The sequence below is a fragment of the Equus caballus genome, chromosome 26, assembly GCF_041296265.1.
Source record: "Equus caballus isolate H_3958 breed thoroughbred chromosome 26, TB-T2T, whole genome shotgun sequence".
NCBI classification, from domain to species: domain Eukaryota; kingdom Metazoa; phylum Chordata; class Mammalia; order Perissodactyla; family Equidae; genus Equus; species Equus caballus.
Window position 1 is genome coordinate 46,440,609 of NC_091709.1, and position 68,082 is coordinate 46,508,690.

Sequence of the window (68,082 nt, forward strand, 5' to 3'; positions counted from 1 at the left end):
CCCGCTCACCCTACAGTGGCCGGCCCAGCCGTGCCCCACTGACTGCACATATAGTCACCTGAGGCCCGGAGTGAAGTCATTCACACTGTCCAGCACCTCCCATGAGACACCGAGCCCTGCACGGCACACTGGTCACCAAGGGACTGGCCACCACCAATGCCCCCATCTCTGCTGAGCCCGGCTCCCCCCAGCCCAAGTCTGCAGAGGCTCCCGGTCCACAGCTGCTCACAGGCGGCTGCCCAAGCGTTGACACCTCACTGCTGTTTCCTCCCCTCGATAAACGCACACCTGCTGGTTCGCTAGACTTTTCTGGAGGTGTTTTCCAAAGTTAGACAGCAGATTCAACTCCAGGGCACGGCGGGGGAGGGATCCGAGGTGAAGAACAACAAACAGACACAGCCTCTGTGCCCAGGAGCCGGCTCGCTCGCTCGCTCCCTCATCCGCTCACACGCTGGTGCTGGTGCGTTTGTCCTTCACTCGCTCTCTCCTTCACACACTCGCTCAGATGTGCTCGCCCTCAGGCTGCCTCAGGCGTCTGGAGGATGGATGTGCCCCTCCACGCAGAGAGTAACCACCACAACCACCACCAGTGGCCTGGCTGGGTGACTCGGAACCCCCGGGGGCAGACGGCTCGGACACAGCTGTTATCTGGGGACACGGCCTCATCTATACAAGTTCTCACCTGGGATGGTTTTGACCCACCACGCCTGGAGACATTTTGGGCTGTCACTACTGGGGGAGGCGCAGGTGGGGGCCGCGGTGCTGCTCAGCCTCCCACAGCCCGGCACGGAGAGCGACGCGGCCCCAAGTGCCCGTGGTGCTGACCGAGGAGCCCTGCTCCTGAGAAAACCCTCCATTAGTTCTTGGGCGGTGTCTGGCTTGATGATGTCACTGGCGTCCACTGCCCTGTCTGTGAAGTGACCCTCATCTACCCATCTGTGACCGGCCCTCTCCTGCAGGTCCCGTATGAACCCACTTTTCTCCCTTTTCAGCCCCGATGCAGTGGGCCCACCGTCCACATTGCCTCTGCCCGGTCACTCTCTGCATCCCTTCTCCCTCCCCGGAGAAGCTGTTCTCAGCCCCCCACTCCATCCTGGTGGCCCCTTGGGGGGGCTTCCTGCCCTTTTTCCTGGGAAACACAGCGTCAGAATGAACCCCAGAGGGTGGTGGCATTAAGGCCCACGTCCCTTGGTGCAGCCCTGGGCTCCGTCAGTATCTCTTCTGCTCCTCACACCACCCCAAGCCCCATGAGGGATGCCAGGCCTGGGTGACCCATTGGGGCCCAAATTGCTGCTCACTGTCCCCTGCGGAGGGGATGGGACCCTGTCACATTAGCTGCGCCTGGAGCCATGGGGAAGGCTCTGTTAGGAGCTGGGGCTTCCCTAGGAGGAAGGGGCCCCTGAGGCCCGTGTGAGCTGGGTGGGTGCAGGAGGGGAGGAGAGGCAGGGCTGGTAAAGGGACACCTTGGTGGGGAGCTTGTGATGGGTGAGAACAGGGCCTCTCTGAGGCCAGGGATGGCCGGAGCCCATGGAGAGGGGGCAGAGGGAGCCGCGGACCCTGACCCATCACGTAGGCTGGAGAGGCCGGTCTTGTCTGGCAGGTGGCGTGGAGCCCCGCAGGTTTGGAATGGGAGCACAACACAGCCATGTTGCTGGAAGGTGTGTGAGGCTGGACCAGGGAGGCAGGGATGCAGGCTCAACTTCGGGAGGCTGACCTGGAGGATGTCTCCCTCACGGGTGTCCACCTGTATGTCCCTCTGTGTCCTCCTCCTGATCACACAGGGGCAAATCCCCCTGGTCCCACAGGCAGGATTGTCCTTAAGGAGTCATCCTGGGCATGTTATTCTAAATCTTGCTTTTTCGCATATCTCCAGGTCAGAGGATAAAGGTCTGGCTTATTCCATCACCACAGAGCAGGGCCGCTGGGGTCAGGACCACAGAGATGGGCCCTGTGGGAATCAGGACCACAGAGCAGGGTCTCATGGAGGTCAAGACCACAGAGCAGGGCCCCATGGAGGTCAGGACCACAGAGCAGGGCCCCATGGAGGTCAGGACCACAGAGATGGGCCCTGTGGGAATCAGGACCACAGAGCAGGGTCTCATGGAGGTCAAGACCACAGAGCAGGGCCCCATGGAGGTCAGGACCACAGAGCAGGGCCCCATGGAGGTCAGGACCACAGAGATGGGCCCTGTGGGAATCAGGACTACAGAGCAGGGCCCCATGGGGTCAGGACCACAGAGCACAGCCCCATGGGGTCAGGACCACAGAGCACGGCCCCATGGGGTCAGGACCACAGAGATGGGCCCTGTGGGAGTCAGGACTACAGAGTACGGCCCCATGGGGTCAGGACCACAGAGATGGGCCCCGTGGGGTAGGACTGTGGAACACAAGCGCAGCACCTGCACATGGACATCTGAGGTGGCCATTGGGACCTCTGAAGAACAAGGGCACTGACGGGTCATTTCCAGGCCTCTCTGTGGCTGAAGCACAGGGACATCAGCCACGTCAGACTCAGTCGTCTGGGAACAGATTCTGGAAGAAGGCTCCCCGAGCTCTGGCCCAACCTGAGAGCAAGGTCCAGGCCTCTCTCCTCCCCTCCACCCCTGCAGGCAAATGGACCATTGACTCAGAGCCGTGGAAACCACCCCTGCCAACAGCAGGTGACCCCAGCCCTCTCGGTGGCAGGCCCCTCAGGGCTAAGAACCTGAGATTTGGGACCTTCCCAACAGCTGGCGGAGGTGGTGTCAGGAAGGGATGAGCCCCCCCCATCCTGCTCACCCGGGCGGCGCCCTTGTGGACACACATGCCAGTCCTCGGCCCGCCCCCCCCCAGCGCAGAACACTGAGGGATGTGGAGCCTGTGCCGACAGGCCAGGCCGTGGTTGGCAAACCCGCAGGGTATTGTCAGCCACCTGTGACGCGCCCAACCAGAGCCCGGATGACCCAGGACCCCTGTGACTGGAAGAGCCCTCCTTGGGCAGTGGGCTGAGGATTCGGACAAAACGACCCATGACCAGGACTGGGAACAAGGAGAGGGGAAGCGAGGAACATTCACTGTGTCAAGGAGTGAACGGCTTCGTCAACTTATGATATGTTCCAGCTTTTCAAAGGAAGCCCAGCAACCTCAAGATAAGCCCAACCGTCCTCCAGCTTGGGGAACGGGCCGGGGGGGCCCCAGTCCCTGCTCACCACTGGGCAAGACCAGCCCGGGGGGCGGGGCGGGGAGCACAGCTACCCCGTCTCCAAAGCCACTCCTCCGCAAGCCTCTCCTGACCTCTGTGGGAAGAACGTTCCCGGTTTCCCCACCAGCCCCGGCGCTGGCCCAGGTCCACCCACTTAGGGAGATGACTGATGACCGAACATGCGTCATCGCTCCAGCAGGTCACTGCTCCTCAGCGGGGGGCGTGAATGTCATGGCGGCCAGGATGAGTGAATGAATGAAGGACACAGGGGGGAGGTTTGGACACATCACCTCCCCAGAAACCTCTTCAGATGCAAAGAAAAGGAGCCCTCCAAACCCATCACCTTGTTTGTTCTCTTCCAGAGCCCTGATCTCTCGCACATCATCTGGTCCGCCTGACTTGTGCATAGCCCACCTGCACCCCCCAAGGGCTGGAACAGCTCCTGCCACCTGCTCAGCACTCAGTGAACATCCGTCCCCTCCTAGGCGGGTGGTGAATGAATGAATGTTGGGTGAATGAATGCATGTCGGGTGAACAAGCCAATGTTGGATGAACGAATGAAGGAGCAGAAGCCCCCTCCTGTGCAGCACCCAGAGTCCTGTGCCAGGACAGTTCCACAAGAAGAGAAATCTCTTGCATCTGGGACCTCACAAAAGCAAACTCGGGTACTCAACTGAGAGTGATAAAAATAGAAGCCAAAAAAAACTTTTTTAACGAACTGATGGAAACTCCCTTCATCAAAAGGAGCCACTATAAGTCAAGCCACAAAAGTGATGTGTCCAGGAGCTAAAGTTTCTTGAGCAAACAATGCCATCTCTGGGGATTTCTCTGGGGAGAGCCTGTGGGAGAGGGAAGTCTCCTCAGGGAGCGGCAGACCTGGGGTCTGCGTTCAGGGCAGGTCCTGGGAAAGTAGTCCTGTAGGAAAAAAAGACACTGACAATTCCTTCCTGGATTTTGCAAATAAATGATGGGTCCCATGCGAAGGGTTGTATTTAAGGGAAAATGTCCCTGGTCAATTTGTACCGAGGATTTTTTTGGACAGAACAGTGCATTTGGATAGGAAAGGCAGAGATCCAGGTAAATAATTTGGGGAGGGTCCTGGGCTAAGAGTTGGGCATCAGAGACCAGGGAGCAGCATGTGCTGGTAAACGGCTCTCCAGACAGAACCGAGCTGACACCCAGCCCTGACGAGCGAGCGACTGCCAACTTCTACAGTGTGAACACCCCTTACGGTCACTGCTGCCATTTGCAAGCCACCAGCCCTTTCACTCCTGGCTGCAAAGTTCCTGAATCTTTAGTCACTGTCTCCCTGTGCCCAGGTCTGTGGCGGGGGTGAGGGGGTGGGGTTGGCCCAGAGATCCAAGCCACCAGGGGCACTCTCCCTGGTCAAGCTCCAGCAGGCTCGGCCCCCGGGTGTGAGAGCCACCTTAGACTTTGCACCTTAGGCTTGGGCCCAACTCAGTTACTGCCTTGGGTCACAAAGCCCCGGGGCCTCGTCTTCTCTCAGCAAAATCCTCATTCTGCTGCCTCTATAAGCTGCGCTCCCCGGTCCCAGGAGCCAGGCTCAGTGCTGCTTCCTGGAGCGTGTGCACCAGCAGTTCTCAACCTGGGAGGTTTGGAAATGCGATGCCTGGGGTCTTCTCCAGAGCTTCCGACATAATTGGCCGGGGATGGAACTTTGCTAAAAGCTCCCAGGCCGTCCTAACGTGACCCCGGGTGTGTATCAGCAATTTAATCTGCTGGGGGCACACGCAGGAGCCCGGGTGGTGCAGCAGGCATGTCTTGGGCACAGCGGAAAGAGGCCCCTCTGTGGAACCGGCAGACTCTCCCATTAGCCGTGTGATGGGCGGTGGGTTACACTCGGCTTCTTGGCCGCTGGAAGGGGCGATCGTGCTTGTCCTACCCGCATGTCAGTATTGTTACAAAGACCCACGAGCTGTGACTTCTAACGTGCAATGCAAATGCTAGTCGTTTGTGCTGCGGCTTGAGGAGGAAGACAATAGGCTAACTGGAGGAGGCTTGTTTTCAAAGCCGGGGGTGTCGGCGCCCACAAGCGACAGAGTGTGACAACCTCGGCCAGTGGGTGAGCACCTGCCCGGAGCAGCCACCATCTTGATCAAGGCCTTGATCCGGGCACAGCCTGACCTCTCAGGACGAGCTGGGGCAGACGCCCCTCCCTTCCCTCTCCCTCCCTCCGTCCCACCCTCCCCCACGGGCTGGACCAGGAGTGGTCCTGGGGGACCAATAGACATCCGAGGCCCCTGGGGTTTGGGTATAATCTCTTAGATGTTCTTGTCTGAATAAATGAGCCCAATCTTGTTTCTATGAAGTGACATCAGGTCATCAGCCTGCGAATCTGAAGGAGTGAGTCCAGCTGTTCTGGAATTTTTCCAGAAAGAAATTGCAGTCTTTTTGAAATTTGATATAAATCATTTAAAAACTCCTTTGGGAATTTGCCTAATCACATCCTTTGGTTGGCCGTGGTTTCCCGGCTAAACTTGAAGCTATGTGGCCGCGTGGCCCGTGGCCCCCATGTGCACCTCCCTGATGACCTGCCGCAGGGACGCACATCTGCACATGAGATGGTAAACCTCGCCCGCTGGCACGCACAGGGCTCAGGGTGTCCCTGTCGCCTGAGAGGGACAGACCCTGGAGCATGGGTGCACATCCTGACTGGCCAGCGGCCCTGGAGAGGCCGTCTCTGGGGCCCGCACAGTGGGCAGCCCCGGGCACACTGCCTCTGAAGGACCACAGTGGGCAGGGGTCCAGGAGGGACCTGACGCCCCTTCCCCTGACCTCGTTGGTCTCACCCTCGTATGGGACACCTTGCAGCCTCTCTGGGAAGCTCGGAGGGGCTGAAAGCCGTGACTTGGGCACATCTCTGGGAACGCGAGTCCCTGTTTCACTTGAGCTGCACGCATGGAGCGGATCCCAGGGGCCAACAGGGACAGTCACTCCTCACTCTGATTAGAGGGGTCTGCCTCTGTGGGCCGGGCCTCCAAGGTCCTTCCCCCACCAACCTCCTGCTCCAGCCCCACGACAGCTGGAGGCTTGGGGCAGACCTGTTCCTGTCTCCACGGGGGGAGCACAGTCCAGTATGGGAAAATGCTGCCCCTTTTCATAGACGGCAGGCCCTAGCCCTGCAGAGAAAGCTCCTGGTCAGGAGAAGGACAGCAGTGTCAAAGGCAGACCTAACATCCTAATAGCATCCTGTCATTTTCCAACACACCATGCACCCTTTCTCATGCTGTCCTCACAGAGACCCCCGAGCTGGGCAGAGCACGGGGCACACCTGCGTTTTGCACAAAGGGGCTGAGTCACTTGGCCGAGCACACAGTGGGTAGAGGGGCCTGGCTGGCACCCCTACCTCAGGCCCTGGCCCCGAGCGGTGGCCGCCAAGCTGCCCTCATACCTTTGCAGGAACCAGGGAGCGCCCACATTTCTCCCTGGTCTCGAGGGAGTGCCGGGCTGGCTCTGGGAAATCCTATGTGCTTCCAAGGGGCCTTTCTGACTTGACTTCTGGGGCTATGAAAGTGTTACTTCCTCTTTCAGACCCTACAGGCAGACAGGAAATTCAGGGAGGTAATTTTAACTAAAAATCTGTTGCTTTTTCCTCTAACTGGGCTGGGTTTTATTGCAATTCTCCCTGCGGCTTTTGGCCGACTTTGTCAAGGATGCCCCTGGCCACAGGGAATGTGCCCGATGGTTAAAGCCTGTTGCAGACCAGCCCCCAGGACCCGCCGCATCCGTCCTGGGTGCTTTATTCTCTCACAGCGGGTAAGGCATTCCTGGGTGTCTTCCATCATTAGGTAATGTTTTATGGACAATCCTTCCCAAGTTCATGGGATCTCACTGTCCTTCAAGGCATGAAGTGCAGCTTTTCCCAGTCAGTCCCTGACCCCCGTTCCTGACCCTGGACAGCGCTGCCCCCTCATTGGCCCATTCCCATCTGGCCCCCTCAAGGGACAAATTAAATTTAGGAGGTGACATAAGCTCTATTCCTTCCTGAAAGAGTGTGCTTAGACTCACAGGAAGTGATCTTTTTCAAATTTGGAGGTTTTATTGGAAGTCGAGCAGAGAACTCCATCAGTTATGAAAGAAAAGCAGGGGGCTCCGGGATCATGACTGCAGGCCAGGAATAAACGGAACATTTTCCCAGAAGTCTGAGATGCCGCACACCCTTGTGCAAACAGCCCCAGCAGGTCGAGTAGTGGAGGGCAGATGTGGAAAGTCCCTCCCGATCTTGGGTGCAGGCTCCTGGGCAGGGGTGAGCAGGGTCGGAGGACTCCGTACCTTCCTGTGGGATCCTGCCCCATCCCCCTGCGTATCATGCTCGCTGACACCATCCCTCAAGGCGAGAGGGCCCCGGGCCCCTCAAAGCTGATGGCCTGTCCTGGTGTCCCTTACATGGACTGCACCACTTCCAGAAAACGAATTGCAGTATCTTGGAAGTCGGGACACGCCAGACCCTGGCTGCCTTCTTCCCGGCCAGGCCTGTTCCCCGAGACAGGCCCTGGATCTTGTTGGCGTGCCACGCATCGCTCGCGGCTAGGTGAGGGAAAAAGGCTAGGTTCAGATGCTACAATTTCTGCCACCCTCTTTTCTAGGAAGTGATTTTTTTTTTAAGTAACCTTTTCCCCTGTAATCTAAAGTGGGGCTCTCATGCTTCTTGATTCTGGAGTCTGGACTGAAATCTTCATTGGCGACTTTTCTCTCTGGGCCAAGGAGACGGCCGGTCTGCACGGATCGTGCTCCCTGTCAGCAGGCACCGGGGCCCTGCAGGGCAGGGGCATTCGCAGCGATGCCCCGGCCTGGCTGACGGGGAGGGGCGAGGAAGCCACTGAGGACACAGTGCCTGATGTTGGGGCTAAACGGCAATTGCCGGACCTCGGTCCTCCAGAGCCTGGCGAGTCCTGGGCCTGAACCCTGTTGTTCTCATGGGGCCCCTGCCTGGCAGCCCTGGCCACACACTGCATCTTCCCCATCACACCTTCAGGGTCGGCCACCTCTCTTTCTAAGAACTCCCCCATCCCCCAGCCTTGTCCTCCACCCCCGGCTTCCTCCAGCCTCGACTTGGCCCACGCCTGGCCTTCCTGAGACTGAAGACAGGCCGCGTCCAGAGGGCACATCCTTTAGGGGGCTGCCCATGCACCTGAAGGGGTCTGACCCAGTGGGGAGGGGGCGCGGGCCCCAAGGAAGGCCCAGAGGAAGGTGGGGTTCCCCGGGGCTGCCCCTCCCCAGCTGCGGCGCCAGTGGGCGGGCAGAGCCTGCCTCCTCTCCTCACCGTCACATGCTCGGGTGTTGACTCCAGCCCGACCCAAGTCCCACAGGTTCAAGGCTGGCTAAGAGCCGGGGCAGCTGGGGTCACGGTGAGGCTGACACGGGGCAGCAGGGCCAGTGGCCAGTGCAGCGGGAACCGCAGTCTCCTGCTGGGATACTGCGTGGGGAGATGCTCCCGCAGGGGCAGGACCTGACTAGCAGGGGTGGGCTGGGTTCACGTGGTGGGTGCTCCCTGGAGGGGAGGCGTGAATAGGGCTGTGTCCGTGCACAGTCATCAACGAGGGCGAACCCGGCAGGGCGGCACAGTGCCTGCAAGCTGTGGCTGAACAGTGTCCTGGAAACTCCGAACGTGGCCGTGTTTAGAAATAGGATCCCTGCAGATGTAATTAGTTATGGGGAGGTCACCCTGTGTCAGGGTGGGCCCTGAATCCAATGACTGGTGTCCTGTAAGAGGAGGAGAGGACACAGACGGAGGACAGCACAGAGACCGAGGGGTGTAGCCCCACGCCAAAGGTCACTTGGAGCCACCAGAAGCTGCCTGAGACACGGCAGGGTCCTCCCTCCCTCAGGGTGTCCACCCCAGAGGGAACCAGCCCCACCGACACCTTGACCTTGGACCTCCAGCCTCCAGACTGTGACAGAGTGGGTTCCTGGCTTTCTGGGCAGCCCAGGGCCCTCGCGGCTCACGGCCTCTGCAGCGGGTGTGTCCCCAGCGCCCTGCCAGGCCCCGTCACTGCACACATGGCACACACGCCCTCCCTGTCCGGGGCCCTGGGCTCCTGGGCCCAGCAGCCTTCTGCGTAGCATTTGCTGAGTTGTGGTGTCTGCTCCTGTCCCCTCATGGTGGTTTTTTTGGGTTCAGGGAGATGTCGGCGGGGGGCCCTCCCTGGGTCTGCTGAGAGCAGGGGTCTTCACTGTCCCCCCGTCCCGCACCTGGGTCCACTCATTTGGGACATTTTGAACCACACGTGTGGCAGTGTGCTCTCTGGGAAACTGCTCCTTCATCAGTCCTCGGTTCCCCAGGTCACCCCGCTGCCTCTCGGAGCACAGACCCCACTGCCTTTTGGGCGACCACGCCCCCCCCTCACAGCCCCGTCCCTGCCTGGGGAACCCCCACTCGGGTGTGACGCGGCAGCCTTGGGCACCTGCTCCAGGCTGACCTCGGGGTCAGGAGGCCCCAGAACATGTGGCGATGAATCACACTCTCAGGGTGGAGCCCGGTGCTCGGACCACAGCCCGAGTGGTGGGGTGGGGACAGGGAGGACATGGAGGAGGACAGTGGGCTCCAGCCTCTGACCGAGGGTGTCAGACCCAGGGGCTGTGCTGGGTGGGAAGGAGGCTGACGACCCTGACCCGGAACATCCCAGGCCTGGCCCTGTCAACCATGAGTCACCTCTCCTGTGCCACAGCCAGCCGTGGGCAGGAACCACCGTGTCAGGCGGCAGTGCTCCCGAGGCCCAGAGCAACGGGGACAGGAGGGAGGAGATCCACTCGCCCTGCCCCCCATGGGCAAGTGCCCTCACCCTGGGACCACCGACTTGTGGGTGGCATGCTTCTCTGCCATGGGCCATCCTGTGCCAGCGGCCTCTACCCAGTGGAGGTCAGCAGCGACCCCCAAATGGGACAACCCAAAATGTCTCAGACTTGCCCAGCGTCCCCTGGACGACAGAACCGCCTCTGGGTGAGAACCACTGGGGCAGAGGCAGGTGCCCCAGACCAGTAGTGAGGATGAACCGAGATGACCGGGCACCACCCGCTGTGCTGACTGAAGCCACTGGACACAGGCACAGCTTATACCTGTATTTGCTTATGTCAGTTTTCTGAAACAGATGTCAAAATACTGGCATTCAGCCTGCCTGCAACACAGCATATGGAGTGAACAGCGGTTACTCAGGCTGGAAGGGCGAGGGGTACCTGTGTAAGCCTCGCAGACACCAAAGTGCATTTCGGTCCCCTCTAGAGGCACGCCCGTCTTCCCCAGACCCGAGGCCCCTGGAGGGGCACGCTGGAGCAGTGAGGGAGGGGGAGCCAGGCCACGAGGGTCCGTTGGGACCAGCGGGAAGATGATGACTCAGTGTGGAGAGCACGGCCTCAGCCACCCCAAGGGTCTCCAGGGGCCGCTCAGGGTCTGCGGGGGATGGCAGGCCAGGCCTTGAGGCTGCAGGGTGGTGCAGGACCCTCGGCCCAGGCTTGGGGTGGGGTGGGGCGTGTGTCCTGGCGTCAGGCACCCCAAGCGGCTCCTTGGGCTTCTTCGCTCCAGATGCCAGTTGGCAACATTTCTGTCCTTTTAGAAACAACGAGAGTCTTCTAATGCTTTCACGTTAAAAGTCTGGGTACCTCCCTCATCACACTCATCTAAAAGCCGTGTGAGGGCTTTCTGGTACAAAAACAGATAGACAATTTCCTGTAGCAGTATTGAACTCCGCTTCCCCATGGACGCCCGTCCTCACTTTGGCTCCAAATCTGGGTCTAGGATGTACGCCTTACATGGTGTCAGTGCTGCCTGACCCCGGGCGGAACAATAGGCCCCATTCCCCTGGGGCTGCACACCTGGGTACCCAGAGCCTCCTCTGCAGAACCTGCTGGAAAGGTCAAACTACTAGGTCCACTCTAGGCACCAACATGGAAACTGCCCGGGGAGGGTCAGGGCCACGGGCCGCACACCTGTGTGGACTTGGGCCACTGTCCAGCTCCCATCACCTGGGGGGCCTGCTGGGCTCCGAGGACCCCGGCATTTGAGTCAGAGGCCACCATTCGACCGTGCAGGTTTTGGAAGGAGGTCACGCGGGGGGCTGTGGGCGACCAGCGCAGAGAGTGGCAAGGAGCTGCCCGCCCCGCGCTCGGGAGGACCTACTGACTCACTCTGAGAGGCCGCTGGGGGCGTGCCCTCTCCAGCCACATCGTGGCCACCCTGAAGGACATTGATGGTCACATGTCCAAGCCCGTGTCCCCTGGAGATGCGTGTCCTCGGTCCCGTCCGGGCAGTGTTTCTGCTTCTCCCGCAGCAGAGCCGAGCGCCCGAGAGGCTCCTGTGTCCCATGTACGTGGGGCCTGGCGGCAGACTCTCTTCTCGAGAAACCTCATTGTGCTTTTTAGGAGGGAAACCTAGCTTTTGACCAAAACCAACAAGTTCCCAGTGAATTCCGGGGGAGTCTTCCAGGGGTTTTTCGGTGTTGACCATTTCCTGCATTTGCGACACACCCACGTGCACAGACACGTGGGTCCTGCCCTCAGGGTGGGGTGGGGTCCTCATGGCAGAATCGCAGTGAGCCCCTGCATTTCCGTCTCCCAAAATGCCCGAGTGACCTCCACCCAGCGGAAGTCGTCCTGGAAGAGGGTGGGTGCCCCTATTCTTCTTTGCAAACGGGACGTGCTTCCTCCGGTCTCAGAAACCCCTGTCCCCTGGCCGTGTCTGGGATCCTGAGAAGAGTTTCACGGCTTGTGGGGAGGAGCCGTCCCAGGCCCCTTTCCCCTTCTGGGTTCAGCAGCGAAGGCGAGGAGCCCACTCCCTTGGGACATGCGTGTCCCAGAGCTGTGGACCCTTTAGAAAGGGTCTCATTCCGGTATCAGGACACTATGCAGCATGTCCCCCCTGCGCTCAGGCGTGGTCCTTCCAGGAGAAGCCCCTGCATGTCCCCTCCAGGCCGCAGAGGCTCCAGGTCCATGAAGTCCCCTTTTGTCACCAGCCACCCGAGTCAATTCTCAAGCTGCCGTCCGACGTCCCCCCGTGGCATCTCACAGAAGCCCTGTCCACATCTCGGGGGGTGAGTTCTCATCACACGCGGTCTTGGAAGGAGAGAAGAAGGGAGACAGATGAGCCCTGGGCCTGCTCACCTCTGTTTGGGGGGCAGAGGTGGGGTTCTCAGGACTCAGGACGGTGAAAACCGAGGCTGAAGCCTCAGAAGCAGCTGCCTGTGAGCAGTGCACAGCGCCTGACTCTGCAGGAACAGGCCAGCCCAGATGTCTGAGCGAGCCGTGCCCCAGAGTCACCCAAAATGGGCTCACGCGGGCTGGGGAGTGCATCTCCCGCAGCAAGTCAGCCAGTGTGACCTAGCTGCACAGGTGGGACCACTTGTGGTGGGTGCTGTGGGCCAGGCACTGTGCTGCAGGTTGTGCACACCTCAGGACCCCCCTCCCCAGGAGGACTCCTGCTCATAGGTGGAGAAATGGGGCTCAGAGAGGTGCGGTCACTTGCCTAAGGAGTGGAGCCGGACCAGCCTGACTGCAAAGCCCTGGCCCCTAGAAGCCCAAGACACCTGCTGCTGGAAACCGGGGACCCCGTGTGAATGTTTCCCCAAATCAGGATGAGAATCACATCGACCTTTGCTCCCAGGACTGTGGGGTGCGTGCCTCTGCCAGGAGACACCAGCTAACTGCTCTATTACAAGGACGTGGTATCTGGACTCGCTGGAGTCCCCTGCAGGGAGGGGCGCACGGAGGCAGTGAGGATGGAGAATGGAAGCTGGGTGGAGGTGCCCGGGGGTCAGCGTCCCAGGCTCTGTGTGTGTTCGGAATGTCTGTATGTCAGTGAGTATACACAAGGACAGGACCCATGCCAAAGGGAGCCAGCAGGAAATACCCTAAGCCTCACTGGGGGTTTCACCGAGTCTCTGAAAATGGAAACATCTATTTCCTGGTCATCAAGTATTGCTCGTGCCAAAAGGCAAACAGCAGAGGAAGCCAACAGCCAGGCTGGCCGGGGCCCCGTAACCAGCCCGCTTTCTCCACAAGCCTCCTCCCCTCTTGGCAAACTCACCGGTGAGCTCCTGCCTGGGCCCCGCTGCCAGGCACCTGCAGAGCAAACCACAAATGCTCAGGATGGGCAGCAAAGGCAGGGAGGGGCCCCTCTAAAGACCCCAGCGCCCCCAGTGCAGGGAGACCCTTTAAGACACTCTGCGGCCTGGCCAGATTGGCAGTGGGGCCGAGGGTGGGGGAAGTATTTCTGGGATGATGGAATTGGCAACACACTGGAAACTCCAGGACGGGACGTGGAAACTTCCTTCCATTGGGGAGGGCTCCAGCGGTGAGCTACCTCAATCCAGCAGCAACTGGTCCATTTATCCGGGTGCTGCCCTTGTCCCCACCCTCCCAGGGGCCCAGGAAGAGCCCTACTTTGTATTAGGACCCTTGGGGATGCCCACCGACCTCTGCCCCCAGGCCGGCCCTGCAGGCCTGTCTTGTGACACGGGGTCGTCACCGTGTCCACATTCTGGGCTCTTCTGCCTCCACTGTGAGTTCCGCTACTTTGGTTTACAATCAAAACCCAGACTCAATGGATCTGTCTTTGGGTTTGGCTGGGGTTGGACAGACAGCCTTTGTTAGGATTGACGGCAGCTCAGCTCCCACAGCAATGAAGTGCGTCCTCACGTCTAAAGTCGGAGTCCGTCATTCCCATCCCACCCCTGGAAGCCAGGCCGTTTCAGGAATGTGCAGCCTGAGGCGTCAGGGCTTCCAAGCCACATCCTGGAGCTAGGGGGCTGCTGACGCTCACGAATGTTAACGCCGTTAAAACTGCCTTCGTAAGAAAGCAGCATCTTGAGGAGCTTGTAAACAGGGCTTTGCTTTGAAAGAGGCAAACGCTCACACTGACAGAAGAAACATCCGCCATCTACCTCACGCGCCCGTCGGGTACCTGTGCCGCTTCTGCCGGGGCACCTGCTCCTGCACATCCAGCCTGTGGCCACGGCCACAGCCACGGCCAGGGCCAGGATGGCCAGGACGCTGAACAGGGCTCTGTTTCTCTCCTCGTGGGTCTCGGTGGGTTTCTCTGTGATGCTGTCCTTGGTCCCAGTGAGCATTTCTATGAGAAAGAGGAAAACAACCCAAGACTTAAAGGGGAAGGAGGAAGGGGGTCTCTTTCCATCCTGAAGAAGGGAGCACTGGACATAGCCATTCCAAAGAGCTGCCCTGGCATCACGCTGTGAACCCCAAAACGGAGAAGGGTTCTCACTTCAGGGGGAGCCTTCATCTCTCCAGGGGTCTCAGTCTCCCCACCTGCCTGTGTGGCTGTGATCCCAGCCTAAACCTCCACGCCTGGGGAGGGGTGTGCAGCATCAGACTCATCTGAGTTTTAAAATTTAACCGAATTTAATTTTTTTCTAGCTTTATTGCTGGCTTTTAAAAAAAAAAAAATCAAGGTGGAATTCACATAAAATTCACCTTTTTAAAGCGAAAATTGAGTGGCGTTTAGTACATTCACAGTGTAGTGCACCCATAACCATTGCCTAGTTCCAGAACTTTTCATCACCCCAAAAGGAACCTCCACACTCATCAGCAGTCACTCCCCGCCCCCGCCCCCAGCCCCCGGCCACCTCTAAGAGGCTTTCTGTCTGTACGGGTTTACCTACTCGGAACACTTCACATCAAAGGAATCACGATGTGGGACCTCTGCGTCTGGCTGCTCTGACTAGGACAATGTTTTCACGGTTCGTCCACGTTGTGGCGTGTGTCTGCCCTGCATTCCTTTCTGCGGCTGAACGCTATTCCACCACGTGGACGGACCACATTGTGTTTACTCCTTTACCCGACCCCGGGCACGGCTTCTTTCCACCTTTTGGCGATTGTGAATGGTGCTGCCATGAGTGCTCACGTACAAGCATTTGTTTGGGTCTCGTTTTCAATTCTCTGAGGCACACACCTAGGAGTGGGATTGCTGAATCACATGGAAACCCTACATTTAACTTTTGAGGAGCTGCCAGACTGTCCTCCCCAGCGGCCGCACCATTTTACATCCCACCTGCAGTGCAGGAGAGGTTATGTGAGGGTCCTGCTGGCGGCACCCCCTTGCTGCAGCAGGCGGGGCCCACAGACTCCATCCCAGAGGCCCCTCGCCTCCCACTTCCACCTGTCGTCTCAGCAGCGGCGGTGCAGACCCCGGGGACCTCACCTGTCTGGCTGCTGACGGTCAGGTTTTGGTGCAGAAGCACGTTCTCTATGCAGCAGCCGACGTTCACGTTGGGGCTCCACTGGATCTTCAGGATGCTGACCACATCGTACAAGCCCCTCTCGTTCAAGGAGACCGTGTTGTTCTGCAGGGCCTCGTCCAGCAGGCTGTTGTCCGTCTTGTTGATCCAGTAGACATTCGGCCTTGGATAGCCATTTGTAGACGTGCACGTAAAGGTGAGCTCCTTGTCCTGGGAGGGGGCGCTGGGGATGCTGACCACGGGCATGCTGTAGTTGGCTGCAGGGGAGAGAAACGGGCAGTGAGGGACCCCAGGTTGTGAAGGTCAGAAATGGAGGGGTAGACGGCACCGAAGGCCAGGCTACAGGGAGGTGGCCCGTTGTGCCCCTGACCCTGGTGGAGAGGCAGGACCAGGGCTGTGGTCTGGGCAGTGGGCACAGGCCATTGGAGTCCCCCCCTTCACCCTCAGCAAGAGGCTCCTGAGCCTGGAGGGCAGTGACTGGAAGCTGCTTCCCTCTCCAAGAAGGTCGGCCTCATCTGAATCTAGTGACACGGAGACTCTGTAATTCATCTGAAACAGACACAGCCCGTCTCTCCTCTGCACTGGGCCCCGAGCAAGCAGGCTGAGCAACTTTAACTTTCTTCCTAAATTCTGATCTCATTTAGTGCCTTATAGCGCGCTCTCTCCCAATTTCATTAAAAAAAAATCCAGTTGGAGTTGAATTGGAGAGTTGGAGGCAAAGATAGCCAGATGAGGGCTTCTTCTGAAACAGGCCGCCTGAGGTTACGGAAACCTCGCTTATGAGCCGAACAATTTTTTAACCAGTTCACCTTCACACACGGTTCAGCAGAAGCCCACTACGAGAGATAGGATTTTCTTTATGGGAAAAAACAGGTGACTGAGCCAGAAAAAGGGTCTTAGGAATCTTTTTCCAGGACGTAAGGCTGGGATGAAATCCGTTCTGTCAGCTGCACGGCCTTACCTGCCACGTTCAGCGTGATCACAACTTGCAAAATCTCCATCGGTCCTAAGGATTTCCTGAACACCAGGCATTTAAACTTCTGGGCATCTTGGGGGGTGACATTGGACAAAAGCAGAGAGAAGTCTCCCTGTTTCATGCCTTCCAGCGACAGCCGGGCCCGGTGCCGGTAGTGGTCATCGTGGTGGCCGGTGGAGCTGTTCCCAGAGAGGTAGTAAGCGACCACGGTTTCCTGTTGGCCAGGGACACTGATTTGCCAATAAACAAAAAGGTCACTTAAATCAAAGCTGTTTTTTTCTGGGTAAATGCAGGTGAGATTGACATTGCTGCCGACCATCGCTCTGACTTCTTTTTCTTGAACATCTGCAACGATTCAAAAAGTACAAAATTTGCTTTCCGAGGGTGGCTCCTGGCTTCAAACTCACTCTACAGGGGTGGGGTAGGTAGCTTCTTGGTTGCAAGACTCAACCACTAAGTCTGACTCATTTCTGTAGAAAAGGAATGTATAAAGACGCACACAGGGAGCCGGCCCTGACGGCCTCGTGCTTAAAGTTCCATCACAGTCCACTTTGGTGGCCTGGGTTTAGTTCCTGAGCACAGAACCACACCACTCATTTGTCAGTGGCCATGCTGTGGCCAGGGCCCACATAGAAGGACTAGAAAGACACACAACTTGGATAGACAACTATGTACTGAGGCTCTGGGAAGGGGGAAAAAAATACACGTAGCAATGCAATCATATTTTAGAAATTCAGACACCTACAATAAGCTGCCCCAACGTATCGTCCGATGTTATTTCCTATTGTATGTAGGAGGCTAGCATTGGGAGAAGTGGGGGCCTGGGCCCCTCTGCACTATTTTTGCTATTTCTTGGGAGTTTAGATTGAATTCAAAATAAAAAGGTTTTCTTTAAAGTTCAGCGTTTGAAAGAAAACATCAGTTTCTCAACAACAGCATTATAATGCCGTCTGCACTACGTCTGAAAAGGCTCATGTAACGTATCAGTGGTTTGACCATCGCACAGCCACTTAAATGCCTGCAGGGAAGGTGGCCGTGTCCCCTGACCCTGCCACCCTCAGGGATGGAGGGCCCCGCAAGGCCTGGGTCTCGGCTGCAGTGCCGCATCCCTGCTCTGTGCTCTTCTGGAAGCTGGTGGCTTTGGGGGCTCCCCAGGGCTGACTGGGACGAAGGTGCCGGGAGAAACAGGAAGCCCCGGGCTCCTGGCTCATCTGCAAAGCGGAGGGGCTGACACGCGTGGGAGGAAGTGCATTCTACCTACGCCAAACACAACATAAAACAGGACTCCCGGGTCTGGACAGCCTTCCCCTTTGTGGCCTTCAGTCCCCCACGTCACCCCGGAGCTGGGGGCCCGGCTGTTTCCTAAGGGCCCTGTGGTGAGGAGCCTGCTGACGTCAGCATCCTGTGGTCCCCACTGCTCAGACTGGAAGGCCTGGAAAGCTGTCTCGCTGCTGCTCACACCCAGGAAGAGCTCTGTCTGAACTTACCGGCTTGCAGGCCGCTGAACAGCAGTAGCAGCAGTCTGAGACTGGAAGAAACAACCAGAAACGCAGATGAGTCCCACTGGCAGGCTGCTGCTCTCGGGCAGGAGCCGGGTCCACCCACACGGAAATGTGACACATCCACAGCCAGCCAGCCCCTCGGCCTAGGCCCCCTGGGAGCTGAGGGAAGGGAGCCAGGACCACGTCCTCCCGGCCCGGCACAGCATGTCCCTAGGGGCTGGCAGCCCTGCACCAGGCCAGCTCCTGAGTTAAGCAGCCCCCACCCCCTGTAAAACAATGATGAGAGTGTGATGATAAAAGGCGGCCATGGCCTTCCACTCCCTGGTGGCCCAGCCTCACAGGGGATGCATTCCAAGAAACTCTATAAAATCGGGAAAAAACACTTTCAAGGTATTTATATCAAAAGCTTCATCTAAATTTGGAGAGTCAGAGAAGATCTAAGACACCCGATGGCAGGGGCAGGTGAGCTGCAGGACTACCCTCTGGAGGAACACGATCATTCTGAAACCCAAGCTGACGGCTCCTCCCGAGCTGCCGGAGGCCAGCAAACCCCTCTCGTGACTTCCCAGGCTCCTAGCAGCCTCAGTTTGGGAGGCTCTGCGCCCTGCATGCCTCCGCCTAGCCAGCCCCTCCAGCAGGCCTCCCAGGATGCCATGTCCCCTGAGCTCTGGACCCACAGAAACCTTGCTCTGCCCCCACAGCTGTCATGTGAGTCTGCATGGAGGCACATCCCATGCAGGCAACCTCAGGCATGCACTGCTGTCCTGCCTATGCCAAGCAGGGCCACCAGGGGGTCGCCCACACACCAGAGAGGCCACAGCCTGCCAGTGGGCGTGGCCTCTCTCACTGTCCCCGTTGGGGCCACCATTTCTGCTTGAAGGGATGGCTTCCAAAACCTCCACCTAGTCTTAACCCCACCAGCCGTCTTTCCCACAGCCAGAGCAACCTTCCAAAATACAAAGCTGTGAAAACCCTTCTGTGGCCGGCTTTGGTCTCCTATGGCGCCCACCCAGTGGGTGCTCACCAGGCCCACTGTGTCTCTGGTCAGGGTCCAGGGAGCACGTGCCCTTCAGGGCCTCTGGGGGCTTTCTGGAGGGCACCAGCATCTGCTCTGGGCTCTAGCAGGGGAGAACAGTTTGGCTGCTCCCCAGGTACCGCCCCTTTGGCCCTCCTCCCACCCTGCTGTCATGTCTGGCCCCGTCCCACCCTCCACCCTGGCCCCCACTACCCAGGCCCCTGCCCCTGGCTCTGGGTGTGGACGGCTGTGATAGTCTAGTAGTTTTATTTTCCTCTCTTAGGGAACAGTGTTAACTACCTCTATTTCTAACTGGGAAGACTGGGCATGGGAACCCAAGTGTGGGCAGGCTTTTGGGCTGTGTGGGTGGGACACATAGGGATGGAGTGCCTCACCAGCTCATCAAGGGGGACACAGGCTGTCCCCCCTACAACATGCCCTGAAGGGGATATTTTGGCAAAACGTTGGGAGCAAAGCCGTCAACCACCCCCTCAGGCCGGGAGGAAGCCAGGAGCCCTGGGCTGGCCCAGGCAGTTCGGCTCTGCTGATGCGGGAGGGGGGAATCCCAGATGAGCAGGGGGGAGGTGGGGGCCGAGGGGGGGGCGGGGGCGGAGGGCGGGGGGGCGGAGGGGGTAGTGAGCATGTGTGCGGTGCGTCTAGCCTCCTTCCAGCTTTCGCTCTTTCCCTTCCCTTCTCAGGGACCCCGCCCCCAAGCACACCCACGCCCTGCGGTCCACCCCCACGGCCCGGCCCTCCCCGCGCCTTCCCCTGGGCGGATGCCACCTGCCGGCAGGTGACCGCGTCGCCCGCCCGTCCCGCCCGATGTCGCTCCGCTCCCTGGCGGCCGACCCTCCGAGCGGACTCCCCGCCGCCGCCCCGCCAGATGAGCGGGGACCCCGGCCGCGGACTGCAGGGCGCGCTGGGCCCCGGCCCCGGCCCGACCGCGGCGCCCCCGCGGCTCCCGCCGCTCCCGCCCGGCCCGTCCGCCCGCGCGCTCACCTTCTCAGCCACATGGTGGGAGCGGAGAACTCGGAGCGCGGGAGACCTCAGGCCGCGGCAGCCCTCGGGCCGGGCAGACCTCCAGGCGCGGGAGCCCAGCGCCCGCCGCGTGCCCGCCGAGACTGAGCGCTCGGCCGGACCCGGCGCAAGAGCTGGCCCCGGCCCCGCCCCGGCCGCCGCGCCCCGCCCCCGGCCCAGTTCCTCCCGGGCCCCGGCCGCGGGCGGGTGCGGCGCGGCGGAAGCTCGGCCGCTGGGAGCCTGCGAGGCCCACGGGGCCAGTCGGGGGCCTGAGCGCCGGAGGTGCCCCGGGACGTTGCGAGGGCGATGGTACCGGGGAGGAGGGCGGCCTGGAGTGCTGCGGCTGGGCTGGCGCAGCTGCAGGGGCCGTGAGGGGCCAAGTGATGCCCCCAAGGTGGCGCAGGGCGTCCGCGCCCCGCAGCGCCCTGGCTCCCCCCGCCCCCTGCGCCCCGCCAATGCGGCCGCGCGCCCCTGCCCCGGGCGGGCGGGGCTGTGTCGGGACCTCCAGGTCTTCTGTAAAGCGAGCGCTGCAGGACTGCTGAGGAACGAATGAATGAAGTGGGGGAGGAGGGGAGGCAGGCAGGCCCCACCTTCTAGTCCAGCCTTGGGTCTCCCCCGACAACTTTGTTCTCCTGTCCTTTACGGGGTCCTGGGCCACATGCTGCGGCATATTTACTTAGTAAAGCCCTAAGAAGCCCACCGCCTGGAAACCCACTCATCTTTGCTCCTCTAAGCTTCTGGGGCGTGGCACCCTGTTTTGTGGGAAAGGCTGCTCGGAGCCATCTCCTCCCTTCCCCACCCCGCCCAGCTCCCCCCACTCCTCCTCTCTCGGCCCAGCTGAGTCAGTGCTCCCCCTCCACCCTCTGGCACTGGCCGGGTAGGTGCCAATGAGGTGAAGGAGGTGGGGCCACGAGGGAATAGGGTGCCCCCCCCCCCTGCAGAGGCCTCCCTGGAAGGGCCTGGGGTCCCAGGCACCCCATCTCAGGTCTGGAAGCTCTTGTCCGGTGGAACGGGCAGGAGGGGTGGGTCCTGCTGCCCAGGCTGATGGGGAGGCAGAGGCTGGCCTTTGGGGGTCAGAAGAGGGCAGTCGGTAAGGTGAGGGCAAAGCCAAGGGGGGCTTCCCTGGCCCCAGTCACCTCCCCAGGCTGTCATTCATCCAACAAAGATTTCTCGCTCGAGTGCTGGCCAGGTCCTATGTGAGCACTAAGGAGAAAGCTTAAAAAGACAGACTATCTGCCCCGTAAAAGTTAACATTCCTGAGCAGACACGAACAAACAAGACTAGGAAGGAAAGAGACGGGCCGGGAGGTGGGGACACGTGCTCCTGAGAGTACGCAGGAAGAGTGGGAGCTGCCGGGGAAACGGTGGCCAGGGAGGGCATGCAGTCCTGAAGCCGGGCTTCATTCCTCCCTGGTCAGGCTAGGGGACTGGGATGGGGGATTTAAAGAGGTGGCCACCCTCCCTTTTAGCCGGAAGGGCAGGGCCGGGGGTCCAGGCCAGGGCTCAGGGTCCAGGGTCCCGTGAGGGCAGGACAGTCTGAACTTGGGGGTGCGAGGGCGTCGTGAAAGGGGCACGGTGTGGGGGCCGGGAGGAAAGGTAGGATTTGGCTAGGAGAGCAGGGCGTGGGCATAAATTAATTCAGAGAGGGAGTCTCAGGACGCTTCCCATTCCCGGAGCTAGAAAACCAATGCGCACCTTGAAAAAGTATAGGGGTACAGTCGAGGGGGCACAGGCTGAGACCCAGAGGGGCTGGAGGGGGCGTGATGTTGTTGGTCTTGGATCCTCTCCCCCTGGGTCGGCAGCAGCTGGTAGAGAAGGACCGCGTTTGGGGGCGGCCAGCCCCAGCATCACCCGCAGGTGCGGAGGGAGGGCGGCCACCTCCCGAGCCTTCCCGGTCCAGCCCCGCCCACAAATCCCGGGATTCTGTGATTGGGCAGGCGGAGAGGGGAGGGGCTGCGCTGATTGGTTGACGCCTGGATTGCGCACCACCCCCAGAGGCTCCCACGAGGATCCTGACTCCGCCCGCTTGGATGGGGAGCAGGGAGGGATGGGCCCCACGTGCAATCTCTAGGTTTGCTGGGGGATGGAGAGCACCCTCCCCGACCCACCTCCCGGCCTAGGTTAAGTTCCCCTCATAGGGTGCCCTCTCATGTGGAGCGGGGAGGGGAAGGTGCCCAGTCCGTTGGGTCCGGAAGCGAAGCCCTTCATCTCAGTCCGGACACTGCCCCACCGCGAGATGTGGAGGGCAGGGGGCTAGAAGGGGCTAACACGGCAGAGCTGGCCGGCGCCCCAGACCCCAGAAGGCCAAGCGCAGCTGCCAGGCCCACCCAAGAGTGGTACTCTGTTGAGCAGGCAGGGAAGTGCCGCTGGGCTGGAAGGGGACATCTACGTGGGACTAGGGCCATGGAGGCAGGGGCACCCCCAGGAGGGGGACCAAGATCAGCCCCAGGAACCTCAGCCTGAGAAGTGTGTGCTAGGTTCAAATCCCAACTCTGCTTCTCAGGAGCTGTGTGACATTGGGCAAGTTACTCAACCCCTCTGTCCCATTTTTGAAGTAGGGGATATAACACCTTCCTCACAAAGTAGCCTAGTTAATATGTGGTTCTTGTGAGCTAATGAACACAGAGCCCTCATACCAACACTGGTGCGTGGGTTACAAACAGAGGATTTTAACACATGAGAAAAGAACGCCCCTCAGGAGGCTTCCTGCCTTTCAGGAAGGTCTTCCTTTCTTCCCCTTGACCATGACTGTTTCTCAGGTGGTCAGGGGGTGTGGAGAGAGAAGCTCGTCCAGAGGAATATCTAGGCGACCTTAGAACCAAGTAGGAATTGTATTCATGCTGGGGATTCGAAGCTCGGAGCAGACCTGGAAGCAAGGAGCGTGCACCTTGACGCTGGAGGCCCAGGCCTGCCCTCCGCTTCTCCCGCCAGTTGACTAGAGGTCCAGCACAGCCACATGCTGTGACATCGCAGGCGTCAGCTGCTGCTCGGAGCTTGACTTATCCCTCGTCCCGGGAAGCCCACCTTTTCTCTTAGGGGCCGTGTCAGTTGCCTCTGTGCTTAAAAACAGCAGAAATGGATTCTCCCGAAGCTCCAGAGGCTGGAAGTCTGAAATCAGTGAAAGGGGCCTTCCTGCTTCTGCCCCTGGGGGCCCAGGCATCCCTTAGCTTGCAGCTGCCCCTCCATCTCTGCCTCCAGGGTCACGGCCTTCTCCTCTGTATGAGGTCAAGTCCTCCTCTGCCTCCCCTGGTAAAGACCTCTGTGATCACATTTAGGGTCCACCTGAATGGTCCAGGACAACCTCCCATCTTGATTTCAGCATATCGGCTAAGTCCTTTTTTTCCCTATAAGGTGACATTCACAGGCCACTAGGATGGGGACATCTTTTGGGGGTCGTTATTCAGCCAACCACAGGGGGTCACAAACAAGGGCCCTGTGGGTGGGATTAAAATACTTAAAGGGAGAATCTCAAGGTGTTTGGGAGGGAATTAAAGATGTAAAGCTGTGGCCCCTGCTTGGGAGCAGTCTGATAGAAAGTGGACATGAGGTGGGGACACGCCCCCATGGTGTCGGTTACCTTGGCGGAAGCAGCCTGGAGTCAGCCCGCCAGGGCACAGCCGTCATGATGCCCTGACCTGTCAGTTGCCACCATGGGTGCACGTCTTTGTGGTCAGCTTGGATCCAGAGATCCAGAGCTTGGCCTCCCAGGAAGGTCTTAACGTGGGCTGGGATGCCCTCATCTCCACTTCCTCCGTGTTTTCCGGGGCTGCTATGATCTCAGTTTCATTACAGATCTTGCAACATCAGCCCCTGGGCATGAGATCTGTGATGTCAGAGCCCAGTATTGTTCTCCATTCCTGCCATGAGAGAAGGTTCCTGTGGATGCGATGAAGATGTCTGTATTAGTCAGGGCTCTCCAGAGAAACAGAACCAAGAGGATGTATATAAAGAGAGAGAAATTTATTTCAAGGAATTGGCTCAGGCAATTTTGGAGGCTGAATAAACCCAAAATCTGTGGGGTGGGCTGGCTGGCCGGAGGCCCAGGGGAGAGCTGTAACTGGAGTGCACAGCGGCCTGCTGCTGAATTCCTTCCTTCAGAGGAGGTCCACCACTGTCCTGTTCAGGCCTGCGTCCAAGACAGTGGCTTAGATGAGGCTGTCTCAGTCGATCGGGCTGCTGTAGCGAAATATGACACACCGGGCGGCTTATAGACAGAAATGTCTTTCTCACGGCTCTGGAGGCTGGAAGGGCGAGATCAGGGTGCAGCATGGGTGGCGTATGTCCTCTTCCTGGTTGCACACTTTTCCTGTGTCCTCACGTGGCAGAAGGGGTGAGGAAGCCCTGTGGGGCCCCCTTTCTAAGGGCGCTAATCCCCTTTTGGAGTCACCTCCCAAAGGCCCCACCTCCTAAAACCATCACCCTGGGGGTTCAGATTTCAACAGGTAAATTTGGAGGGGGACTCAGACGTTCAGACCACAGCGCCGGCCCACATTAGAGAGGGTGATCTGCTTACTCAGAGTCCACCATGTAAGTGTTAATCCCATCCAAAAAAACAGCTCCACAGAAACATCCAGAATAATGTTGGGACAAATATCTGGGCACTGTGGCCCAGCCATGTCGACACATAAAATTCACCATCACAACTTGTAATTCTACTTTAAGATTTTTTTTTAAAACTTCAAAAGCTTCAATGTGAACCCCACCTTTCCTCCACAAAGTGTTTTACATACTGCTTACAGCACCCGCGCTGGTCCCGGGGGGGCCCCAAGGCCCGGTGGTAGTGCCCAGGACGAGCTGAGTCTGTTTACGTAGTCTAGATCCCTTTTGGGGGTTTTCTGGCTAATCTGGAAAGAACCCTTTAGGATTCACTACATGTGATTTGAAGCCAGCTCAACTCGATGCTCTCCGTTGGGTTTATCCTCCTAGGAGCCCGGGGGGAGCAGAATCCTGCTTTCTGCAAGCAGGTCCCTCTGGGTTAAGAAGGACAAAAAGCCTGCACGGTTCGCAAGTGGGTCTGGTCTTGGTCTCTGTGCCATCTATTCAGTCCATTCTCCCCGCTTTCCAAGTTCGACAGTCTACGCTTCGACAAGGTCTGGGATGTTTCGTGTGGTATAATCAGGGCGAGTGGTTTTGACGATCACAGCAAATGGCAGTCGTGTGACAGCATCAGCTGCGTGTCCAAAGGGAGCACATGTAACAAGCACTTATAAGAACGTGACCTGCTCGTTGTCCTCCCGGGCACCCCCATGTCCCAGAGAGGAAAATAAAGACTGTGTTATACATAACACCACCAAAAAATGACCAGTAACTCATCATCATAAATATATTTTTAACTTCTCAAGTGGCACACACAAACTTTTCAGCAGCACACTGTGCTGTGTAACATCTGGATCTCGTCTCTGGTTAGACGTGGGGTATGTCCCCCCGTCCCGCAAAGGGCGTGGTGGGTCAGGGCCCTGGTCTCCAGACCCAAAAGGAAGATGGGTCTGTGGCAACCATGGAAAATCCACAGTCAAGCAGATAAAATAATAATTTAAAGAGGAAAAAAGAAACAATATAAGGAAAGTTATCTTTGTTCTAGGAAAAGTCTTTTTTTTTTTTTTTCAAGGTATAATGACTCATTTACAAAGAGGAAGTGAATTCTGTTGAAAAATACTTGAAATATTCTCTCAGGGGGAGAAAACAATTCTTCACCAGCTTGGCTGGCCCCCGGGCGGGGGGCTTTGCTCTCTGCCTGTCCTGAGCCCGCAGGAATGATTCCTCCTGGGAAAACAGGGCCGAGTGCCTGCTGTGGGGAGAGAAGGGGGCTCATTACTAACCGAGCACTCTTGGGCTCCCCAGGGTCCAGGGAGGACGGTGGGCGGGGAGGGGGCTCCCACGGGGAAGGCCAGCTCGTGCCAGTCTCGCTAGATTATCCCGAGGTCTCTGAGATAAGCACCCCCCATCCATCTCCCATTTGCCCATAGGTGGAATGACAAGCTTGTCCTGGGCAGCAGGGAACCAGATGGCCCCCATGCCTCCTGCCTCCTCCCTGGAGGAGCCAGTCCTGTGAGAGGCAGGCAGGGCAGTTGGGGGTAGAGAGGGTACCCCGGGACAGACCCTTGGCCCAGGTGGGTGGGTCCCACTTTCAGTGTGAAGAAACCATCACGGAGCAAACCCACGCAGAGGAAAGGGCGGGACTCTGCGGGCCAAGGCTGGCAAACCCCATTGCGCGTTGTTCTGAGGCATTCTGCTGTACCCAAGCCCCGACACGGCGCTAGGCCCGGCCCCAGGGTCCTGTGGCTGCCTGTGCGGAGGCCCTGCCTGTGGGACAGGTGGGTGGGGAGAACATGGCCCCAGCCTGCAATTTGATGTGACCCGTGGAGAGGAGGCTTCAAGGACGTGGCCCCCGGCACCTGCTTCTCCTGCTCCCTGGCACCTCCCTGGAGTCGGAGAACGTGTCTCAGCTTATAAATGAGGTGCCAGAACTGCAGGGCCCCCCTCCAGGAACTCTCCCGGTGAGTTCCCGGGCAGCTCGACCTTCCGAGGCTGACCGTGCCGTCGGGCGGCTGCTGGCGATGAATGACCCCTACTTTCAGCGAGTGTAGGTCCCCCTCCACACTGCTGAGACAACAGGAGCCCAGCCGGAAGGGAAAACGCCCTTGAGAAAAAGCGGCTTCCAGCTTCGCTTCTGGGAAGGAGGCGCCTGCCTGCCCACCCGCTCCCCGTGCACCTTCCTCAAGAGGGTGAAGCGGGGAGGAGGGGAATGAGGGGGTGGGGGGGGGAGGGGGGATGCACACAGAAGGCGGATGACTCTCAGGCTTCCGAAAAGGAAATGTTCTGGAAAGCTGCTGCAATTTAGCTCCACCTAAACCCAAACCCTGGCCTTGGCAGGTGCGGTGGGGGGCTCACGCCACGCTGCCAGCCAGGAGAAGGCTGGAGTTGGGAGGTGGATGGGAAGGACTTTCCAGAAACTCACTGTCAGGAGGGGGAGACATGACTTAGCTGTCCCAGAAGATGCCGTCAGCATCAGTTCAACACAAGGGCACATGCCAGAGGCTGTCGGGGGGCAGGGGCGGGAGGTGGCCATCTCCTCGAGGGCTCTGGGGGGACAGTGTTTGAATGAAGACAAGAGAGCGAGGGCAGCTGTCCCAGGAGCAGAAAGGCTGCCCGGAGGAGCGGGGTTGGCCGGACCAGGGGCTGTGGGGTGGAGGGGGGTGAGGCGGAGAGAATGTTCATGAGAATGAACAGTCACGAGGATGTTCCGGTGGCAGAGGAGGGGAATGCGTGAAGGCCCAAGGCATGGCGTGTTTGAGGGACCAAAAGTGCATCACGTGTGTGAGTAAGAGTGAGTGTTCATGGGCTTGTATGAGCATGCGAATGAGTGTGCCTGGGTGTGGGTGTGTGAAAGTGTGAGAGTGGGCGTGTGAGCAGATGTGTGACTGTCTGTTGTGTCTGGTGAGGCAGGTGCCCTGGGAGGGCCAGGGATGGGTAGCAGGGCCAGGGCGCATGTGGTCACGCAGCACACGTCTAGGAGTTTGTCCTGAGATGAGAACCTCAGATGGCATTGGTGCCAAAAGCTGGGAGCAGGTCCCCAAAGTGGAAGGGGGCATTCCAGACCTTGAGCGTGTCCAGAATTTTCCAGGTGGCCTGAAGGCCCACCGGACACAGCCCCCGACCTGGGCACAGAGGCTGCTCTAGGCGTGGCTGTCTAGAAAACTCCCCCTTCTCTCTGGCTTCTGTTTCTTTGGCAAACCTGACGCTGGGCCAGGGTCCCTCCAAACTCCCAAAGGACTAGAACACACAGGAAATACCTTTTCACGGCCGGGATGTTGCTCCACACGTGCACGGCGTTCCGGACAGCTCTGCCACAGACGTCCTGGATGGTCACCGGGTCAGTCTGAGACACGGAAATATCGGCTGTGGATTAGGTCGCCTGCACAATGACGTCTGCCCCCCACCGTGCCCGCAGGCCTCAGCCACTGTGGGAACCACATCTGGCCTCAGAATACGGTCAACAGCCTTTCAGACTGACAATGTCTCCCAGTTGGCATTGCTTACAAGTCACATCGTTTTTCTTATAAATCACCTTAGGAGGAAAAAAATCCAAGATATTACTTTTAGACTTGTAACTGGTAGATTTTGCGTTCCCAAAGGTCACGTGGCCCAGGGAGTCCCCAGCCACTCCAGCACAGAGGCGGAGTCCACAAGGATGAAGAAGGTCTTGGTCATTGAGCCAAGACGAGTCTTGTCAGGGAGGTAAGAGGCTTTGCTGGCAGAAGAGGAGTTTTCTAAAGTGCCAGTTTCACGGTGCCCATCAGGAGCCAAGCAGGCTGCCTGGAATCCTGGGGTCACAGTCTCCCTAGAAGGCTCTGGAAGGATGTGGGAGGAGCAGGAGGAAGGCGAGATGGACTCTCCCACATAGGGAGGGGAAGCTACAGGAGGGAGAGAGGCATGGAGGAGAAACTGAGGCAAGAGGCCACTTGGTCCCTGATACCCAACACAAGGTGGCCTTGACTCCACCTTCCTGGACTCGGGTGGCCAGCAGAATGGCCATGTGGACCATTCCCGAGCCCCACCTCCCTGGACACATAGCCTCCTCCTGTGTCCGGGCACCTCGCTGCAGGGAGAGGCTCACACAGGCTGTACTGTCAGCCGCCAGAGCCTGGAGAGACAGTACCTATATGTGGCAGGTCTCAATTCTTCCCTGCCAGCAGCAGGAGCAAGGTTCCACAGCAAGACAGGAGCAGTCACAGAAAATATGAGAAGTTCCCTTTTTTGCCTACTTCTGATTTGGGGTAAAGTTTGATCTATGAAACGTGTGCACAAAATGATCAGAAGTCAGCATTTCTGTTGTCCTCCGAGTGTGTGGATGACTGATGCCTACGTTTGCAAATCGAGCTTTTTGGTTGGACCCACAATAACTTATTCATAAATTTTTTTTTTTATAAATAGCGCAGCTTACAAACCTGGTCCTGGCTGCTATGTGACGACATGCTGGTATTTTTAAAATTCCAGATTTCTAAGAAGGAGAAATAACCCCAGACACGGAAGAAAGAAGAACCATGAGGCCACTTTGCTCAACTCTGTGAAAGTGATTTCCATAGCTATAAGTAAATGGATGACATGCTAGGAAAACATAACTTACCAAGTTAATCTCAGAAAAGATAGAAGGTCTTAAGACAGCCGTTTCCACAGAAGAGCTACTCCTCTTTTAAAACAACAGCAACAACCACCAATCCAGACAGTTTAACAGGAGAATTCTGTCAATTTTTCAATTATTTTTGTGAAGCCAGTTTAACACGGATATCTGAGCCCAACAAAGATCGCACAAAACAAAGAAACTACAGACCAGCCTCTCTCGTGCTTGTCAAAGCAAAAATCCTAGATGAAATGCTGTTCACCAGAATTCAGCAATACGTTAAAAGAGCCATTCACCACGACTAAGGGGTTTTTTCCAGGAATGCAAGGATGGTTCATTAATAGGAAATCTATTAGTGTATTATATCCTATTAATAGACCTAAAGAGGAAAATGATCTAATTATCTAAACAGACATCAGAAGCAACATTTGACAAAATCCAACAGTTATTCTTGATGAAATTGCTCAAAAAAGAAAAAAAAAGGAAATTGAGGGAAACTTCTGGAAACTTCCTTAACATAGTGAAATATATCAACCTCAACCTCCATGCCAGCCTCAGGGTCATAGGGAAATTCTGGAAACATTCCCATGAAGGTCAGAACAACACAGGCATGCCTTTCGCTACCAGGATTCAACATTGTCCAAGACGTTGCAGCACCATGAGGAACATGGTAAGGATGTCCCAGGTGTAAAATCAGAATGAAAGGACTGTCAGTATTTGCAGACGATCTGCTCAAACACACAGCAAGTCTAATTCAATCAAAAGAAAACTAGCATAGGGGCTGGCCCCGTGGCCGAGTGGTTAAGTTCGCGCGCTCCGCTGCAGGCGGCCCAGTGTTTCGTTGGTTCGAATCCTGGGCGAGGACATGGCACTGCTCATCAGACCATGCTGAGGCAGCGTCCCACATGCCACAACTAGAAGAACCCACAACGAAGAATACACAACTATGTACCGGGGGGCGTTGGGGAGAAAAAGGAAAAAAATAAAATCTTTAAAAAAAAAAAAAAAAAACCTAGCATAATCCAGAAAGTAGTCCCGTGAGACAGCAGGAGCAAAACCAATGTGTAGAAATCAAGAGTTTCGTGTACACAAATCAAAACCAGTTAGATGATAAAATGGAAGATCCCAATTGCCATCCGAGGGAAAACAAAGGTGGGACTTGGGAATGACCCTAACATGAATCGTACAAGAGAGCTCGGGACCCTCTGCTGCTGAGGCAGGAAAGGGCTCCTCGTCCATCCCCTGCTGGCAGGACTGTGGACCAGCCTGGGCCCTGCCCAGGGCAGGTGGGCAACACCTGGGCAAGTGACCCGTCATTTACCCTTTGATCTGGCAGTCTCACCACTGGAACCGATCCCACAGGTGGTCCCACACACGCTCCCTCATCGTAGTGTTGTTTGTAAGAGCAAAAGATCAGAAACAACCCTGGCATCCATCCCCAGGGAACAGGTCAAAGACGTTATTTTATGTCTGTACCAATGAAAACTGCACAAAATGAAAGAAACAAATTAAGAATGAGGAAGGTACTTTTGCAAAGGAAGGAGATTGTTAAGTGACAAAGAGGCAGCAGCAGGCGGCAGCGTAGGTAGATTTGCTCATATTTGTGTAAAGGAACCTGGGGGTAACGGAGACACTGAAGACTAGGGCGTGGGGACAGGTGGGGTCAGGCCGGCGAGGGGACTTTCTGCTGTAAGTTTCTAAACTTCGAAACGTGGGGGAGATGTCTCGAGAGGAGGGCACACCAGGCCCAGCCAGGGCTGTCCTGTGTGTGTGAGGGGAGCGGGGCGGGACCCGGGCCTGGTCAGCCTGGACGGACCCATTGCTGAGTCCAGAAGTGGCTGCTCAAATGATCAGGATTCAGACACACGGAGAGCGTGGTGTGAGCGTGTGAACGTGTGAGTGTGTGTGTGTGATTCTGTGTATGTGTGTGGTGTGTTAGTGACTCGTGTGTGATGTATGTACACGTGTGCATACGTGTTTGTGAGTGTGTGACTGTGTATTGTAGTGTGAGTGTGCACACCTGTGCATGTGTGCCTGCGAGTAGATGGGGGGGCGGGGCGGGGTAGGGAGAGAGGAGGCGGTATCCTGAAGATGTGAGAGGCACGGAAGGGACGGCCTCCAGGCCGCTAGGCAGGCCACAGTCTCTGCCTTACAGCCCTGTGAGCTCTGAAAGCCCAGGCCTCAGCGGCGGGATCCAAGCTGTGCCACCCCTGAAGACGCCCAAGCATCCCTCGGGGAGGCCCCGGCCTGGCCAGCACCCCCGGAACGGCAGCCCCTGCACGCACCTCCAGGAAGCGAGTGGCTACAGCCCGGTCATCCTCGGTCAGCACCAGGTTGTCCACAAACATCCAGAAGAAGGCCTGCGGGCTGCCCGGCCTGGGCCTCGCGTACTGAAGCACACGGTGGAACTGGAACAGGTACCACCCTGGGGAGGGCATCTGGGTGGGTCTGGGCTCTGCCAGGCACACGGACACGGGGCCCGAGGGCAGGGCTGAGGGGCACTGGTGGAGGCAGGGGGACCACGGAAGGCTTGGCTCCGGAGTGGCTGGCCCGGACCCCAGGCATCCGCCTGCTCCCCAGGGTGCTTCTGCTCCTGCCAACAGCAAATGGGTCTCAAGGGCACAGGGCTGACGTCACCCCAAGCACAGACCCCAGCCTCACCCAGTGCGCCCTGGTGTCAAGAAGGGACAGAAGCAATTAAAACAATGCAAGTTCGAGAGAAGCCAGCTGGCAAAGAGCACATGCCACTTTCTTCCGTAAATAATTCCATTCCAAGGAAACAGACGTGCTCCGGAGACACCAAGCACATGTCAGAGGCTGCCGGGGGCGCGTGGGGAGGATCAGAGGGCGCGAGGCAGCCTCCGGGGAGGGTGGAAACACTCACTTTCTCCATTGCTTCCCGGGGGATATGCATGTCCCAACCCACCAAGTACACACGCTGAATGCGGACAATTTATGTGAGTCAGCTGTACATCAATGAAGCTATTTTTAAAAATGCAGATAATTTGCTCTTTCTGCCCTCCCTGAGGAGGGCTAGGGTGGCAATGAAGAGGGTGGGAGGGACACAAGGGCCAGGGGTTTGAGCAGACCGAGGTCTCTTACCGGGAGGATGGTCACAGGCGTGGCCGAGGGGCGGCGTGGAGCCGTACACGAGGTCGAACGGGCCCCATTCTTCCACCTGCAGGGCCAGGGGCACCGGAGGCTCATGAGGGCTGGGCGGTCACAAAAGGGCCAAAGGCACCTCGTGCGTCTGACCGCAAGATTCACGACAAAGCTGACCCGCTCTGCCCCGCAGAGTCCCGGGCGCAGGGGAGGCAGTGAAGCCCAATGGATTGGACCTGACACTGTGGTTTCTTGGTCACCACCAGCCCCGGGGACGCACAGAGCCTGGCTCTGGTCATCTGAGGAGCAGCCGGCCCTCACAGAGCACTGGGGATCAGAGGATTCCTCTGCGCCAGGTGGTGCCCTTAGAGGAGGGTTGACACACCGGCCCCAGAGGGTCCTCACGGATTTTGTGTGTTGCTGGAAAATAAAAGAAGTGCCCTGACATGACCGTGGCAGCTGGAAGTTAACAGCTTGGCCACATTCTTCCCCATCGAGCCCCAACGGCACCCACACAGCAGCTCCATCAGACGGTCACCCCTGGACGTCCAGGGAGATCCCCTCTGCGTCCGATATGTTCCTGCAGCCCAGCCACATGTGTGGGACTCATGTCACCATCGTGTGCCTCGAACATCCCACCCTGTGAGGGAGGACTCCCGCCCCGAGGGCCTGGGGCGGGCGTGCGGGCTCCAGCAATGCTCCATTGTGGGGCGTCTGAAGGGGTCGGGGGTGAGACATGGCGTCTCGGGGGAGGCCCATGGTGATGAAGTTCAAGGGGTGTGGGGTTCGAGGCCGTGTGAGGGGCACCCTCCCCCACAAGGAGACCTATCCTGGGCCTCAGGGTAGGGGAACCCCCCCGGATGGAGCTGGATGACCACCAGAGAGGAGGGGTAGTTCCTCAGACATGGGCTCCCTGGCCAGACCGGGAGCAGAGCTGTGAGGCCCTGGCCAGTAGGAGGGGTTGGGGGTGACAGAGCGGACCCCCATGTTGGCCTTTTCCTTGTTGCTGCCCCTTCAACGGCCAGCCCTCCAAGCCCCCCAGCCCCTCTGCCCGTCGTTGTCGGGCCCCCAGGACGATGGGCTTGAATCCTTTCTCTGCTAGTGCGAGAGGCTGTGTGCCAGTGCTGGCGGGAGAGACCAGGGTACCCTGCCCGGCGGCCCCCAGGAGAAGGCTTCCCGGCCCTCTTCCATGGCCAAGCTGGTGCTGGTGAGTCATTTTTAGGCACTTCCTCCAAGGTCACTGTCCAGGGCAGCAGGAAGCAGCCTCCGAGGGAGCCAGAACATTCTGTCGCAGTGTCCAGAGGATGTTTCATCAGCGGATGTTTAGTTCAAGACTCAGCGCTTTTCCTTGAGAGGACTGTGGGGGCTGACCCCTTCCTGGGCAGCACCATCCACACGTGGTGGGACTGCCCCTTGGACTTCAACATGTCGGCCAGGGGATTTGGCCTCTCACTCTGCTCTGGGCTGTGGGCAGCATGGGGGCCATGAAAATGCCCCTGTCACCTCTCCCACTGCGGGGTGACTACCAGCAACTGTGCCAGCAGGTGCTAATTGCCACGAGACCCCCACATCGGCCCTGGCTTGGGACAGAGCTGTGTGGCGTCAGCTGCCCCTCCTCAGCCTCCTCCCACAGCCCACGGCGTCCCCTGATGGGTCTCTGCTCTTACCGCGGCGTCTGGAGCACACGAGCTGTACTTACGTCCCTCCTCACCGTATTGGTGACATCGTCCAAATGTTTCAGTCGGCCCGGGTCAGAGCCGTTTTCCAGAAAGCCCAAAGTCGTCAGCTCTGGATGGGCAGAAGCAAGGACACAGAAGGGCTAGCGTTGACTTTGACCCCATACGGAATCACAAGGCCAACGACTGATCATAAAGCTCTCCCGTCTCCCAAGAGCAAACTTTATCTTCCTAACGACACGCCCGGACCAACGATGAGGACATGTGTTGCATCATAAGCAAACTGCACTGAGAAGCGATTTTACAAAGTCAAGACACTGGTTGCAAAACCAGGCCTTCCTGGGCTGCGGCAGCGTGCTCCGGTTGAGGAAATCTGCCTGGTGGTGGAGTTCACGCTGATGTCACCCGGCCAGGCTGTGTGACACGGGTGTGGGCTGCAGAAGCCCTGCACTGGCCTCAGAGACTCTGCAGCCTGGGGACAGGAAGAGGAGCCCAGAGAGGACCTTACAAGGCGGAGGACGGGATGCACCTTCTGGGCAGGCAGGTGAAGGCTGGGCGGCCGCAGGCAGTGACTCCTGGGTCCCTTCAGCACCCCCGGCAGCAACTTGGCAAGCCCCACACACTCTGTGGGTGTCTCAGGCCCCACGTCTGTGACATGGGCTCCTGTGAGGCCACTGCGACACCACAGCGAGCATGCTGCACAGTGCCGGAAGCGGGGTGGATCCCCAGAGTCCATTTGGCCAGAGACTAAGGAGCGTTCTCATGGATTCTTCTTGCGGCTGCTGGGCCCAGAAGAATCCACAGGATTTCCAAAGGCGCCCACAGCTGGGAGTGAGCGCAGGGTCCAGAAGGGGCGGGACACTCAGGCAAGGCTGGAATGCAGCGCTTGGCCGGCCTGGGTGAGCCAAGATTTGGGAGGAGAAGGAGGGCTCAGGGCCACCCTGCAAGGCAGTCAGGCATGTGGAGGTATCTGAACTGGACTTTGGCTTTTGGTGGCCGTGCACAAGGCCTGGTCTGGTCTGCCGTCCTAGGCAGAGACCTGGCCTGGTGGCCTCATCAACCACATTTCACACCCGCCATCCTGCTTCCTTCTCACATTTTCCCCCAAGGCCCCTCTTCTGCAGGAGGGCGGCCCAGCGCAACTGCACCCACCCCCTGCCTCCCGAAAGTGACAGGCATGTCGTTCTCGGCCCTCAGCCCCAGACGCTCAGCGAGCGAGATAGTGAGGACATTCTGCCCCACTGCCCACACACACACATCGGATCCTCTGTGGGTCTGGCTCTGGGCAGGCTCACCCTCCAGTGTGAGTCCTCTGGACATCACTGCACTCACCTTTCTTGATGTCACCAAAAAGGGACAGCACCCGCACTGGCTCTCTCTTCCACACAGGCACAGTTTTATACATCTCAAGGGGACTCTCCTATTAAAGAAAAGAAAGGATATTCTGACAACTACGTGGTTACAGAGCCCGTCAGTCACAGGGAACCTTCCTTCTGGCCCAGCGGAGGCGTTTCTCCTGGATGAACCAGGACACACCTGAGACACACCTGCCAGGATCAGCTGCCCCACCCTGACCACGCTACCCCTCCCCTCGGGGCCCCACGAAGACTCCGTCCGCCCCCCAGGCTGAGGTCTCCCACCTGACCACCCCCCTCCCCCCAACGCAGCAGAGGAGAGGCAGGTGCGGGACTGAAGGGAGATCTGGATCCCAGAGGAGACACTTGCTTTGTATTTCTTGGCTAGAGTCTCAATCTGGGGGACCCGGAATACGCACAGCAGTGGGATTCACCCTGTTCCTCTCCTTCCCCACCGGGGGCTCCGAAGGTGGGCCCCATGCTTCCGGCCCCCCCAAAAGCTGCCAGCGTGAGGGCTTTCCCAGGCTGAGGACTGAGACCTGCTGGGCCAAGAGCCAGCTAGTACGCCAGCACCCCAAGTTCAGCCACCAAGGAGGCACGCTGAGGACAAAGGTCGTGGGGAGGCCGGTGGATAATACCTGTCTCGTCTTCTAGGACAGAGGCTCAGTTGATTCATTTGTCAAACAAGCACCCCCAGAGCCTCCTCTCCCCCCAGGAGGTTGCACTTCGGGGGTCTCTGGCCACTGGCAAGCAGGGCGTGGGGTCTCCGACTGCAGGGGTCCAGGCCTGAGCAGGGGTCTGCCTGCACGGGGGCTCTAGCAGATGCGACAGCACCCAGCATAGGCAGTGAGTGAGCGAGCCGTGAGCCTGGGGCAGGCAGGCAGTCCTGGGCTGCCTGGAGGAGGTGAGTGGGAGAGGAGGGCGGGGCCGGTCCCAGCACGGGCGCAGCTCTGACAGACACTGGGATGTGTGTCCTTGTTCTCTATCTGCTGTGCTCCAGCACCGGGCTGGCATTAAGGACATTTCTGAGTCTCAACTCTGTTTTCTTTCTGAGTGAAAATCCTCCTGCAACTTGCCAGCATGGCGTCTTTCTACACTGAGACAGAAAGGCTTCTGCCACTCAATGTGTCTGAAAGAAGGCTCTAGAAGGTGTTCACAGGCCTCGTTTTCCAAAGAACACCATAAAGCCTCATCCTTTGTCACGGAGGTCTGTGTTTCAGGCTGCCCTTATCCAGGATGAGCTCATCTTGAGATCCTGAGATCGGCAAAGATCCGATTTCCAAAAGATGTCACGGTCCCAGGTAGCAGGGGTTAGGACTTGGCCGTGTCCTTCGGGGGACACAGTTCAACCCACTTCGATGAGGCCACAGCTCCTGCCTAGCCCGTGGCTCCTGGACCCTCGAGAGGTCCCGTGTCTGTGCCCCGGCCCAGTGTCTGCTCCCATTTGCTGGACTTAGAAGCCCACCTCGGCTGAGCCCCTCTCCCACCCACCACAGATGCCTCATTCCCAGGCTTGGAAGAAACAAAACCGCCATGCTAAAGGGATTCTTAAAAAATAGACTGCCTCGTGGAGCCTGCTATCAAAGAGGAAAACGAGAAAAGCCCGTTCGCTTAAAAGCCTCTGACTTCACCACCTACCAGAGCAGATGGGCACTTTGCAACTAGTAACCAGAGAAAACCAACCAAGTGAGGGCCGCTGCGCATCCTTCTGCCCCAAGCTGAGCGGCTTCTTACCGCCTCCTGGTCGTAGAAGGCCTTCAGCCAGCCCCGCCACTTCCTCCTCCTCTGCAGCAGCCCACTGCGTGGGAAAGGCAGGCACAGGAAGCACACCCAGTTACTCATGGCTTGAACTTTCTCTGAGGTCCTGGGGCTGACCAAGGTGTCAACACACTCGAAACAGTAGCAGCTAGAGTCAAACAGAAAACCACAGGGACTGACATGACATTCCCTCAGGCGTCAGGTGAAATCTTAGTTGGTATGTCGGTCTGCGGGCAGAGGAGAGCCTGGTCCTTGCTTTGGAGCCATCGATCGAAGCACGTTCCGGCTCAAGGCAAAGACAAGGGTGGCCCTGTGGTCTCTGCAGCCCATGCAAGGCGAGGCTGTGGCCCCGGGGAATGGGGACCGGTCCCTCTTAGGCACCTAGAGCCACAGGAACAGAGTGGTCTGCAGAAAACAGCAGGGGATTTAAGGACAATGACAGATTTCAAAGCAGCCCCCAAATGTCGGAGCCTGCAGAAACCCATCAGTTCTCCCAGCAAACCAAGTGAAGGAGCTCCAGCTGACAGAGGGGGGAGAATTGGGGTGGGAGGAGGAGCTGTAAATAGAAGGACAGTCCAGAAGGGCAGAGGGAGGGGACTACAGATGGAGCTCACGTTGGCATGTAACAGGGAACCAACACGCCCCTGCCTGTCCCCTGCTGTGACCAGCAGGGCACCCAGGGATGTGGGGTTTCCGTCCCTGCCCTACGTAACCATAGAGGGAACAGCCATGTCTTGGTGATAATAATAATGAAAGAAAAATTGGAAATGCAAGTCTTTTGTCACCAAATGGAGAATTTGAGTTGGAAACGGAAAGCTTTGGAGAAATTTATCTTTTTGTGGGGAAATCCCTCCACACTCAGGATGCGTGGCTGAGAATCATGGGAGTTTCCTAGGCTCGTGGGCAGTGACTCCTCAGACTCTCACCCCCGACCCCCACCCCGGGCCCCTCGCCTCACCGGGTGCAGTCTGGGTTTTCGCAGATGAGCAGCGTCTCTCCGGAGCAGCAGATGGAGCAGTAGGACTGGTTCCCGTCGTCGTCATACAAGAAGAGGCAGCTGAGGAACTTGTCCTTGGGGAGGGCAGAGGCGGGCTGGCACCTCCTCTGCTCCAGCCTCGGGGAGCCACCCCGCACCTCCCTGCTTACCTTGCAGGCAGCGCACATCCCTCCCTCAAACAGAGGGTGCTGTGTGTGCACCTGGAAACTTCCACAGCAGATGCACATGTCTAAGGGGACATCCAAGGTGCAATGTGTGTCAGGATGCCATCAAACAGAGTGACAGACTTAGGAATAAATTTAACAAAAGTAGCGCAAGACCCGTACATGGAAAACTGCAAAACATCGTTGAAAGAAATTAAAGACGATCTAAACAAATGGAAAGGTATCCCATGTTCATGGATCAGGACATCGAATGGTGTTGAAATGGCGCACCTGCCAGAGTGGTCTACAGATCCCTTTCAAAATGCAAGCCGGCTTTTGTTTGCAGAAATTGACAAACTGATCCTAAAATGCATATGGAAACGCAAGGGATCCCCAAGAGGCAAATCCATCAAGAAAGAAAGTGGACTCGTAGGTTGCCTAGTGTTGAAGGGGATGGGGAGTGACGGTAATGGGTATGGGATTTCTTTCTGGAGTGATGGAAGTGTCCTAAAATCAGGCTGTGGTGTTGGGTGCACTCTGTGAATACACTGAAGACACGGAAATGGACACTTTAGATGGAGCCTCAGGAGCCTTGGGGCTGGGGGACAGAGACGAGCAGGGCCTCCAGCCCCATCCACTGCCTTCTGCGGGGATGGACGACAGTGTGAGGCTGCAGCAAGCCTTTCCCGAGCTGGCTGACCTTCCGCTTCACCTAAGCAGAGGCCAGTATGCAAGCACTCACCTTCTATGTCTCGCTGGTTAACCTTGACTTCATACGCAATAAGATCTGGAAAAGAAAATAAGTGGCTTCCTCTGCCTACCTCTAATTTAAACATGGCCAGGAAGTGAGCACCCTAGGTTGACCTTCTGAAGTCACGGGAGCTAGAGCACCCCTGCCACCCCTTCCCTTCCACCTTTGCTGACATGTTAAATATGGAGCTTGAGGGGAAGCCTCAGGGTGGGGCCCTCCCACCCCTGCCGGAGCATCGGAATGAAGTCTGGAACCCTAGCCACTGCCCAGGCCTGGAGTTGACATCCTAAGTGATGGGGCCAATACTTGAAGGAGCCCCCACCTCGGGAGGGCCCCGGTGAAGGCGGGGACGACAGCTCGCTGGAGTCCACCAGGATGATGTCCATGCTGGGCTCTTCCTCCAGGTCCAGAACTGGGGCAGCCGCCATGGGACGCCCCACTAGGAGACAGGACACACATGAGCAGGCAGGAAATCACTGGTCAGCCTGTGCCCAGGATCCCCTGGTCCCCAGCATGAGGGACGAGCAGACCACCCACCTCCCACGGTGACACTCACCCCTCCCAACCCAGATTGAGGGGCAGGAAGATGGGTGGTGAGTGCCAACCTTGAGATGGGGCTTGGTGTGTCCCCTGAGACCTGTCCCTCCTTGCTCAGGGCCCCTGCCACCTTGTTGGCTCAGGTGGGCTACTCCCCACAAATGGGAGGGCAGGGGGCCTCAGAGGGGTGGAGGGGCCAATGCCCACCGATGCACCTGCCTCCATCTGTGTCCATGCCCATGCTCCCTCCTCCCGCAGTGTCCCCAGACCCCAGCCTGTGGTCTCTCCCTATTGACCACACCCTCAAAGGCAGGAGCCTGGGGAGGAGGAAAAAGGGCCTCACCGATTTCAGAGGATGGCTGCCACCGCTCCTCATCCAACTGCCCGGCTACGTCAGGGTCCCAGCTGTCCAGGGTCTCCAGGCTCAGGGTCCCTGGGGAGGAGAGGGCCATGGAACCAGGGGAAGGGGCCTTCCAGAAACCTGAAGGACTGGGGGCCCAGGGGAGTGGGCCGCTCAGGAACACTGGGTGGGGGGCACGCAGGGTCCCCGCCTGACGTGACGTGCGGGGGCGGGGAGGGGGGGCGGGACGAGGGGCCAGGGAAGCCCTTCCTGTGAGGGGGGTGTTGGGTGGGAGGGTGAGGAGCTCCTAGGGGGTCATGCTGGGTGGGGGGGTTACGCTGGGACGGGCATTAGGGAGTCCAGGGAGGGGGGAGGAGGGGAAAAGAGCCCTCCCCCCTCCCTGGGGGTGGTTAAGAGCTCAGTGCGGGAGGAGGCTTGGGGGGCGGGGCCAGGGGGCTCAGGGAAGGGGCTCTGAGGGAGGGGTGCGATTGGGGTGGGGCTCAGGGCAGGGTGAGGAGCTAGGGAATTTAGTGGGGGGATGAAGGGGTGGGGTGGGGGCGGGGCACTCAGGGCTGGGAAGGAGGCGGGGCTCGGGGAGGAGGGGACAAGAGGGACGGGGAGGGGGAGGGAGTTCCATGGGGGCTTCAGGAGCTGGGGGTTGGCGTCCAGGGTGGGGGTGGAGGTGAGGGGTGAGGAGAAAGGAGCGAGGGGGCTTTTACTGAGGTGGCACGGCCAGGGGTGCTCAGTGGGGCGGTACAAGGAGGGGTGGGGAGGGGGGCGCTCAGCTGGGGCCTGGCAGGGGTTCTAACCACTGGATAGGGGCTGTACCACAGAACAAAGTGCTGGGCAGAAGGGAGGGGAAGACCCTGTGGGGCATAACCCCCTCCGGGCCTGGGTGTGGGCTGGGTCTGGGGACTGCCCTGTCAAAGTGCAAGATGAGGTGGGGGGACCCTTGCAGTGAGAAACCAGGAGATGCCTTCTGCCCTGTGATCAAGGTCGAAATCGACAGTGATGTCCTGTTGACAGGATCGCCCTGGCTACAAGGTGGCAGAAGGGCACTTCACCTCTGTGTCTTCCTCCCCCAAACCCACAACCTCTACCCATGAGAAAAGCACCAGAAGATTCCAGTAGGGGACACCCTACAGAATACCTGCCAGTACTCGAGAGAACCGTCAAGGTCATCAAAAGCACAGAAAGTCTGAAAAGCTGTCACAGCCAGGAGGAGCCTAAGGAGACCTGACGGCTGAATGTCACGTGGCGTCCTGGGACAGGAAGAGGACGTTAGGGGAATACGGAGGAAAGCTGAGCACACTGCGGCTTATTGGTTCAGTTTGTGATAATGTATCAGTGCTGGTTCCTAACTGCAGCAAAGCTGTCACACTGACCGGGACCTTAGTGATGGAGGAAACCAGGTGGCTATATGGGAAGTCTAGCTTCACAAGTTTCCTGTAAATATAAAACTCTTCTAAAATAGTTTTTTTTACAACACAGTATTATTAACTATAGGCACCATGCTGTACGTGACATCCACAGGACTTATTCACTTTATAACCAGAAGTTGGTACCCTTTGACCCCCTTCACCCATTTCACCGCCCCCAGCCTCGCCTCTGGCAACCACCCGTCCCTTTGTTCTCTGTATCTATGAGTTTGGGGTTTTTGTTTGTTTGTTTGGTTCCACATATAAGTGAGATCATATGGTATTTGTCTTTCTCTGTCACTGAGCATAATGCCCCTAAGGTCCATCCGTGTTGTTGCAAATGCCAAGATTTCCTTTCTTTTTATGGCTGAGTAATATTCCATTGTATATATAGCACAATTTCTTTATCCATTCACCCATCAACAGACACTTAGGTTGTTTCCATTTCTTGCTACTGTGAATACTGCTGCAATGAATATGGGGGTGCGTGTGTCTTTTCAAATTAGTATATTTGTTTTCTTCAGATAAATACCCAGAAGTGGAATTGCTGGATAGTATGTTAGTTCTACTTTTAATTTTTTGAGGGCCATCCATACGGTTTTCCATAGTGGCTGTACCAATTTATGCTCCCATCCACAGTGCACAAGGGTTCCCTTTTCTCCACATCCTCCCCAACATTTGTTATTTTTGTCTTGGTAATTATAGTCATTCTAATGGGTGTGAGGTGATATCTCAGTGTAGTTTTGATTTGCATTTCCCTAATGATTAGTGATGTTGAGCATCTTTTCATGTACCTGTTGGCCATCTTATATCTTCTTTGGAAAAATGTGTTTTCAGATTCTCTGCCCATTTTTTTTGTTTGTTTTGGAATTTAGAGAAACATTTTACTTACTAGATCACTGATTTATCATAAAAGTATATAACTCAGGAACGGTCAGCTGGAAGAGATGTGTAGGGCGAGGTCTGGGAAAAGCACACAGAGCTTTCACGGACCTGCTCCAAACGCACCCCTCCCTCCAGACTCCTCATGTCCACCAGCCCGGAAGCTCTCTGCCCATTTCACAATCCGTGTGTTGACTTTTCATTTTGTGGATGGTTTCCTTTGCTGTGCAGAAGCTTTTTTTTTTTTCCTGCTTTTTTTTCTCCCCAAATCCCCCCGGTACATAGTTGTATATTTTAGTTGTGGGTCCTTCTAGTTGTGGCTGCAGAAGCTTTTTAGTTTGATGTAATCCCACTTGTTTGTTTTTGATTTTGTTGCCTTTGCTTTCGGTTCCTTTGCTTTTGGTGTTAAATCCAAAAAATCATCACCCAGGCCTATCTCAAGGAGCTCACCGCCTATGTTTTCCTCCAGGAGTTTTATGGTGTCAGGTCTTAAGCTCAAGTCTTGAATCCATTTTGAGTTAATTTTTTTTTTTTTTTTGGTGAGGAAACTTGGCCGTGAGCTAACATCTGTTGCCAATCTTCCTCTTTTTTGTTTTCCTCCCCAAAACCTCAGTACATAGTTGTATATCCTAGTTGTACATCCTTCTAGTTCTTCGATGTGGGATACCCTCACATCCTGGCTTGATGAGCTGTGTTTGCTGGCCTGACGGAGTGACCCACGGCTTGATCCCAGTTGGGTTCAGATGCCGTTGGGCCCAAGGGTCTGGGGGTGGCTGCATGTAGCCGGGCACATCCCATCCTGGTTCCTGGGGCACCAGCCACGTTCCGTCCGCCTGGTTCATGCTTGTGTCCTGGCAGTGGTGAGAGACACCCCCCCACTTCAGCCTTCGTGCTGTCCTTCCATGTTCCTGGGGTGGCCCTCGGTGGAGCGGAGGGTCTCAGGGTCACACATCAGGCAACTGGGAAGGATTTTTAGGCAAGTGAAGCAGAGAGGGATCTGGCAGCAGGTACAGCGATGTGCCTTACCCGGACCACACGTCAGCCCGGGGGGATGATGGTGACCACTGTCCCAAAGTGGCCTTTGGGAGGAGACAAGAGTGCGAGCATCCATCCGGGGGCTGGAGGTCAGGTCCTTTTTCTTTTTCTCTAGACGTCAGGCGTGGGCTCTTGGCTGCTGGTAGATCGTTAGGCAGAAGCAATGCTGAGCAGCCCCTCCCAGGCCGTGGGCTGTGGGCGGGGGGTGGGGGGCGGTGAGGGCTGCAATGTGCAGGGCCCCCCACCCTGAGTGGGCTCGCCGACTTCCGACCTTCACGCTGTCGCTGCACACAAGCTCCTGGGGAGAGGCTGGGCTCAGTCCGTGATGTTTCTGGAGCTGGTCTCCCAAACCCGAGCTTCATGCACACAGTTTCGCCTGCAGTGTTTATAAAGGGAACTAGCCTTGTTGAATTAGATTTGGGGGAAATGGAGGGTTAATTGGGCATCTTTCGTGGGGACTTCTCAGAAAATTCACATGGTGATGGAAGTCGTGAACCTCCGGGTGGGGTATGCGTACGCAGTGTGTCCCAGACCAATCTGACCGTGGCGCCCTGTTCCCGAGACCGTGCTTCTGGAATGCAGGAGAAGCTGCCGGCAGCTGGCCAGAGCTGAGTGCATCAGGCAGGCAGGGCTGGGTTAGGCTGCAGCAACAGAAGCTGATGTCCTGTCCACTCCTTCTGACCATAGTGGTCCCGGGGCACTGGTGGGGCAGACTTCCTGGCTGGACAGTGCTCTCTTCCTTCTGGAATGTGGAGCCATGGCAGGGGAAAGGAACATGGTAGCCCACCCACGTTTCAGTGACCAAATCAAGTCATGTGACCACCTACCTAAGCGGAGTGGTGATGTTTTGTGATGCCCCTTGGGTGAATGAATGAATGAAAGAACGAATGAACATTCATTCTTCTCCCAAAAACAAAGTGCTGTGGGAGAAAAAGAGAAACCAGCCCTTGTGTTGGGCCTGACCCAGAGGACCACGAAGTCACCCTCTGGTCCTCAGGCTCTTGTCTGTCTGCAGCCTCTCCCTGCCCCACACGCAGCCTGCAGCTCTCCCAACCATAGTGAAATTGATGCTTTAAACATGGAGGGAGAAGGCAGCCCCCCATCTCTCAGAGCTGACCCGGCCTCCCAGCCAGGTCTTGGTGTGCTCCTGGTGTTCATCAATGACCTCCCAGAGCACAGCCTTGGACCTGCTGTTCTGTGACCGTGGAAATGTGAGTGGAAAAGACAGGACCCTTCCGAGCTGTGTGTGAGCACAAAAACAGGACATATGCCACCCACAAGAAAGACCAGGCGCCCCCTCTCCTGGCTAGAACGGTGACCTCTGCATCTTCCTGCTTCTGGATGAGCTTCCTCAGGACACCCTGTCCCAGAACCGTGCCCTCTCCCAACGGCACCGGCCCAGAACCGCCGCAGGGGATCCTCGGGAACAGGGCTGACGGTGGGGCCACTGCGTTCATGGTGGTGCTTCTGTGCTAGGATCTCTGAGAACACCGCGATGACGCATCCGCTGACATTTTGATGGGTATCGTGAGCATTTTCAATTATATTTTTTTCCTGTTTTTAATATAAGAACCAAGATATGCATATTATTACAACTCAAACCATATTTAAGCATACAGATTAAACCGTGAAACCCCCACCTCATGGCCCCACCCCTGCCCCAGGGCCCACTCCTGTTATGATCCTCCCAGATGGAAAGGTTTTGTTTCTTCTCTTTTTTCATTTGCAATAATTGAGTCGCCCAACAGGCAGTGTACTGCAACTGGCAGCACATGACATACGCCGTGCAGGGTCCCGCACTTGGCCCCGTCTCCCCCAGGCGGCTGGTCCGTCATCCATGGAGTGCTAGGTCTGGCCTCCAACCTGCCTCCGTTGAGGGACATTTGGGTGGTTTCCGTCCCTTCACCCTCACACGCCATCTGCAGGGGACTCCCCTCCAAGCCCGGAGCAGGCCACATTTCTCCTTTGTTCTCGGCGCACTCAGCAGGACGGGGGCAGGTGGGGATGCAGTGCACTCAGGAAGGGATGTTGCCAGAGAACCCTGTCTCATGCGTGCTTCCACGACCCTCTGTGGCCCAGGGTCCCAGCCCACCAGAGGCCCTGCAGGGCCCACGAGTGGCTGGTGCCTGCCCAGGGGCTCAGGGCCACCACAGGAAGGCTGAGGACGCCGGTACAGGGGTGCCCGCCAGAGGCTCTCTGACCTGCAAACCCTCACATGATTTCTGCGCTCATGCTGTGGAGCGCCCTGGCCCTGTCCTCCAGGGTGGCACTTTTCCCAGCGCCAGACCATCAGCACTTCCTGAGCTGGCTCCCTTGTCCCTGGCTCATCCTCCCATCCACTCAACCAGCGTGTCTTGACTGCTCCAGGACAGGCCCGGCAGAGGCTGGCAGGGCTGCAGCCTGTGACCATGTGGGCTGGGGTTCTTCAGAGCCCAAGATGTGGGGCTGAGCTGGGCCTCAGAGGAGGAGTGGTGCTGGGCTGGAGGATGACTAGGACACAGTGGCTCTGCTTCTGGTACCCAGGGTTGCCTGATGGGCTACCAGCAGAGAAGGTCGCTCAGGCCCCTCTGAACACAGGCTCCTATTTGTGAAGGGACTCTTCTCGTTGGGGACGATGCGAGTGAGTCAGTGCAGCCCTGAGAAATCTGTGTTCACAGTCTAGCCAGGCAGGGCTGGTCACAGCAGGGCCAGGGCCCGTGCCTGGGATGCTCTGGGCAAAGGCAGCCTGCGAGCAGGTCAGGCGATGTATTTCCCCCGGGCATTCTGTGCTGGTTCTGTTGGTTCCAGTTCTGGTCACCAGGCCCCTTTGGCCTCCACAGTGCAGGCACCAGTGTCTGATTCTGGATTCAACATCGCTGTGTCCTTCTGTCCCTTCTCTGTCTGTCATCTCCTAGCTAAGAAGGATGTGAGAAGCCTCTGCCAGGATTCCAGACTCTCCAAAGAGTTTTTCTCCTCTTTGCTCAGTGCCTAGTGTTTCTCCTTCTGGGCTTTTCCACGATGCCAGCTGTTTGGGGCTTGCTTTTTACTGCCTCAGTAGTAGGAGTTGTGGCTACAAACCCTGGTTCTGACAGGGTCCATGTCCGGGGGTGGGGTCTAGAGGCGATGTCCTCCTGGTGCCCTGCCGATCTGACCTCTTGGCTCTGGATGAAAGGCCTGGCAGAGAGGCCACTGAGGGTCATGGCTGGACAGGAAGGCCCTGCAGGTGGACGCTGGCCGGGAAGAGGGAAGATGCAGAGGGGAAAGGAGGGGACTGACTCCTCTCCATAAAGTCCTTGGAGACCCCTGAGTAGGAGTAGAGCTGGAACCTGTAACATCGGTGGTCCTCTAACCTGCTGGCCCCCTTCGCTGGGCGTGTTGGCAGAGATCTGACTCAACCTTGGTCCAGGATGTGTGAGGAGGAATTTCTGCAGGCCAGGGAGGGGCAGAGGTGACGCGGGAGCTCTGAGTGTGGAGCCATGAAGAGGTCCCCCCTCCCCATCAGAAACCTTGAGGTTCTTCCTGGGTCTCCAGCCTGCTGGCTTTCAGACTGAAACTTATACCATTGACTCTCCCTGGTCTCCAGTTTGTTCACTACAGATCTTGGAACTTCTCAGCTTCCATAATTATGTGAGCCAATTCCTTTTCATAAATACACACACACGCGCGCACACACACACACACACACATATTCTATTGGTTTTGTCTTGTTTCTCTGGAGAACTCTGACTAATACAGCAGCCATCATAAAAATGTTTCAATGAGCAATTATGAAGACATTAGAAACAAATGGAAAAACAGCAAGTCTCAGTTAAGAAATAGAAAGTGTCAGCAAAGAAATAAAAGATATAAAAAAGAGCCAAATGAAAATACAATACCTAAATAATAACTAAATAACTAAAATTTAAAAACCTCAATGGAGGGATCAGATGAAAGAATAAATGAACTGCAAGACAGTACAAGAGAAATTTCCCGATCTGAACAACACGAAGAAAATAGACTGAAAAAAAGTGAACAGAGCCCAAGGGGCCTGGGGGACTATAGCAAAAGATCTGTGTCATTGGGGTCCCAGAAGGAGGGGTGAAAGAGGATGGGGCTAAAAAGTATTTGAAGAAATAATGACTGAGAAGTTCCAAATTTTGGCAAAAGTCATAAACCCATATAGATTCAAGAAGCTGGACAAATCTCAAATAGGAAAGCACAAGGAAATTCACTCCGAGACACAGTCTTCTGAAAACTAAAGACGAAGAAAACTGTTGAATACAGTGGAGGAGATCTGACTTCTCACCTGTAACAGAAAAGACAATTCCAATGACACCAAGTTTCAGAGATCATGGAGGTCGGAAACAAGTGACACAACATTTTTCAAGTGCCAAAAAAGAACTACTAACCCATAATTCTGTACCCAGTGTAAATATCCTTCAGGAAGGAAGGAGAAATCAAGACTTTCTCAGATGAAGGAAAACTAAAAGAATTTGTCACCAGCAGACCTACTCTAAAAGAATGCCAATGGAAATTCTCTAAACAGAAAGGAAATGGTAAAGGAAGGAGTTCTGGAACATTAGGAAGGAAGGAAGAAGAAAGAAAAGAGTAAAAGGAGGAGCAAATACATTTTCTTTCTTCTCTTGAGTTTTATAAATCTATATTTGACAGCGGAAGCGAAAATTACATCACAGTCTGATGTAGTTCTAAATGTATTTAGAAGAAATATTTAAGAAAATTATAAATGGGGGAAGCCTAAAGGATGCAAAGAGAGGTAAGTTTTCTATACTTTACTCAAACTGGTGAAATGTTGACACCAGTAGATTGCAATAAGTTATGAATAATGTAATACCTAGAGAAAGCAATAAAAAGCTGTAAGAAGAGTTGCACTCAAATACACGATAGATAAATCAAAATGGAATTCTGTAACATGTTCAGGTAACCCACAGGAGGGCAGGAAAAAGAAAACTGAAATGGAAAACAGAACAAATAGAAGACAAAGTAAAATGGCAGATTTAAGCCCTACCATATCAATAAGTACATTAAATGTAAATGGTCTGAATACACCAACTAAAAGACAGCATTTGGCAGAGTAGACTTTTTAAAATGACCCAACCAAATGCTGTGTGCAAGAAATTCACTTCAAGTATAACAACAGAGGTAGACTGGAAGTGAAAGGTAATTGGAAGATGGATGGAAAAAGATACACATGAAACATTGATCAAAAGAAAGCAAGTGTGGCTATATTAATACCAGATAAAGTAGACTTCAAAGCAGAGAAAATGACCAGAGCAATGAAAATTGACTCTTTTATCATGATATAAGGATAAAACAGTCAGTCCACCAAGAAGACATAAAAACCTAATGTGTTTGCAGAAAACAATGGAGCTGAAAAATATGTAAGGCAAAACTAATTAGAAATGCAGGGAGAAATGGACAAATCCACAATATAACTGGAGACTCCAACATCTCTCTCAGCAATGGACAAAAACCCAGCAAGCATGTAGAGAAATTCAGCATCACCTTCAGCCAAAAGTATCTAATCAACATTTGCAATTTCCACCCAATAGCAGCAGAATACACATTCTTTTCAAGGGTCCACAGATGGATGCCAAGATATACCCTATGCTGGCTGTAAAACAAACCTCAACAAATGTTTAAAAATTGGGATCATACAAAGTGTGTTCTCAGATCACAGTGGAAACAAACCAGAAATTAATAGCAGAAAAGTAACAGAAAAGTCTCCAAACCCTTGAAATTAAACATCACACTTCTAAATAATCCATGAGTTAAAGAGGAAGTCTCATAAAACACTTTGAACTGAATGAAAATAAAAGCACAACATATCAAATGTTGTGGGCGGCAGCTAAAGCAGTGCTGAGACAGAAAAGTTTGTAGCACTCAGGCAGACATTAGAAGAGAGGAAAAGTCTCAAATCAATCATCTACACACCCGTCTCAAGAACATAGAAGAAGAAGAGAAATATAAACCCAAATCAAGCAGAAGGAAAGGAATAGTAACGACAAGAGCAGAAATCAATAAAATTGAAAACAATAAATTTATTACTATAGAAAAAATCAATGCAACAAAGAATCAGTTCTTTGAGAAAAATTTTTTAAAAATCAACAAACTTCTAGCAAGACTGACAAAGAAAAAAGAGAGAAGACACAAATTACCAATATCAAAAATGACACAAGAGATACCACCACAGACCCTGAGGACATCAAGTGGATAATCAGAGAATACTGCAAACAACTGTACACTCATAAGTTTGACAACTTAGATGAAATGACCAGTTCCTTGAAAACCACAAACTGCCCCAACTAACCTGATATAAAATAGATAATTTAAATAGCGTATAACTATTAAGGAAATTGAATTCTTCATTTAAAAACTCCCCAAAAAGAAATCTCCAGGCAGGCCCAGACGGTTTCACTGTGGAATTCTATCAAGATTTAAAAAAGAATTAATACCAATTCCACACAATCTCTTCCAGAAAATGAAAGATGAGAGAATATGCCCTGATTCATTTTTTGAAGCTAATATAACCCTATAACCCTGATACCAAAACCAGACAAAGACAGTCAAAAAAGAAAACTATAGGCTGATATACCTTGTGAACATAGACATAAAAATCCTTAACAAAATATTGACAAATCGAATTCAATAATATATGAAAAGAATTATACACCATGACCAAGTGCAGTTTATTCCAGGGTTGCCAGGCTGATTCAATATTCAAAAATGAATCCATGTCATCTACCATGTTAGCAGACTAAAGAAGAAAAGCCACGTGATCAGATCAATCAGTGCAGAAAAAGCATCTGACAAAATTCAACATCCATTCATGATAAAAACTCTCATAAAAATAGGAATAGAAATATTCCTATACTTTTCCTAAACTTGATAAAGAACACCTACAAAACCCCTACAGCTAACATGATGCTTAATATGAAAAACTGGACACTTTCCCCCAAGATCAGGAATGAGGCAATGTTGTCCATTCTCACCTCTCTTACTCAACATGGTGCTAGAGGGTGTAGCCAGTGTAATAAGGCAAGAAAAGAAAATGAAAGGTATAGAGATTGGAAAGGAAGAAATCAAACCCTCTTATTTACAGATGACATGGTTATCTTTGTAGAAAATCCCAAAGATTCTATAACTAAACAAAACAAAACCACTCCTAGGACTAATAACCTGAGTTCAGTAAGGTTGTAGGATATGAGATGAACATGCAAAAAACCATTTGTATTTCCATATATTAATAATAAATGTTGGGCACCAAAATTAGAATTGTAAAACTATTTACACTTGCTCAAAAAATTAAATACTGGGGCCAGCCCCATGGCCGAGTGGTTACGTTCGTGCACTCTGCTTCAGCAGCCCGGGGTTCACCAGTTTGGATCCTGGGAGTGTACATGGCACCGCTCATCAAGCCATGCTGTGGTGGCGTCCCACATAGAAGAACTAGAAGGGCTTACAGCTAGGATATACAACCATGAACTGGGGCTTTGGGGAGGAAAAAAAAAGAGAGGAAGATTGGCAACAGGTGTTAGCTCAGGGCCAATCTTCCTCATCAAAGGAAAAAAAATTAAATACTTACGTGTAAGTCTAACAAACATGTATAGGACTGGTATGCTGAAAACTACAAAACATTGATGAAAGAAATCAATGAAGCTCTAAATAACCGGTGAAACATTTCATGTTCATGGATTGGAAGACTCAATGTAACAAAAATATCAATTTTCCCCAAATTGATATATATGTTTAATGTAATTACTATCAAAATGCTAGCAAGATTTTTTTACAGAGACAAGATTATTCTAAAACTTTTATGGAAAATCAATGGAACTAGAACAGCTAAAACAATTTTGAAAAGGAAGAATAAAATGGGAGGAACTGGTCTACAGGGTTTCACGATTTATTACGCAGTTACATGGTGAAGACTGTGCGGTCCTGGAGATGGATAGACACGTACATCAAGGAACAGAGCAGAGAACCCAGAAATAGACCCGCACAAATATGCCCAACTGACTTTTTAGAATGAATTAATTTTTGTTGTGGTAAAGTACACATAACATAAAATTTACCATTTTAACCATTTGAAAGTTCAAAGTTCAGTAGCAATTAGAGCACCACAATTTTGTGCAACCATCACCACTGTCTCTTTCCAGAACTTTTCTATCACCCCACACGGAGATCCATACCCATTAAGCAGTCACCCCTCCTTTCCCCTCCTCCAGCCCCTGGAAACCACTAATCTGCCTGCTGTCTCTATGGATTTGCCTATTCTGGGTATGTCATATAAATGCAATCAAACAATATGTGGCCTTTTGTGTCTGGCCCATTTTGCTTAGCACAATGTCTTTGAGGTTCACCCACACGGTGGCATGTGTCAGTACTGCCTTCCTTTTCTGGCTGAATACTATTCTGTCATATGGATGGACCACATTTGTGGTACCCATTCTTCTGTAGACGGACATTTGGGTTGTTCCATCCTTTGGCCGTTGTGAATAGTGCTGCTATGAACCTTCGTGTAGAATTTCTGTTGGAACATCTGTTTTCAGTTCTTTGGGGTGTACACCTGGGAGTGGAATTGCTGGGTCCTATGGTAACTCTGTTTAACTTAGTGAGGAACCCCCAAACCTTTTTGCACGGTGGCTGCACCCTTTTAGATTCCCGCCATCGATGTATAAGCGTTCTGATTTCTCCACAGCTTTGCCAACACTGGTTATTTTCTGTTTTGTTGATAATGCCATCCTAGTGGGTGTGAAGTGGTCTCTCTTTGGGTCCTAATTTGCATTTCTCTGAGGATTAGCGATGTTTGGCAGCCAGGGTCACACAGCGAGCTGGTGGCAGAGAGGGTGCTCAAGTTCTCGTAAAGCGTCACCAGGAAACCGCACCTCCCATGATGCCCCACCACCTGGGAAGTCCCTGAGCTGTGGCTTGTGCTGGTGTCCTGAGTCCCCCGAGGTTATCCTGACTCAGGACTCCTGACACTTGGGAGCCCTGCCTCTTTGGGGGAGCCGCACAGACTGAAGCCTCCATCTGGGGCAAGGGGAGAAGATTACAGCGCCCGGGCTTCCTTGAGGGGGCCAAGGCCAAGCAGCTGAGGAGCAGGCCCCCTCCAGTCTCTGCCCTGCCCTGCCACTGGGACCTTGCTCCTCCCTGACCTCTGAGCACATCACACAGGAAGTACTTCCTCCTCTTTGCAAGCTGATACACTGATGTACGCTGGGCACCAGGAGAGAGCCCTGTGTGCTGAGAGCATGGACCTGACACCATCCATCCAACGCCATTTACTAGCTGTGTGACTTTGGTCAAGCTCCTTAACTTCTCCGTGCTCAGTGTCCTTATCTGTAAAATGGAATAATAACGCTGACCTAACAGGCCTGTTCTGAGACTGAGTACAATTGCATAGAACTCAGAACAGGGCCTGGTGCGTGGTGGGGCTTGTGGTGTCTGATGTGTAAATAAGAAGAGCTACTGTGCTCGCTCCCTTGCAGGTGAGGACAGAGGCGTACAGGTGGCCTACCAAGTGGCAAGCATGTCGCTATGCCCAGTGCCTCTTGGAGGAACTGAGACTCAACCCCATGACGGCAGAGACCCAGCTGAAGGCCGGCTGGGCCCTCACCCTCGGCCCCTCCGTGGCTCTCGAAGGCCACCTCCACGCATCCCTGCAGCTCCAGGGCGCCTGCAGCGAGGGGCTGCCGTGGAAACCCCCGGCCTGGCGGAAAGTCCGAAATTCTACAGGAGCCTGTTTGCTAATCTGCAGAGAGGCTGAGTGATGGCCGCAGTGGTCAGGCGTGGCCGGCGACACACGTACACCTGCAAGGATTTCGAGGATTACACAGGTGAAGCAAAGACTTTGATCTTTGGGCAGTTTTTAGTTCCCTTTGACCAGTCGTCTTGGGGCTAAGGCATCCCCTGATGACCTCTCAGCCACCCAGGGGACAAGTTCCACTGGGCGCAGAGTGACGTTGGAGGTAGCGAGGCTCACGGGAGAGGGTCGCTGAGCCAGGGGAGAGCAGCATTCACTGGCCACCCCCTAAAGCCAGAAGCACGGTTCCCCGGAACCCCTGGGTGCTTTTGTGTGGGAATTTCAGAGCCTGCTGGCCTTTAGATGTGACGTGAAGTGACTTTACCTTCGTGGGACCCCTGCCCACATGAGCAAGGAGACTGGAGGCACTCCCCAACAGCCGGAAGCCAGCTGGGCATGGGGTTTAGGAGTGATTTTGGTTTGCGCTTCCTTTCATCTTTTTACAGAAGATACACACTTGCAGGAGAGAGCAGGACAGGTCGATAGGCAGCTGCCCGGCCTGGGCAGGGAAGAAGATGCTACTCTGAGTGGGCAGTCCCGTTCCGGAGTCCCGCTGGGTGTCTGCAGGAGGCACAGTGCAGGACGGGCTGGGAAGGCCCCTAAGTCACACATCTCTGGGCCACCACCCACAGCTCTGCAGCCAGCCGGCTCGGAGCCCCAGAGGCAGGCAGCGCGAGGGCCCCATCCCTGGGTCAGAGTCCCCAGAACATTCTGTGGGACAGCCAGCCTGTTCTGACTCTGCATTGACTGAGAGCTCCACACGCAGGTCCAGGCTCTCTGAGATGATGACCTCCCAGGCCCCTCACCTCTTCTCCCTGTCCCCGACTCCAGGCTGATGGAGCTTACTTCTCCCCCTCCGTCAATACCCTCCCCGGGCTTGCTTCTGAACACCCCCAGAATGCTCCCCTGGAGCAATCCAGAACTGAACTTTCAGGGAACCCGGGCCTGGAAGCAGGGGAGAAACCAAGACAGGGTTCCCATGTCAGGGGGGACCCTCAGCTCCCCACCATGAACCCCCACTTCAGTATAAAACATAAAGGGCTACACACGTGAGAAATCTTGCCGACACTCCCATGAACTGGTCATGGGTCCAATCGGGCCTCCCCTCCCCTTGCCCCATGTGGCCCATCCCAGTCCAGTGCTGCCCCTGTCCCCAGGCCTCCTGCAGCCAGCACTCACCCTCCAGCCTCATCCACAGGCACCCAGCTTCTCTCTCTAACACAAGCCTGACCAGATTATTTCCTGCTTGACCCCATGGACCGGCCTTCCCTCTGTGCCCTTGCGCAGCCCCCTGCCCCCAGGCCACACCCTGCTGGACCACGGGCTCAGCATTCTTGGAGGCCTGGGTCCTGTGCACCTGCGCATGCTCTGCCCAGGATGCTGTTCCTGCCACGTGGACCTGGGAACCTCTGCTGCAATTCCCTCTGGGAAGCCTTCCCCACCTCCCCCGTGAGCTTCTGACCCTCCAGGCTAGGCCATCCCCCAGCCTAGGCCCCAGGAAGGGTCCTGGGGTGCCTCTCCCTGGGCTGTGAGCCCCACAAACACAGGAGCTCCCTGGCTCATACACAGGCATGTCTGCCCATGGGGTCCGCTGCCTTCTCGAAGCTTGACTTTCTAACACACCTGGAGGAAGCAGAGTAGGTTGCACTGGGGTCCCCCAGCAAACGTGCTCATTTTAAAGGTGAGGCGACTGCAGCTCGGAGAAAGGAAACGACTTTCCCAGCCTCACACAGCCTCCAGGCAGCGCCCAGTGCTGTACCACTGACACATGCTAGTCACAGCCTGCGTCCTCCATCGGCAGAGCACCCCTCTGTCTGACCCGCCTACAGCCTCAGGCCTGGGACTCTGAGCAGGGGCTGTGCCCACTCCCCCCCGGGGACCCTGCCCAAACCCAGTCCCATGGTGGCCTCTTGCCCTGGTCTCTCTGACGTGCCGGACACCCGGACAACCCCTTCCGGTGCCCAAGACATTGGCCTGGGTGAGGCTAAGGGCATCTGTCCTGGCTTTCCCCCATTTGAACAGGGCCCTGTGGGATGCAGGCCAGGACCACATTTTGGGAACTGAGAGGGGTCCCAGCCACCTCACTGAGGGATCAGAAGCTTCCTTTACAAAGGAAAGAAAAGCCGACAGCCTGCTGGCAGGTGCCGAATGGGGGCTGGCGGGTGGATGAGACCTTCTCTTTACTCAGTTACAGGGAAGTTTCCCTTCCTGCCCCTCCGGAAGCTCCCCCGGCCCTGATTGGCTCGAGGGCAGCGCGCCCTTTGCTCTTTCCGTGGGGAGTCTGGTATATCAGAGCCCGGGCCTGGCTGCTCAGCCCCGCGTAGGTGCCCGCCCAGGTGTGCCCGGCGGGGCAGGAGGAGCGCGAGGGTCAGGAGGCAGACGTGGCCCGGACACCCGCAAATCCAGCGGCACCCAGAGGCCGCGGGACCCCAGGCGGGGAGAGGGGGCCCCCAGCGCCGCGCCCCAGAACCCGCGATGGCCAGCGAGGCCCGGGCCGGCGGGGATGCGTCGCTGCGCCGCCTCCTGAGGCTGCACCGCACCGAGATCGCCGTGGCCGTGGACAGCGCCTTCCCGCTGCTGCACGCGCTGGCCGACCACGACGTGGTCCCCGAGGACAAGTTCCAGGTGGGCCCCAATCCAGACCCCCAACGCGCCCGAGCCTTGCCAAGCCGGCGCCCAGGAGCCAGGAGCAGGGTCCCGGCAGAGTTGTTCCAGACAAACCCTCCCCGCCCCGCCCCTCCCGACTCTCCCGCCCCCAAAGCCCCTCCCCGCCCCGGTCGCCCCTGCGCCGTCGCTATGCCCCGCCCACGAACCAGGGGGATGGGCCCCCAGGACAAGTGAGAGCTTCTCCCCTGGCCCCAAGGCCCCAGCCACAAGACGAGGCGATGGTCTCCAGGACAAGTCCCAGGCCCCCCTCAATCCACTTCCCCAACCCTCCGTCTAAGGCAGGGGATGATCCCCAGAGATGAGTTCCAAGTACCCCACACCCCAGAACCCCCATGCCTGGCCCAAGCCAAAGGGATGGACATGGGTGCCCATGTCTCCAGCAGCCCCCTCTGGGTTGGCATCTGCTCTCTAGTCCCATAGTGGAGCGGGGAGTCGGGTACCGGGGAAGCAGGAGGCAGGGAGCCCCCTACTCCCCGCTCTTGCTTCAGGAGACTCTGCGTCTCAAGGAGAAGGAGGGCTGCCCGCAGGCCTTCCATGCGCTCCTCTCCTGGCTCCTGACCCAAGACGCAGCCGTCATCCTGGACTTCTGGAGGGTTCTCTTCAAGGACTTCAATCTGGAGAAATATGCCCGGCTGCAGCCCATCCTAGACAGCTTCCCCAAAGGTGGGGGCTGGGCTGGGGCCCGGGTCCTTGAGGGCTCAGCCTCCCTTCCGGGGGCCTGGGGCCGCTGGAGTCATCCTACTGAGCCCCAGCTGGACTGTAGGAGGAAAAGGATGAGGGGGTGTGGGTTTGGGGAGCCCCTGGGCATCACCTAGGATGTCTTGGGTTCTGAGAGCAGAGGGCCGAGGCCCCGCCCTCTTTGCCCGGTGTCGGTTCTGCTCATGAGGCCCCGCCCCGCTCCTGCTCGCGCTGCAGATGTGGACCTCAGCCAGCCCCGGAAGGGGAGGAAGCCCCCGGCCGGCCCCAAGGCCCCTGTGCTGCTGCCCAGGCCCCCCACCAAGAGGAAGGCCCTGGAGGAGCCGCGGGCCGCCCCTCTGACCGCCCTGTCCCCGAGGGGCACCTCCAGCCCAGGTACCCAGTTTGAGGAGCTGGTGAGGTCACAGATCCCCCCAGGGAGCCTGACACTCCCTGACCACATCCCCTCCCCAGCTGGCCCCGGGAGCGTCTGTCGCACCCCCTCTCCCGGAGCCAGCCTGGTGGGGGCTGCAGAGGTCCCCTCTGGGTATTTAGATGGACACCTGAGGGAGCCTGTGGCCCCTTGTTGCCCCAGGGCCTCGTAAAGTAGGCAGGGGAGTGTTACTTCCTTTTTACTGATGGGACACCAGAGCCGAGAGCCCGGGAAAGCAAAGGGACCCCGGGGGCTCAGGAGACCCCGCCCTGGTGCTCTCCCTCTGCCTGCTGGCCCCGGCGTTGGCCCCGCAGCAGCGACGGCCAGGCTGCCGCAGCTCCCCCCGCAGGCTCCCACGGGAAGGGCAAGCCCCTCAAGAAGCCAGACAGCAACGCAGAGCCCCAGCGCCTCCCGCTGGGCAACGGTGAGTCAGGCCCGTGCTCCCCTGCTACAGGGTCAGGGGCCCCAGGGGGACGTCGTGGGAGTTGGGACCGTGCTGGCCTGGCGTCTCACCCCAAAGCCTTGGCTGCACAGCCACACCAGGAAGGAGGGGACGCCTTGGGTCACCCCACCTGTGCCGGTTGAGTGTCCCCGCCCTTAGGGCCAGCTCAGATTCTGCTTCCTCCAGAGAATCCTCCTTGGTCCCTCACCTGGATGCAGCCTCGCCCTTTTCTGTCCCCTCTCTGCCCCAGGGCATGGGGCCTCAGAGACCTCCTGTGGTCACCTGGTGCTGACCTAAGGGCTGGCTCTGGAACTCCACCTCCTCCCAGCACAACCCAGGGCCGCGCCCTGGGTCCCTGTTCATTCCTGTCCACTGTGTTCAGTCGGCTCGCACACCACACACCACCCCCCACACCACAGACACACACACCACACAGATACACACACACTCCCACGGCCTGTCTTTGCGTGTACATGTGGGCTGTCTGTCTGTCTGTGTGCCCTGGGAGGTAGGAAGGAAGGACTCTGCACCCAGGCACCTCTTGCTCCCCGCCGTCCCCGGCGGAGGTGCTCAGGGGCCGTCTTCCTGACTGGGGACCCCCGTCTGGTGCTCCCTTCCCCAGGAATTCAGACCATGTCCGCCTCGGTCCAGAGAGCCGTGGCCATGTCTTCTGGGGACGTCCCGGGCGCCCGTGGGGCTGTGGAGGGGATCCTCATCCAGCAGGTGTTTGAGTCAGGTAGACGGTGCTGGGGAGGGGGGCTGCCAGGGGTCCACGTCCCCCCTTAGCTCCCTGGTGGCCCCAGAGCAGACGGGACGGTGGACAAGGCACGGCATCCCCCTGAGTAGTTCTGCTGGCTCTCCCCGAGGGGGTGGGGATGCCTGGACACGCAGGCCCTGGACCTTCTGAGAGGCTGGTGGTCCACGGCCACATCTACATCTCCTCCGTCCATTGGACGGGCCCCTTCGGGGTCTTGGCTCACAGCCTCTGAGGTCTGCGGGCAGGCCTGGACTGATGGACCCTCTGGGCAGCACAGCCTGCTGCACCCGCCCCGGCCCCTTCTCTCTTTCCCTGTCCCCTGCACCACCTCCTTCCTCCACCCTCTCTGCTGGCACCAGCTGGGGACCCTGAAGACAGCCAGGGCCAGCCGGCCCCCTGGGAGCTGACGCGGGTCCTGGTCTCACCTGCAGGAATTTCCTAAGCCTGTTATAAAAAGTGCCACAAACTGGGTGCCTTAAAACAACAGAAATTCCAAAATCCAGGTGCGGGCAGTGCTGTGCTCCCTCCGGAGGCTCCAGGGCAGAATCTTTCCTTGCCTCCCAGCTCCTGGCAGCAGCCGACAACCCTTGTCCCCTGGCTTGTAGTGGCATCACTCCAGCCTCTGCCTCCGTCCTCACAGGGCCTCCCCGCTGTGTCTCTGTGTCCTCTTCTCATAAGGACTCCAGTCATTGGACTTAGGGGCCAGTGTGAGCCCATCCTAATTACATCTACCAAGACCCTACTTCCAGATCAGGTCTCCTTCTGAGATTCTAGGTGGACATGCTTCACCCAGTACAGGCCCCGAGCAGAGAAGAGTCCTGTGCCCAGGACTCCGGCCCCAGACCTGACTCGGGTGGGTGGGGGAGACGGAAGAGCAAGCTGTGGAGTGGGCAGCCTCTCTGTGGCCCGCCGGGCTGGCCTGGGCCTGCAGCGCAGCTGAGCAGGGGCCAGTCAGCATCTCCTCCCAGGGGGCTCCAAGAAGTGCATCCAGGTTGGGGGGGAGTTTTACACTCCCAGCAAGTTCGAAGACCCCGGTGGGGGGAAGAACAAGACTCGCAGCGGCGGCCTGAAGACCCTGGTCCGAGCCAAGGGGCCCCAGATGGCTGCTCCTGTAAGCGATGCCCCTGCCGCCCTGGGGAGGCCCTCCCCCAGCATACACAGCAGCAGTGGCGTTGCCTCTGGGCCAGGAGCTCTGCTGGGGGCTGGGGGCTGCTCTGAAGGGGCTCCTCGCTGCCCTGGCTGCCTCCACTCCGCGTGACCCTCCCTCTTCCTCTTGCAGGGTGGAGGCGATCCGAGGGCAGGCCAGCAGGGCAGAGTCCTGGCCCCTCCTGCCCTCCCCAGTGAGCCCCAGCTCCACCAGGTAACGCCCAGACCACGGGAGGAGCCCCCATCCCCACCGTCCGTGGTTGGGTCCTTCTGCCACGTTGCCCCTTGAACAGGGCACTCGATCGGGTGACGAGGACAGAGGCCTGAGCTTCTGTTCACAGGGTGGAGCCTTTTTATTAATACTATTTTTTTCTGTTAATGAACAATTCTTGAAACCATTCCAATAAGTTAGAGAATGTGAGATCCTCCCAGGCTTTTCAAACCAGGGTGTTGGCCCCGTGTGTGGGTGGGGTGGTGGTCCCTGCTGGGAGCTGGGAACCCCAGCGTCAAGCACATCCTTGGGCTCCCAGCACTGTTTCTTAATGAACAGAACCAGCTGCAGACCCTGACCCCTCTGTGCCCGGCACGGTGCTGGGCCCTGGGCACCAGGAGGAGGACCACGCCTGTCCCAGGAACTCTCTGGCTGGCGGGCTCCGGGGGGAGTTACAATGAGCATGCTCATTGCTGTGCAGGGCTATCCAGCCTGGCAGTCTGGGGGGCTTCTGGAGGAGGTGGCATCTGGGGGGCAGGGTGGGCACTGTCCAGGCAGGGGCACAAGCAGGGTGAAGGCCTCCGGCAGAGGGGGCGGCAGGTGCCCTGGGCCAATGAAACAGGGCTGGGCCTGCGCTCCGTTGCCCCATGAGGAGGGGGCTACATGGGGGTGCGTGTGCAGTCACAGGTGCCCATGGGACACCAGGCTTTCTGAAAGCCTGGTCTCAAGGGAGACGGAGCTGGGAACAGTCTGTGTGGGAATAGTCTCAGAGATGGAAGGGGTCTTGGGGACCTGGGGAGCAGGCAGTCAAGGTGGCATTTCAGGGGCTTGGGTGCCCCTGGGAGACACTGCTGCTGGCGGGCGGAGCCATTCTGGGGTCTCTGGGGGGGGGGGGCCACCCCATCCCGGGCTCTCCCGGAGCGCACGTGTCTCTCACCTGCGTCAGAAGAACGAGGACGAGTGTGCAGTGTGCCGGGACGGCGGGGAGCTCATCTGCTGCGATGGCTGCCCCCGGGCCTTCCACCTGGCCTGCCTGTCCCCACCACTCCAGGAGATCCCCAGGTGAGCCTGGCACCCGTCACCTCTGCAGCACCCAGGCCACCCCACCCGGCTCCAGGGCTGCCTCCATCCACAGACCATGAGTGGGAGCTGCCCAGAGAGCCTCCGTTCCACGATGGGGAAGTGAGGCCCGCCTGGGAGGGGGCCTTGGTTCAGGTCGCTGGGCAGTGGGCCTGGGGTCTCCCCATCCCACCTCCCCATGTGGCTACACTATCCTCCCAGCCTGGCCAGCGGGGCCCCTGAGGGTGGTGAAGCAGAATGGAGGCCGAAGGCAAAGAAAGGCCATCGCGTCCCATCTCACCCCATACTCCTCAGCCCAAACTCCCACTAGCAGCTGGCCCCCCACCCCCCAGCAAGGTCCAACTCCACGTCAGGGTTGGGGAGCACAGAGGCCACAGAGCTGCACCGCCAAGAGCCAGTGGGTGCCCGTCCTCCGCGCAGCGCCAGCCCTCATAGTCTGCGTCTTGGTGCCCCTACCCCCGGCCCGCCAAGCCCTGCCCTCCACCACTGGCTCCCACAGGCCATGGTCGTCTGTGTGGTGGGGGAGTGCCTGGGTGGAGTTCTGGCACTGGCCCTGCCTCAGCTTGCTGCGTGACCTTGACCAGGTCACATCTCTGAGCCTCAGATGCTGCACCACTAAAATGAGAGGGTTCAGCCAGGGTCATGGGTCAGCTCCGGCGGACACAGACTGCCTGTCATTCTTCCATTCTCTTCCTTCCTGCCCTGACCGTCTCCCCTTGTGCTGGGCACCATCCCCTTTATGGAAACATGGCGGGGTGGGCCCAGGGACACAGACACCCCAGCCAGGGAGACCCTCCATGCAGGGCAAGGCCCATGAGAGTCAGGCACCGGCTGCTGCGTGTTTTGGGAACACGCATCAGAACAGCTCCAGGGATCAATAGCAGGCATCCTGGGCTCCTGCTGATTGGCCGGGCAGGCCCTTCCACGGGGCTTTGTCCACTTCCCAGCCCCAGCCTCAGTTTCCCCATCTATAAAAGGAAAGGGTGGGCTGGAGGAGCCCTCAGGCCTCCCCTGTGTGACGGGTTTGGGACTCTGTTGCCCCCTCTGCCTTGCCCTGCATGTCCCTCTCTGGTGACGACGCGAGCAGTGGGACCTGGAGGTGCACCAGCTGCCTCCAGGGAAGACCCCAGAGGGACCTGGCCCAGGCAGAGGAGACCCAGCCTCAGGAGCCGCCTGCTGAGACCCCGGTATGCACAGGCCCCCTCCCAGGCCCTCCGTCAGTCTGGAGTCCTGCCCCCTGGCTGCTCCTGTGGGTCGGGCCTGTCCAAGCCATGGAAGCGTGTGCCCCCACCCCCACCCTGGCCTGGCCACATCTATGTGGCTTTCTCTCTCAGGGCCGAGGGGCACCAGCCCCCACCAGCCGCTGTTACAGTGGCCCCATTTCTCAGTGCTCTCATGGGGGCATCGGCTCTGTCGGCCACATGGGGACGCACTTTGACCACTGATAATATTCTCCAGAAATGTTTTAAGCGTTCTGTTGCAGCAGAGATGTGAGGGCTACAACACAAGCCCCGGCATATAGCAAACATTTACTCTGACAGCCCGTGATGGCTTTCTGACCCCAGGGTGGGATGCCTCCCACAACACCAGACCCCACCCAGGTTCCCAGGGTCCCAGCAGTTACTAACTCCCTGGATGCTGCTGGGCAAGGATGCCCTGTGGCCCCTCTGAGCACTGACCTCTGGTTCCAGGTCCTCCTGGGACTGAGGTCGACAGGAGAAGAGGTTAGGGGACCACCCAGGGAGCCCCCGGCCGGGATGGACGCTGCTGTCACCTACAAGCACCTGCTGGCCCCACCTTCTGCAGCCCCCCTGCCGGTGCTGGACTCTTCGGCCCTGCGACCCCTACTGTGTGTGGGTCCTGAGGGGCAGCAGGTGAGTGGGGGCTGGTGAGGTGGCAGTCTTCAGGATGCTCACGGCCTAGGGCAGCCAGAGGCACCTGAAACAGGAGGGCAGCGAGCCACACAGGGAGAAAGGGGACAGGGGTTAGCCGGCAGGAGGGGGGGAGGTTAGGGGTCACCAGACTGGCCTTGAGGAGGGGACACTGCTGGGTGCAGTGAGGAGCAGGCCCAGAACAGGAGGTGGGGGAGGAGAGGGAGGAGGGCACCCTGGAGGAACCCCAGCGGATTCTCTCCTTGCTCCTGAAACCCCCACCCAGCCCACCCCTCAGAGAGGCAGGACAGTGAAGAGGGCCGGGAGGGCCCTGCGGATGGGAAGTCCCCAGGTCCCTCAGCCCCTCCCTCCTGTTCTGGGACAGCCTGTTCCCGGAGGGAGACTTGGCCCACCAAGGGGGAGCGAGGTCGGGACACCTCATTTCCCCCGGCTGCAGCCCAAAGGTGCTGGGGCGCCCTTGACCTCGGGGCCAGGATCCCAAAATCGGGGGCCCCACTGTCTGGCGGCCACAACGAGGCACCTTGCGGATACCCACCGGCGCGCCCCTCCCCGCCGTCCAGCCCGGCGGCGTCAGGGGGCGGCAGAGGGCAGAGGGCCCCAGGTCACCGCGCTGTCTGTCCCGCAGGGCCCTGCGCCCGGCGCGCGGTGCGGCGTGTGCGGGGACGGGGCGGACGTGCTGCGGTGCGCGCACTGCGCCGCTGCCTTCCACTGGCGCTGCCACTTCCCCGCGGGCGCTCGGTCCGGGTGAGCGCCAGGCTCCGGCGGAGGGCTGAGGGCTGAGGGCGGAGGGAGGTGACGGAGGGGGTGGGTCACCCCAACCCACCGTGCCTGTCGCTGCCAAGCCCAGACAGTCCCGCAGCCTCTCCTCCGTCTGCACAGGGCGGTCTTGCGCTGCAGATCGTGCTCCGGAGACCCTGCCCTGGCCCCGGTGGAGGGGGCGCCTGCTCCGAGCCCCGCCCGCTCGGCTGCCGGGCCCGCCAAGGTCGGTGCTACCGCGGCGCCCGGTGCGCAGGTGAGGGTGGCCCCACGGGGTGGGGTTGGCGGAGCCCATCTCCAGGGGAGACTTGGGGGTCCAGCTTCGCAGGTTTGCACCAGACCCCCTGACCGTGTGTTGGTGATTTAAATACAGTATCTTTGTTTCAATCGACTCCTTTTTGATAATTTACATCTGTTTAAAAACGAAACCCACGGAAGCAATGGTGGCTATGAAGCCCCCGGTTGGATGCAGGTCTGTCTCACAATTAAGCTAGCTATGCCCGGAGCTCCCCTACGCCCCTAGGGCACCCTCCTCCAGCTCCCCTAAACTGCTGCCTCATCCGTCCCCCCCCCCCCAGCTCTGATCCCTGGAGTATGAATGGGGGTGAGGGGAGCCAAGGAAGGAGGCTCTCCACCCGGGAGGAGCACCCACCCTGGATGACCGAGTGTGACCCCTGTGTAATCTGGCCCCCAATCCTCCAGCGGCCAGGGGAGGAGACCCTCTCCAGCCCCTTCCTGCAGCCGGCAGCCCCTCAGGAGAGGTAGTCCGTCCTCATGTGTTGGTGGAGGAAGAAACCGGGCCAAGGCCCCAGCTGGGGAGCCACCGTCATCCTGGGGCTTCCTCAGAACATGGGGGGGGTCCCTTGTGTCCCCATTCAGGAGCTTCTACAGGGTGGCATGTCTTGCCCTGACTGCCCACATCAGGGCCCTTTCTGACGATGTCCCTGTCCCCCAAGAATCTTTGGGGGCCCCGGGGTGGTGATTAGTCCTACGATGTCTGCATGCCCATCCTGCTTTCCAGTTCGGCCTCATCCTCCCTGGACACACTATGTGGGGACAGGGCACCAGGCACTGGGGATGAGCCTCTGACCGAGGCCCTACCCACGAGGGGGTTCCAGTGGACCACCTGGCATGGCTCACACCTGTCCACATCCTGTTCCTTCTGGAAGCCTCTCTCATCATCTCCACTGTCTGCACTGCGTGCCCAAGCCTGCTCACGTGCCTCCACTGCAGGCAGCCTTGTGGGGCTGGCTCCCAGGAGAGGGGCCCTCCCTCCAGAAGATGCTCCCTCCCTTGATGTCTGGGTTGTTTTCTCTTAACAGCAAAGATCCGTTTCTGTCCATTGGATGTAACATGTAATGTCATTTTAGAGTAAAAAGTTCCAGCCCCTCTTGGCCCTCCCCGGCCCCCTTCCACAGGGGTAGTCAGTGAATGTGGGTGTGGCCCCCAGACCCTTTCCTGAGTGCCCCCCACACCCCGGAGCTGTGTTCCTCCTTCAGGCGCCCAGGGCTGGCAGCACCTTGCAGGGCCTGTGTTTATCAGACCCTCCCCGGGGCAAGTGCTGACAGTTGCCTGTTTTGAGCTACAAACCCTGCAATTTCTTGTGGTTCCACTGAGTGTGGTCTTCTCTCCCTCCCAGCCGGGGAGGCTGGGGCCTCATTCCCTTCTCGGCTCTTCGCCCAGGGGCACGGTTGGCCCTGGTGATGCTTGTTGGATGGTTGAATGGCTGGCATCGGACCAGGCACTTGCCTCTCTGGGGCAGGGTCCCTTCCAGCTGGTTCTCTAAGTCGCCCGGCTTTCCCCAGAGGGCTGCTGACAGCATTTGGAGCCTGGCAGGCCTGGGGAGTCTTGGGCAGCCAGCTTCCAGAGTTGGCAGAGCCCTGGGCAGGCAGCCCCAAGCTTGCTCACGCCCACCCTGCTCTGTGCCCGGAAGCTAGGTGTGAGAATTCAGTTCTCAGGGCCCCGCCCGGAGAAGCACCCCAGCTCCCCCACTGCCCTGGCACAGGCCACCCGGTCCCAAGGCCCTGTTGCCTCTGCAGGGACTCCTGCTTCCATGGGGATGTCCCCAGCGGGGGTGTGGAAGTTGGGTTGACCTCTTCGCTTTCCCGGATTCCAGGTGGGGGACGATTCTGCTGGTCACGAGCCCGTTCTGCACAGGGATGACTTGGAGTCCCTCCTGAACGAGGTAATGCATCACCTGGTGGGGGTGACACCTGGTCCTCCTCTTCCACTCCCCCCGCCCCCAGCAGCCAGCGTCTGAGCCACGGGAGTGGCTAGGAGACCCCCTCTCTGGGCATACTGAGCACAGTAGGCCCACACCACTCCAGGGTGGTGCTGGCCCCTCCACGTGTGAGCAAACAAGCCAAGGGGAGACCCTGAGCCCCTGGCCCCTTCTAGCCAGCCCACAGGTCCTGGGGGCCTGGACATGGGGGGCCAGCCCTGCAGAACCCCAGCACCGGGGCCACTGAAGCCAGACTCAGAGGCCACGACAGTCCCCGGGTGTGGGGTGGTTGCCTCGAACCTCTGCCCCTGGCACATCTCTCACTCCCCCTCTTGACCCAGGCCCGTCCACCCTAAGATGGACAACTGGGGCTGCTGGGAAGAAACTGTGGCTTTTAGAGGCCCCATCTTCTGTTGATAGGAGGTCAGACTCCTCCAGTCGTTTCCAGAACTCAAGTAGCCAACCCTTGTCCTCCTCGGGTGTCCAGTGTGGCATGTCGGGGATCCCAGCTGACCATGGGGGCCCTGCCCTGTGTGGCGGGCCGTGCATGAGTGGGCCCCGTCTGTGCAGGTGTCTGTAGAGCCCCCAGGACCCCTGGAGGGCAAGAGGTGACCAGAGGTACTGGAGCTCTGGGAGGGGCCGGGTCTCCGGATACGGTCAGAGAAATGGGGGACAGATTCACAAGCCCCTTTGGGTGCAAGTCACCCCCATTCTCTTGGAATGTTGGGTCTTCCCATGACCCCTGCAGTCCTGTTGGATCGTCAGGCCCCTAAGCAGAGTGAGGGAAGGAGCTGGCCCTGCCTCTCCACCTGGGAGGGAGCCACCTCAGGAGGCAGAACAGCCGTGGTGGCTGTGCCCTGGGCTCATAGGATGCTGTGAAGAGCACTGGATGAGGAGTCCCCTCGACTGACATGTCCCGTGAGGCCACGGGCCTTGGTTTCCCCACCTCTGCATAGGAGGGTCCGGTTGGATGGTGTCTTCATGCACAATGTTTATGATTTCAGGTGACCCTGGAGGCCAGGGTGGCCAGATGTGGGGGGTCAGCACAGCTGTCCCCTGGGGCTTCTGGCCAGGGCCCCGAGCCGCTGCCTTCTGCTCTGTCTTGCAGCACTCCTTCGACGGCATCCTGCAGTGGGCCATCCAGAGCATGTCGCGCCCGCTGGCCGAGGCGCCCACCTTCCCCTCCTGATCCAGGACGGCCTAGGCTGGCGGGGCAGCATGGCGGGGGAGGAGAGGCACCTGTGGAGGTGGCCGAGCTGAGAACGGACTCCCCTCCCGTCCCTGCGTCAGCGGCCACCAATGAGTGCCCACTCGTGCTCGCAGCCACTCCCTTCTGCGAGGCACCCGGGGCAGGCTCCCATACTCCCGGAGGCCATCTGGATTGGGACCCAGAAGAATTGTGACGTCCCAAGTGCTGTCAGCGTGTGGCTTGTCCACAAGGCCCCGTCTTTGTGGGGAGACAAAGCTATCGTGTCACTGAAATTACATCTCTCTCTGTGGTTCTGACATGCTCTCCAGTGGGGTGTTTCTGTTTGGGGGAGTCTGTCCCCCTGCATTTCTGGTGTCTGAAGTGCAGGCTGAGCTGGCTGGTGGGGAACTCGCCGTAATGGGAAGAGAAATGCCCGTGAGCAGCAATGGCACGCACAAGTGAACAGCGGGCTCCATTCTGTGCGCTCCATTCTGTGCTGGGAGTGCTCCGGTGGCTCCCCGCTGCCCTGGAGTAAAAACCCAGCCCTTCCCCGCCCCAAGGCTTCGCGTGGTCTGTCCCACCTGCCTCTGCTTCCCCGCTGCTGTGCTCCCAGCCTCCTCTGTCCCTCAAAGGACCAAGCTCTTCCCCACCCCAGGGCCTTTGCACTGGGTGCTCCTTCTGCTTAGAATTTCCTTCCTTGGTGCTTTGCACGTCTGTTCTCTCAGATGAGATCTCCACTCTGGTGCCACTTCCTCGTTCATTCGGTCAGTCATTTATCCAAGAATCCTTTGTTGTGGATCTGCTGTATGCTGAGCACTTTTCTAAGTATTAAGGGTCCTGAGGGATGTTCTGGTGAGAGGGACAGATCACATACAAGGGGAAGGTGACCCTAGGGTAACCACTGAGAAGCACGAAGCAGGATGGGGCCAGGGGTGGGAGTGTGCTGGGGACCCCCTTGGGGGAGGAGATGGGAGCTTGCGTGGTGTGTCTGTGGGACAGACGCGAGGTCCTGTGAGTGGGCACGGCGGGCCCTGGTGGACAGCACTGGACCTTATTTCACTCACGGCATCTGCCACAGTCAGAAAGACAGCCACGCCAGAACTGATTTCTTTCCCAGTTGTGTCTGTCTCCCCTGGGAATGGCAGCTGGGGGACCTGGGACCCTGTCCGGTTCTCGGCCACGTCCCCAGGACCTGGCACAGCTGGGTCAGTGTTGGTGGAAGGAGATGGCAGGGCTGTCCTAACTCCCCCACCCACAGGGACCCCAAGGTTCAAGTCCCACATCGAGGCTCAGAGACCTGAGGAGGGAGTTGGGGACAGAGCTGGGATGTGTGTGCTGACTTGGGACAGTGGTTTGCATCCCCACCCAGGGAGGGCCAGCCAGGGAGCAACAGCAGGAACAGGCATCCCAGCTCAGGACTCACAGCCCTCAGCCTCTTGGGCACCGTCTGGCTTGCTCAGCCCCTCTGGCAACCCTCTGCGCCTTTGCTGGGTGCATATCAGGCAGCCCCTGCAGGGGTGGGGCGGGTGAGGGGTGGGCCCACCTAGGACAGCGCTGGGACGGGGCTGACCAATGCCCACGGAAGGAGGGCGGGGGTAAGTGCCCCACGCCTCTTGGTGGAGTTGTTTAAACAAACAAATGCCCGCCAGTGTGGACGCCGGTGTGGATGCCGGTCTTGCAGGAGGGAGCAGGCAGCTGTTCCAGGCCAGGCGGGGGCAGGCGGCAGCGATGGGACAGACAGCAGTGGAACAGCCCTGCCAGGAGGGAGTGTGGCAGCCAGATGCACTTGGAGACACCCAGCTTGGAGGCTGGACCATGTTTCTGGAA

General features: G+C 57.4%; 3 protein-coding genes across 8 annotated transcripts; 1 reads left to right on the plus strand and 2 right to left on the minus strand.

Moving 5' to 3' along the window:
• Nucleotides 1-10,246: 10,246 nt before the first annotated feature.
• ICOSLG (inducible T cell costimulator ligand) lies at nucleotides 10,247-20,061 on the minus strand. 4 transcript variants are annotated; one of them, XM_023630269.2, is made up of 7 exons: nucleotides 19,877-20,056; nucleotides 17,848-17,888; nucleotides 16,346-16,705; nucleotides 15,348-15,641; nucleotides 14,094-14,261; nucleotides 13,218-13,252; nucleotides 10,247-12,247 (listed from the first exon to the last, which is right to left on the minus strand). In XM_023630269.2, exons 1-7 carry the CDS (start codon nucleotides 19,888-19,890, stop codon nucleotides 12,197-12,199), a joined length of 963 nt encoding a protein of 320 aa, XP_023486037.1. In that variant the 5' UTR covers nucleotides 19,891-20,056; the 3' UTR covers nucleotides 10,247-12,196. The 4 variants fall into 4 exon arrangements, with proteins under 4 accessions (XP_023486037.1, XP_023486036.1, XP_023486039.1 ...); XM_023630268.2 differs by having other exon boundaries at nucleotides 14,074-14,261; XM_023630271.2 differs by lacking the exon at nucleotides 13,218-13,252 and having other exon boundaries at nucleotides 19,877-20,061.
• A 5,147-nt stretch (nucleotides 20,062-25,208) lies between these two features.
• DNMT3L (DNA methyltransferase 3 like) lies at nucleotides 25,209-39,224 on the minus strand. Its single transcript, XM_023630272.2, has 11 exons — nucleotides 39,119-39,224; nucleotides 38,788-38,832; nucleotides 38,052-38,131; nucleotides 37,864-37,976; nucleotides 36,882-37,053; nucleotides 35,125-35,212; nucleotides 33,816-33,904; nucleotides 32,117-32,192; nucleotides 31,300-31,439; nucleotides 27,687-27,772; nucleotides 25,209-25,681 (listed from the first exon to the last, which is right to left on the minus strand). The coding sequence occupies exons 1-11, from the start codon at nucleotides 39,222-39,224 to the stop codon at nucleotides 25,516-25,518; spliced, it is 1,161 nt and encodes a 386-aa protein (XP_023486040.2). The 3' UTR covers nucleotides 25,209-25,515.
• A 15,831-nt stretch (nucleotides 39,225-55,055) lies between these two features.
• On the plus strand, nucleotides 55,056-66,572 carry AIRE (autoimmune regulator). 3 transcript variants are annotated; one of them, XM_023630273.2, is made up of 14 exons: nucleotides 55,056-55,411; nucleotides 55,942-56,116; nucleotides 56,369-56,524; nucleotides 56,911-56,985; nucleotides 57,626-57,739; nucleotides 58,729-58,871; nucleotides 59,040-59,120; nucleotides 60,064-60,179; nucleotides 61,285-61,384; nucleotides 61,889-62,071; nucleotides 62,715-62,833; nucleotides 62,969-63,101; nucleotides 64,962-65,030; nucleotides 66,175-66,572. In XM_023630273.2, the coding sequence occupies exons 1-14, from the start codon at nucleotides 55,262-55,264 to the stop codon at nucleotides 66,253-66,255; spliced, it is 1,695 nt and encodes a 564-aa protein (XP_023486041.1). In that variant the 5' UTR covers nucleotides 55,056-55,261; the 3' UTR covers nucleotides 66,256-66,572. The 3 variants fall into 3 exon arrangements, with proteins under 3 accessions (XP_023486041.1, XP_070108214.1, XP_070108213.1); XM_070252113.1 differs by having other exon boundaries at nucleotides 55,115-55,411; nucleotides 62,969-63,071; XM_070252112.1 differs by having other exon boundaries at nucleotides 55,115-55,411; nucleotides 60,067-60,179.
• The last annotated feature ends 1,510 nt before the right edge of the window (nucleotides 66,573-68,082 follow it).

Excerpts from the sequence above, each read along its gene's own strand:
- AIRE (XM_023630273.2), top strand. The coding sequence starts at position 55,262 with ATGGCCAGCGAGGCCCGGGCCGGCGGGGATGCGTCGCTGCGCCGCCTC. Across the intron at positions 59,121-60,063 it reads GTGAGCCCCAGCTCCACCAG|AAGAACGAGGACGAGTGTGC; the intron begins GTAACGCCCAGA and ends CACCTGCGTCAG. Across the intron at positions 62,072-62,714 it reads TGGGTCCTGAGGGGCAGCAG|GGCCCTGCGCCCGGCGCGCG; the intron begins GTGAGTGGGGGC and ends TCTGTCCCGCAG.
- ICOSLG (XM_023630268.2), bottom strand. Across the intron at positions 15,642-16,345 it reads GATCACGCTGAACGTGGCAG|CCAACTACAGCATGCCCGTG; the intron begins GTAAGGCCGTGC and ends TCTCCCCTGCAG. Across the intron at positions 14,262-15,347 it reads GACCGTCAGCAGCCAGACAG|AAATGCTCACTGGGACCAAG; the intron begins GTGAGGTCCCCG and ends TCTTTCTCATAG.
- DNMT3L (XM_023630272.2), bottom strand. The coding sequence starts at position 39,224 with ATGGCGGCTGCCCCAGTTCTGGACCTGGAGGAAGAGCCCAGCATGGAC. Across the intron at positions 37,054-37,863 it reads GAAAACCCAGACTGCACCCG|CTGCTACTGTTTCGAGTGTG; the intron begins GTGAGGCGAGGG and ends GTTTGACTCTAG. Across the intron at positions 25,682-27,686 it reads AACATCCCGGCCGTGAAAAG|CAGGCACTCGGCCCTGTTTT; the intron begins GTATTTCCTGTG and ends CTCTCCCCACAG.